This window comes from Rhincodon typus, chromosome 8 (genome assembly GCF_021869965.1).
Source record: "Rhincodon typus isolate 14 chromosome 8, sRhiTyp1.1, whole genome shotgun sequence".
Lineage (NCBI taxonomy): Eukaryota > Metazoa > Chordata > Chondrichthyes > Orectolobiformes > Rhincodontidae > Rhincodon > Rhincodon typus.
In genome coordinates this window covers 84,644,175-84,716,263 of record NC_063339.1, presented here as the reverse complement: position 1 = coordinate 84,716,263, position 72,089 = coordinate 84,644,175, and the positions used below count along the sequence as shown (strand labels likewise).

At 44.6% G+C, this 72,089-nt stretch overlaps 1 protein-coding gene across 5 annotated transcripts; it reads left to right on the top strand.

The window, feature by feature from the left end:
- Positions 1-37,375: 37,375 nt before the first annotated feature.
- Positions 37,376-66,783, top strand: LOC109924884 (zinc finger protein 239-like). 5 transcript variants are annotated; one of them, XR_007262644.1, is made up of 5 exons: positions 37,376-37,447; positions 38,124-38,203; positions 42,949-43,049; positions 57,572-57,668; positions 64,804-65,342. XR_007262644.1 is itself a non-coding variant. In XM_048599976.1 (5 exons), exon 5 carries the CDS (start codon positions 65,431-65,433, stop codon positions 66,502-66,504), a length of 1,074 nt encoding a protein of 357 aa, XP_048455933.1. In that variant the 5' UTR covers positions 37,376-37,447; positions 38,124-38,203; positions 42,949-43,049; positions 57,572-57,668; positions 65,361-65,430; the 3' UTR covers positions 66,505-66,783. The 5 variants fall into 5 exon arrangements, 2 of the variants coding, with proteins under 2 accessions (XP_048455933.1, XP_048455932.1); XR_007262642.1 differs by lacking the exon at positions 64,804-65,342 and adding an exon at positions 61,958-62,036; XR_007262643.1 differs by lacking the exon at positions 64,804-65,342 and adding an exon at positions 61,685-61,739.
- The last annotated feature ends 5,306 nt before the right edge of the window (positions 66,784-72,089 follow it).

Below are 72,089 nucleotides of genomic sequence, written 5' to 3'. Positions count from 1 at the left end.
GTGGCATATAGACAGTAAGTGTAGCATGAAGGCACACCAAGTAGAAAGTCAATCCAGCCACGAGAAACATCACCTTGTCTCCATTTCTTTGGCCCTTGCTCAAATAGTTTAGCAACAGGAACTGCCCAGCTTCATATATGGAGAGTGAATATTTGGCTAGCTTTCTCCACAGTCAAAACTGATGTGAAATATTCAGTTAATACCTCTCCTATCTGCCGAGGTTCAACACAAAGACGTTCTCCTTGATCTTCAAGGTGCCCAACTCACTCTCTCTAGTTGCTCTCTCGCTCTGTATGTACTTGCAGAATCTCTTTGGATTATCCTTAGCCTTGGCAGAGGTTATCTCCTATCCCCTTCTATGCCTTCCTGATCTCCCTCTTAAGAAAGCCCCTACCCTCTTTATACTCTTCAAGAAATTCATTTGAACCCAGTTGTCTCTATTTCTTATGATTCTTTTTCATTCTTGACTGGAGCCTCAATATCTTTATTCATCCATTCTTCTCTAATCGTACTGGCCTTACTTTTCACTCTAACAGGAACGTCATGGAACACCACGGCTCTGAACTCTTGTCATCACATTTTTGAAAGCCTCTCACTTATCAGACAACAGTCTACCTGTGAACAGTGTACTCCAAACCACTTTTCAAAGATCTTGTCTCATAACATTAAAATTTGCCTTCCTCCAATTAAAAACTAATTTCTATGGAAGGCTTATCCTTTTCCATAACTGTTCTAAAACTGATAGAATGATGTCATTAAACCCAAAGTGATCCCCTACGATCACTTAAGTCAATTGCTGTGCCTTATTACCAAGAGAAGGTCAAGTTTTGCTCCTTCTGTGGTTGGAACATTTACATAGAGTCATAAAGCATGGAAACAGACCCTTGGTCCAACCATCCATGCTGAACATAATTCGAGGTTAAACAAGTCCCACCTGCCTGATCCTGGCCCATATCCCTCCAAGGATTCCTATTCATGTACTTACCCAAATGTCCTTTAAATGTTGTAATTTTGCCCACATCCACCGCTTCCTCAGGGAATTCATTACAAACACTAACCACACTCTGTCAAAAAATTGTCCCTCATTTTTTTTTAAATCTTCCATCTCTCACCTTCAAAATATGCCCCCTAGTCTTTAAATCTCTCATCCTAGTGAAAAGGACCTGCCATTCACCTTATCTATACCCTTCATGATTTTATAAACATCTATAAGGTCACCCCTCCAATTTATGGACTGCAGTGGAAAATGTCTCGACCTATCCAGTCTCTCCTTATGACTCAAAACCTCTTATTCCTGGCAACATCCAGATATATCTTTTCTGAGCCCTTCCCAGCTTAATGTTATCCTTCTTATAACAGGCAACCAGAAGTGGACACATCATTCCGGAAGAGGCCTCACCAACGTCCCGTACAACCTCAACATAACGTCCCGTACAACCTCAACATAACGTCCCATCTCCTATACTTAGAGGTCTGAGCAATGAAGGCCAGCAGGCCAAACACCTTCTTAACCACACTTGTCTACATGTGATGCAAACCTCAAAGAATTAAGGGCCTGAACCCCTCGGTCTCTCTGTTCTACAACACTAACCCCAAGGTCCCACTTTTAATTGTACAAGTCCTGGTCTTGTTTGTTTTATCAAATACAATACTTCACCTTTATCCAAATTAAACACGACCTGCCATTCCTCAACCCATTGACCCAACAGATCAAGATCTCTTTGTAATCTTGGATAGCCTACTTCACTGTCCACTATACTGCCTATTTTGGTATCATCTGCAAACTTATTAATCGTGTCTTCAATATTCTCATCTAAATCACTTATATAAATGTCGAACAAAATTGGACCCAGCACTGACCCCTGTGGAAAACCTCTGGTAACAGGCCTCCGGTCTGCTAAACAAACCTCCATCACCAGTCCCTGTCTCCTGTCATTAAGCCAACTTTGTATCCAATTGACAAGCTCACCCTGAATCCCATATGATCTTACTTTACTAATTAGTCCACCATGTGGAACCTTGTGAAAGGATTTACTAAAGTCAAAGTAAACAACATCTACCACTCTGCCCTCAACAATCTTCTTTGTTACTTCTCCAAAAAACTCAATCAATTACTCGTTCCTTGCCTCTCCACATACATAAATCATATCTTTCACAATTACCTCCAACTACTTAACAAAACCGAAGTCAGACTCACAGGTCTATAGTTCCCAGGCTTCTCCTTCCATCCCTTAAACGAAAGCACAACTTTAGCCACTCTCCAGTCATCTGGCACCTAATCCGTAGTTATAGATGATACAAATATTTCTGCCAGGGGAGCCACGTTTTCTCATTAACTTCACACAACATGATGGGATGCACTAGAGCAGGTCCTGGAGATTTAAAATCACAGAGTAATAAGTATGGAAACAGGCCCTTCAGCCCAAACTGGTCCATGCTGATCATGGTGCCCACTCAGCTAGTTCTAATTGCCTGCATTTGGTTCATATCCCTCTAAACACTTCCCATCCATGTATCTATCCAAATGTTTTTTTTTTCTTATGTTGCTATTGTTCCTGCCTCAACCACTTTCTCTGGCAGCCCATTCCAAATATGCACCACTTTCTGCGTCAAGAAGTTGCCCCTCAGGTCCTTAAATCTTTCCCCTCTCACCTTAAGTCTATGCCCTCTAGTTTTCAACTCCCCATCCCTCGGAAACAGACTATATGCATTCATCCTATCTATGCCCCTCATGATTTTATACACCTCAGTAAAGTCAACCCCTCATTCTCCTACATTCCAAGGAATAAAGTCCTATCCAGGCCAACCTCTCCCTCTAACTCAGGCCTACTAGTCCTGGCAACATCCTCATAACTCTTAAGAAGGGATTGGAGGGAGGCAGGAGTGCTGAGGGAGAAAGGGTGATGATAGTTCAGATTAAGTGATCGTAACGTGAGCATAGCGGAACAATGTTATGTCTAACTGCCAAGCTGGAAAGAACAGAAAGTCCCAATGGAGAGGGGGAAGGGGAGAAGACATGGTGCGAGAGAATGTAACAAGTAAAACAAAAGGGGAGGATACAAACGGGTTGGTAATTTGAAGGTGTTGAATTAAATAAGTCCAGAAGGGTTCATTCCCTCTGGGACTTAATTTGAACTATAACATCCTTTCTTCCCCCAGCACTCCAACCGCCTTGAACCTCCACTTCAGCTCTGATGAAGAGTCACCTAGACTTAAAACGTTAGCTTGCTCTCTCTTCATGGATGCTGCCTGACCCGCTGTGATCTCCAGTATTTATTGTTTTCAGTTCAAATTCCAGCTTCTCCAGTAATTTTCTCCTACTCTAAGACTTTATGACTGATACCAGAAAGCTTTTTGGCTAAGCAATGTGTCCGAGTAAAACCCAGTGACGGCCCACATGTCCACTGTGACTGAATGGGAATCCTGTTCCAATGACTCTCTGCCTGACACTTTTCACCTACTTCCCAGATATTGCGCTCCAGTGGCTTAATGGGGACCAGAACTCCCACAATTCCGGTCACCTCTGGTCATCTGGTGAGGACCACATGGGGGGAAAGCAGGATTTGCACCTGTATAGGGATGAGATTGGTCAAAAATCACACAACACCAGATTATAGTCCAATAGGTTTTTTGGCAGAACTGGTCCTCTCCCTCAGCATTTTTTTCCTTTGATTCCTCCCAGTTCCCACAAACCAAAGTGGTGGCCATGGGCACCTGTATGGACCCAAGCTATGCTTGCCTCTTTGTAGGATCCATGGAACAGTCCCTATTCCACATTTACACAAGCACCATCCCTCACCTTTATCTCCGCTATATTGATAACTGCATCGGTGCGGCATCGTGTTCCGGTGAGGAGCTCGAGCAGTTAATCAACTTCACTAACACCTTCCACCCCACCCTCAAATTCACCTGGACAGTTTCTGACACCCCCTCCCCCCAACCCCCTGGACCTCTCCATCTTCATCTCCAGAAATCGGCTCACCACCAACATTGATTTCAAATGCACTGACTCCCACAACTATATTGCCTACATCTCCTCTCACCACCTTCCTACAAAATTGTTATTCTATACTATCAATTCCTCTACCTCTACCGCATTTGCTCAAAGGATGAGGTGTTCCACTCCAGGTCATCCCAGATATCCTCCTACTTTGGAGACCGTTATTCCTGTCCTCTATAATTAAGGATGTCCTCAACTGCATCTCCTCTATTTCCTGCACTTCTGCCCTCAAACAATCTTCCCCCAAAAAACAACCGGCCCCCTTAGTCCTAACCTACCACCCCACCAACCTTTGAATCCAACGCATCATCCTCCGACATTTCTGCCACCTACAATCAGGCGCCACCAACAGGAAGATATTTCCTTCCCCATCCCTGTCCGCTTTCCGTAGGGAGCATTCACTTCATGACTCCCTCATCAGCTTCACACTCCCACCAACCTCTCCACCACACTCAGTACCTTTCCCTGTAACCGCATGAGGTGCAAAACCTGCCCTCACACTTCCCCACTCACCTCCGTTTAAGGCCCCAAACAATTATAGATCATAGAACAGCACAGCACAGTACAGGCCCTTTGGCCCATGATGTTGTGCCGACCTATTATCCTCTAAGGTCAAACTACCCTGCATACCCTACATTTTACTGTCATCCATGTATCTATCCAAGTATCACTTGAATGTCCCTAATGTATCTGACCCCACTACCACTGCCGGCAGCACATTCCATGCAGCCACCACTCTCTGTGTAAAGAACTTACCACTGACATCTCCCCTATACCTTCCTCCAATCATCTTTAAATTATGCCCCCTCATAATAGTCATTTCCATCCTGGGAATAAGTCTCTGGTTATACACTCTACCTATGCCTCTCATCATCTTATACACCTCTATCAAGTCACCTCTCATCCGTGTTCGCTCTGATGAGAAAAGCCCAAGCTCCCTCAAACTTTCCTCATAAGACCTGCCCTCCAGTCCAGGCAGCATTCTGGTAAATCTCCTCTGCACCATCTCGATAGCTTCCACATCCTTCCTATAATGAGGCGACCAGAACAGAACACAGTATTCCAAATGTGGTCGAACCAGGGTTTTATAGAGCTGCAGCATAACTTCGCGGCTCTTAAACTTAATTCTCCTGCCAATGAAAGCCAACACGCCATATGCCTTTTTAGCAACCCTATCAACTTGGGTGGCAACTTTGAGGGATTTATGGACGTGAACCCCAAGATCCCTCTGTTCTTCCACACTGCCAAGAATCCTGCCAGTAACCCTATATTCTGCATTCACATTTGGCCTTCCAAAATGAATCCGATCCAACAGAGATTCATCTGCATGTCTTCCAACCTGATTTATTGCATCCCTGTTTTTCCCGATGTGGTCCCCGCTGTAGCGGGGAGACCAATCACAGACTCGTAGACCAGTTTGTAGAGCATCTGCACTCTGGATTCACCAAACAAACTGACTTTCTGTTTGCCATCTATTTTAATTCTCCCTCCCACTCCCCCGGCAACATGTCCATCCTTGGCCTCCTCCACTGTCACAGTGAGGCCAAATGTAAACTGGAGGAACAACACTTGATATTCCATCTTGGGAGCTTACAGTCCAATGGCCTGAATACGGACTTCACTGGTTCCGAAAACCCTCTGCCCCAGGCTTCTCCTATGTTCTGCCTCCCTGACCTGCCCATCTTCCTACTCATCTATCCAACCTACACTTCCCAATGACCAATCACAATAAGCCCCTACCTGCAATCCACCTTTAATCATTCCAACTACCTTTCCCCATCGACACCCCCTTCTTCTATTTATTTTTCAGGTGCTGATGAATGGTCTTTGTCTGAAAGGTTGACTGTCCTTCTCCTCTGATGCTGTCTGACCGGTATTTGTCCAGCTCCACATTTATTTACGCTGGATCCCAGCATCTGCAGGCCTCACTGTCCCCAGAGATTCATCTGCCCTACAGAAACACAAGCAATTTCATATTGGGGAGAAGATATTCATCTGTTACCTGAGGGTGGGAAAGGATTTATTCAGTCACCCAGTCTGTGGAAGCAGAAGACATTTCAGAAATGATCATGGGATTTGGATCTGTTGTTAATCCACAAATATCTGTGTTGCTAACAGAGCACATTTCAAACCCACCGCTTCAGCCATCTAGAAGACAAGTGCAACAGTTACATATCACACACCATTCTCATTAACAGGATAGTAGAAAGGGAAGGTTTGCAGAAAGAAATCTCAAAACGACCATCACATGAAGATCTAATGAAGTCGTTGAAATAACTTGAATGTCAAAATCCTCTATATTGGCTGTTAATTCATTGTCAATGGTCAAAATCCTGAAACTCCTCTCTAACAGTGTTGTGGGTGACCCTAGACCACAAGGACTGCAGTCCACGAAGGCTGCATACCATCACCTTCTCAAGGAGAACAGCTTGGATGGGCAATAAATGCTGACATAAACATTGGTGCTTTTCCCCCATGAATTGATTTTAAAAATGAGGGAATATCCAAACCAAGATCGAGCAATGTCCATTCTGAAAATGGGAGAAGTGACCGTGTCAGGGGGTTTCTTTCTGCTGGACTGGCACTCTTTAATACTCTTTAAGCCTGGAGCTGCACATTCCCACAGAAATATTCCCCAAAAGCTGTTGAAGTATTTTTGTTTTATCCGGGATAGTAAATAATGTTTTTCTTACCACTCCAAATAGATTAAAAATAAATATGTTTGTCTTTGTTCCATAGAGTCTCCAGCCCAGGGCCAGGCCAAAACTACTCAATTGTTCTCAGTCAGTATTTGTGCTCCACATGAGTCCCCACCCTCCCCTCTTCATCTCCCCCATTAGCAGATCCTTCAATTCCTTTCTCCCTCATGTATGTATCCAGCTTTTCCTTAAATATATTCCTGCTGTTCACCTCAACCATTCGCTGTGGGAGCGAGTTCCACTTTCTCACTTCTCATTGGGTAGTGAGGTTTCTCATGAAATCCCTAATGGATTCTATAAGACATTCATCATTTTAAAGACTTCCATCTGGTCACCCTTCAACCTTCTCTTTTCTGGAGAAAAGTTTCCCCAGCCTTTCTTAAGGGTTACATGCTCTCAGTTCTGATAATATTTTTGTGAATCCATGTGACACATTTTCCAGTGCCTATGTTTCCTTTCTATAAATGGAATTGCCAAATGTTGACAGTGCTCCTAAAAGAGTCAAAGTTTCACTTCAAATAAGTGAATCATCTTCCTTCTTTCCAGTTCTGTCCCTGAAGAAAGGAGCCCAAATATGGACCAAGCCTTTTCAGAAAGAGACAGGAATTGCACAAATGTCATCATGGATTTTAGGAGACTGGAGTAGCTGGTTCTGTTTGGATCATAGAGTCACTGGGGAAGAGCAGAGAGGGAGGCCATTCAACCCTCTGAGTTCATGCTGGCTTTGTTTAGAACAAATGTCGGAGTAGGGTTTCAAACTTAGATTGGGATAATTTGGAACTATCCACAGGTTGGACACAGATAAACAAATTTGACTTGTTGCTTGAAGATCCTATATATGTCCACGAATCACTTATAACTCAAGGCACTCCTTGACAGAGATAAAGAGAGTGTGAGAAAACGAACTACACCCTCTCACGTACATACATATCCTATTCCAGCTTTATTGTGAATTAACAGAAGTTAACTTAAATATCATAAATTTTATTTGCTTATGAGCTATTGGTATCACAGATGAGACCAGAATTTTTGCCCATCTCTAACTGCCATGGAGAAGATGGTAATGATCTGCCTTCTTGAACTGCTGCAGTCCATGTGTTCTCGGTAGACCCAAAGTGCCATTAGAGAGGGAACTCCAGGATTTTGACCAAGCGACACTGAAGGAACGCAATATTTTTCCTAATCAGGACAGTATGTGGCCTGGAGGGGATTGAGCAGCTGGTGGCAATCCCATGTGACTGCTGCTGTTGTCCTTCAGGTTTGTAAAGTTTGCCGATCCGGAAGATGCTTTTGGAGGAGCCTTGCTGAGTCACTGCAGTGCATCTTGCAGTTGGTACACACTGATGCCAATGTGTATCAGCGGTAAATGGAGTCAGTGTACAAGGAGATAATTGGGCTGCAAATCGCGAGGGCTGTTTTGTGTTGGATGGTGTCAAGCATTTTGTTTGGGCTTTTAAAATAAAAAGCAAACATTATCACATGAAACAGTCCACAAAGTGAATGATTGATTGTTTTTTGACAGCAACATCTGGATAGGACATGTGAATGAAAGCTTGGCAAGTTGGGAAATGATATCAAAGCAGGAATAAAAGACACGTCCTGGAGATAGTCACAGCAGGTTACGCATCATTAGAAAGTGATAAAGTCTCAGATGAAATTCTTTCTTAAAAAAAATACTTCCCACTGCCAGCAAAAACCCTTATTACACCCTTTTCTGGCCAATTAAGGTATGTTAATGTGGTTACTAAAAATGAAAATTAATGTTTTGCCAACCCTCCCCATGTCCACACTCTTGTTGAAGTTTAATTTCTAACCCAGAACCTTCTCTCACTTCTACCTGGTGCATCCTGTGTAGTTTCAGCAGTGGGAGAGAGAGGCTGCTCATACCCCTGCTCACGTGTATTTTTGATCCCAATGTTAAACCTGCAGGTTCACTTCCATCGGAAACAGATCACAGTTTCACATTAATCTCTGATTTGAAGTACATTTCCAGCATTCACTGTTGTTTTTCTTCTGTCTCAAACCCAGTTGTAAATGAGATTCTGTTCCATGTCTAGGTGCTCTGAGCCATGGAAGATAGTGGCTGGGGCATATTTCTTACACACATAAGGATAAATTCAAATTGGGGCTTTGCTGCCAGTTAAGAGAGATGAGAAAGACCAAAGTGCAATTTGTGGACCTCAGTGTGGCATGGCACAGTGGCTCAGTGGTTATCACTGCTGCGTTGCAGCGCCAGGGACTGGATTCAATTCCACCCTCGGGCAACTGTCTGTGTGGACTCTGCACATTCTCTCCGTGTCTGCGTGGGTTTCCTCTGAGTTCTCTGGTTTCCTCCCACAGTCCAGAGATTTTCCAGGTTAGGTGGATTGGCCATGCTAAATTGCCCATAGTGCCCAGGGATGTTTAGGTCAGGTGGGTTAGACATGGGAAATTTGGGGAATGGGTCTGGGTGGGATGCTTTTCGGAGGGGTGGTGTGAACTTGTTGGGCTGAATGGCCGGTTTCCACTGTAGGGATTCCGAGTGTGATCCTGAACGATGTGTCCAGACTGAATTTCTGTTGCTGCTGTACAATTCTCCCCCGAGATTGTCCTTTCTGGTGATATTAAGTGCTCAGGAGAGAAATACAACAATCTAGAGTAACATGTTTGAACTAAAGCTGATTTGCTTGATAGAATATTAATCTCCAGTCCAATTTGAGAGGTTATAATCATCATCAGAATTGAACTCCAAAGGTCAGAATAAAAATATCATAAAGTTACAGCACAGATCAAGGCTACTTGGCCCATCATGTTTGTGTTCGCTGAAATGGAACTACTCAGGCTTTACAGCTTTCTGCACTCACCAGCCTGACTAGCAATTTCAGACTGTGAAGTCTGCCCCCTATGTTGTTTTCATTTATTTTCTTCGTTTCAATGTATTTCTTTGTCAGCTGGACACCTGGCTCCAGGCACATCTTTTGTTTCTTTGGTTCTTTGGTTCTTTTCCAGCCCCATCTCCATTCTCATGGCCCCAAGGGACTAACGATTCTGCTATTTAATCTCTCCTGTCTTCCCCCGCTGTGACAGACCATCTTTTTGTCCTTGTTCAAAACATTTCTGATGGTTCCTAGGCCTCTCTGACATCAGCACGCCCCCGGGTCAGTGGCACAAGTTTGGAATTCTCTTCCTCCAGAGAGAATCTGAAATGTTTGTAGCTGCAGCTTCTCCCAGATTTTATTTTGGAAAACAGTCGAATATTTTTGAGCCTTCACCCACAATTTCAAGCTTTTAGAGCTGTCCTCTACATCTAATCTGTGATCCTCTCGCAGATCTGCAAGTTAGGTGGATTGAACAAGAACAAAGAAAATTACAGCACAGGAACAGGCCCTTCGGCCCTCCAAGCCTTTAAAGACATGCTGCCTGTCACAACTAAACCCCCCTAACCTTCCGGGGACGATATCCCTCTAATCCCATCCTATTCATGTATTTGTCAAGATGACCTTTGAAAGTCACTATAGTATCTGCTTCCACTACCACCACTGGCAGTGAGTTCCAGGCACCCACCACCCTCTGTGTAAAAACGTGCCTGGTACATCACCTTTAAACCTTGCCCCTCGCACCTTAAATCCATGACCCCTGGTAACTGACTCTTCCACCCTGGGAAAAAGCTTCTGACTGTCCAGTCTGTCCATGCCCTTCATAATCTTGTAGATCTCTATCAGGTCACCCCTCAACCTCCACCGTTCCAGTGAGACCAACCCAAGTTTTGCCAACCTCTCCTCATAGCTAATGCCCTCCATACCAGGTAACATCTGGTAAATCCTGGCACCCTCTCCAAAGCCACCACATCCTTCTGGTAGTGTGGCGACCAGAATTGAATACAATATTCCAAATGCGCCAGGCCATGCCAAATTGGCCTGTAGTGTGCAGGTTAGGTGGGTAGATTAGCCATGGTAAATACAGGGTTATGGGGTAAGGTGGGGAGTGGGTCTGGGTAGAATGCTCTTCAGCATGTCTATGCAGTCGCGATGAGCTGAATGGCCTCTTTCTGGGACTCCCCACCCCACACACCTCTCTATTTTCTGCACATAAACTGATGTTTTCCCAGCCATTATCAGTTCTGAGGAAGGGTCACCGGACGCGAAACATTAACTCTGATTTTTCCTTCACAGATGCTGCCAGACCTGCTGAGCTTTTCCGGCAAGTTTGTTTTTGTTCCTTGTTATCACATAGTCTGCTTTTACACATTACTTATTGTTAGCCTTTAAAAGTCTCCATCAACAGCTATTCACCCTCCCAGCCGGATTGTTATCAACTCCTTTGTCTGTCTAACTATTCTTCTCTATCTTTGGACTCTATCCCCACCCATCGTTTATGGCTCTCCCACCGCAACACGCTACCTTCTGCATTTTCCTGGCTACCATCAGTTCTGGGGAAGGGTCACCGGACCCGAAACTCTAGTTAACTCTAGTTTCTCTTCACAGATGCTGCCAGACTTGCTGACATTTTCCAGCAATTTCTGTTTTATTTTCTGATTTATAGCATCCGTCATTGAATATTTTTTTAAGGAGCTAGGACCCGGTTCGGAAACGAGATTTCTGAAGAAGGGTCTCGACCCGAAACGTCAGCTTTCCGGCTCCTCTGATGCTGCTTGGCCTGCTGTGTTCATCCAGCTCTACAGCTTGTTAGCTCAGATCCAAAATGGTGGCGGTTTTCCAGGAGCTGATCTCGGGATAAGTCACCGTCGTCGCAAATGGAGCAATTGCAGGTTATGAATCGAGGTTTAAAGTATTTAACAACTGTTTATAAACTCTACCCTGCCTCCCGTCTGCTCCAACGCTCGCTCCGCATTCCCGCATCCTCACCGCCTGCATGTCCCTTCCCATCGTCATCACTGTCACTACGTCTCCTTCATAGACTGGGTGGGACAGCGCCTGCGCACTGCTCTTCTCTGACCTTAATAGGAGACATTCACCACCGTGGGGGATGGCGGGTAGACATGCCGCCATGCTGAATCCATTGAGAGTAGATTGGGATTGGCAAAAGAAGCAAACGTGATATGAAGCAAAATGTTTTCATACAAAAAAAGGTTAAGGTCTGGAATGCACTGTCAAAGATAGTGGTGGAGCGAAGTTCAATGAAGAAAATAGAAATTGAACAGTAATTTGAAGAAGAAGAACGAGGAGGGTTATGGGGAAATGGTAAAAGAATGGTTTCAGTTGAATGATCCTTTGGAATGCCGATGAGCCAAAAGGCCTCCGTTTGCACTGTAACAATTTTGTGAACATTTAACTCTGGGCCCTCTAATGAAATATCAGGGCAGTGTTTTAAAGAGGTCAGATTGAATGAGTGTCTCAATGAACAAACGTGAGATACAGGTACAGAGATGTTTTGGGATCGAATCACTAATCCCATAAATTTGAATGGCCACCAACATTACAGCAGTTAAAAATGGAAATGCTCAAGAGACTGGAATTAGAGTAGCACATAAATCCCTGACATCTATGCGTCTGAAGAAGATGCTGGGTGAAGATAATGCCGTTAATGCTTATTTCATTCCAGAAACACCAGCCAGGGAGCACATCGTTCCTGTAACTATCCTGTTAAGCCCTTTAAGAATTTTGCTCATTTCATAGGTCTCGTTTTTAGATACTCCAGAGAAGACAGCTCTTCTCGTCAATCTCTCCTGCTAGGACAATGCTGCTATTAGAATTCAGTTCACTCGTGTATGTTACTGTGTGGTTAATGGATTGGAACTGGCCAGTGAGACGATAAATTTACTGTATGAAATATCTTCAATTGTATTGCCAGACGCCTGAGGAGATTTAAGGGGGAGAAAAAACTAACTTACAATCAGTTGAATGTCAGAGTACCCACTGCTGAGGGGCACCCTGTTTAGATACAATCTGTCGACAAGTGTTAAAATTAACTTAAAACTGATGCAAAACAAAGTGGTCAGGGTTTCAGAACTGTCAGTAGAAACTGATAACAAATCTCCTGTGGTTTAAGAGTTGTAAATAATAGAGGAGGTGCCAGTTTTGTTGGCAAGGTGCACAAAGTTGGTCAAAATGATGCTAATTTACTTTCAGAAACACGATAAGGGAAGGGCATATTACTTAGATATTTGCATTAGCCAAGGTTGAGAAGTTCAGGAGAACTGAAGGGAGAGCTGGAGTTGGTGTCATGGGATGATTTGGACATGGGAGTCACAGGGAGAGAAAGCCACAAGTTAAGAGGTTGCTAAAGAACTTAGTCCCAGTCAGACTCTTTCCTGCAGTTTCTTCTTTGCTCCCACACTGCTTGGGAAATTCATTTCCCCTCAATGACCCAGCTTCTCGTGCACCTTATTTTCCAGGATGCCTGTTTCACATCATTCCCTTGGCGACACTGGAGCACAGGTACGGCTTTAGGCTGTTCATTAAAGCCATTGCATAATTTGCAGAGGCCAGCTGTTAAATGAATACGACCCCTCTCTGCTATTGTCATTTAAAGGGACAGAAACATTATGCAAGAGAGACTGATGTCAACGTGGAGAACAGGGAAATCAGATCCCAAATACATCTAAAACTGTATTAAGTTAGAAACTGTTCTGGTTTCCTATGACAATTTTATTACAGTAATGTTTGAGATAAATTTGTTTCACAGGGAGCGGGTTCACAGATTGTAAACTCAGACATGACATCACATCAATCTGAGAGTCACCTAATTCAGCAGGTCCTGATCATTATTGGTAATATGTAAGGGGAAAAACAGCATTCCCAGCACAGAGAAACTGTTCCCCTGTTCTGTGTGTGTTTGAGGAGTCAACTGGTTGCGTGATCTAGGAAGACATAAGTGTAACCCGATGAGGGTGAGGCTGTGTAAATGTAGGGACTGTGGGAAAGAAATCAGTTAATCCTACTGGCTGAAAACTCATGACACAGTCACACTGGGGATAGGCCATTCACCTGCCCGTGTGTGGGAAGGGATTTACCTAATCTTGCAAACCGTTGAGGCACCAGAGAGTTTACAGTGGATTTAGACCCTTCACCTGCTCTGTGTGAGAGAAAGGATTCATTCAAATCTCCCAACTGTGGAGACACAAGTGCATTCACACCAGGGAGAGGCCATTCACCTGCTCCAAGATTGGGAAAGAATTCACTCCCTCCCCTGATCGGCTGAAACATCAGCAAGATCTCTCTCTGGGGATAGACTATTCACTAGCTCTGAGTGTAGGGAGAGATTTATTCAAAGCCACTACCTGCTGAGACACCACTGAGCTCACACAAGGAGAGACTATTCAAATGCTCTATATGTGAGAAGAGATTCAGTGATTCATCCCACCTACTGAGACACCAGTAGGTTCACACTGGTTAGAAGCTGTTTACCTCTCAGTGTGACAAGGGATTTGCTATGTCTTCAACATGACCGAGAAACCAGCAAGTGCACACAGGGAAGTTGTCATCTACCTGCTCTGTGTGGGGAAGAGTTCACACATCACTGTGGGACTTTGATTGTGCAGTTATTGTTCATCAGATGGCGACATTATTGGAGTATTGATGTTGTTGTTAACCAGATTAACTGGGCTGGAATTGACCGAATTTGTATCATCACTTTCTGAATGTCTCTCTGGGCAGTAAGTCTCCACAAACAGCAATGTGACAATTAGCAGGGATCATCTGTTTAGAATGAGAGTAGCTGAGGGAAAAGGCTTCACAGCCAGGTGTCTTTAGAAGGAGCATAAGGTGTCTATCAATTCTTTCGATGACTTTTGAGACCACAGGTAAAGAAGAAGCAGTGCTTTATCTCGCTTTTCAACACTCTTTTGATTTAGTCCCTTTCCACCCTGTCACGTTTAATAGTTTATAATGTCCGTAATTTTTCAGCAGCAGAGGGAGAGGCGACAGCGAGGACCAGGGGGCTGCCGGGAATATATTTGGGCAGCAGCTGAACCCGAGACATTAAACATGTAGTGTCTCCCACCCGCCCTCTTCCTCTAACCAAAAAAAAAGGACTCTGTGGTGTGTTGGTAAGGTAAGGTTTTTATACTTTTTCTATTTCTTCTGTATCGTGTAATTGGTTAAAAATTTACTTTCTTTTTTTATTTATCTATTAATTGGTTATTTGAAAAGACCATAGCAGAGAAGTATTAGAAAGTATTTAACTCATAAATTGATATAAAGTAATAAAGTAATTAACTAAGTAGAGATGGCTGGGCAGGTGATGTGCTGTAGCTGTATGATGTGGGAGCTGGCTGATCCCATTATGAACGGCAGTGACCACATCTGCAGCAAGTGTTGGTTGCTGGAAGAACTCCGGCTCAGAGTTGAAGATCTGGAATCTGAGCTTCAAACACTGCAGCACATCCGGGAGGGGGAGAGTTACCTGGACACTTTGTTTCAGGAGGCAATCACACCTGGTAGATTAAGTAATTCAAATTCAGTTAGTGATCAGGGACAACAGGGTGTGACTGCAATTGAGGCAGGGAGGGGGATCCTGAGTTCAGGAGTGGAGGAGCCTCAGCTTTTGACCTTATCCAACAGATACGAGATACCTGCTCCCTGTGTGGATGAGGAAAAGGGCTGCAGGGAGGATGAGCCAGCTCACCACGGCACCATGGTGCAGAAGGCCATTCAAGAGGGGGGAGCAAAAAGACAAGTGGTAGTTGTAGGGGATTCTATAGTTAGGGGGATAGATAGTATCCTTTGCAAGTCGGATCGGGAGTCCCGCATGGTGTGTTGCCTGCCCAGTGCCAGGGTGCAGGACATCTCTGACCGGCTTGAAAGGATATTGGAGCGGGAGGGGGAGGATCCAGTTGTTGTAGTCCACTTTGGGACTAACAACATAGGCAAGGCTAGGATGGAGGACCTGTTTGGGGATTATCAAGCACGAGGATCGAAATTAAGTAACAGGTCCTCGAGGGTCATAATCTCCGGATTACTGCCCGAGCCACGTGCAAATTGGCTTAGGGATAAGAAAATTAGGGAAGTAAACACGTGGCTAAGGGAGTGGTGTGGGAAAGAGGGGTTCCATTTCATGGGGCATTGGCATCAGTTTTGGAACCGGAGGGATCCGTACCAATGGGACGGTCTCCACCTGAACCGATCTGGAACCAGTGTTCTAGCGAAAAGGATAAATAGGGTGGTCACTAGGACTTTAAGCTAGTGAGTTAGGGGGAAGGGAAAGGGAAAATGACAGGGAGTATGATGGTAAATAAAAAGGTAAGCGGCAGGTTAGCATGTGTGCAGGAGGGTTTAAGTTCAAGGCAGACTATGAAAGAAGCAAAAAGGAAGGATAACTCAGGAGATATTATTAGAGATGTTGGAAATCATGAGGGTAAGAAAGCTAGCATAAAGGCACTTTACCTGAATGCTCATAGCATTCGTAACAAGGTTGATGAGTTAATGGCACAAATCATCGCGAATGAATATGATTTGGTAGCCATTACGGAGACATGGTTACAGGATGGTCACGACTGGGAGTTAAATATCCAAGGGCACCAGACTATTCGGAAGGACAGACAGGAAGGTAAGGGAGGTGGTGTAGCTCTGATATTCAAGGACGACATCAGGGTGGTGCTAAGAGATGATATAGGTTCTATGGAGAATGAGGTTGAATCCATTTGGGTGGAAATTAGAAATTCTAAGAGGAAAAAGTCACTGATAGGCATAGTCTATAGGCCACCAAATAATAACATCACATTGGGGCGGGCAATAAACAAAGAAATAACTAATGCCTGTAAAATTATCATGGGGGATTTTAATCTACATGTAGATTGGTCGAACCAGCTCAGTCAGAGTAGCCTTGAGGAGGAGTTCGTTGAGTGTATCCGTGATAGTTTTCTTGAACAGTATGTAATGGAACCGACAAGGGAGCAAGCTATCCTAGATCTGGTTCTGTGTAATGAGACAGGAATAATTAATGACCTCATCGTTAGGGATCCTCTTGGAAGGAGTGATCACAGTATGGTTGAATTTAGAATACAGATGGAGAGTGTGAAGATAAAATCCAATACCAGGGTCCTGTGCTTGAACAAGGGGAACTACAATAGAATGAGGGAGGACTTGGCTAAAGTAGACTGGAAACAAAGATTTTATGGTGGGACAGTTGACGAGCAGTGGAGGACTTTCAAAGCAATTTTTCAAAGTGCTCAGCAAAAGTATATTCCAGTGAAAAGGAAGGACTGTAAGAAAAGGGGTAATCTGCCATGGGTGTGTAAAGAAATAAGGGAGGCTATCAAATTGAAAGAGAAGGCATACAAAGTGGCCAAAAACAGCATGAAACTAGAAGATTGGGAAAACTTTAAAGGTCAACAGAAAGCCACAAAAAGAGCTATAAAGAAAAGTAAGATAGAACATGAGAAAAAACTAGCACAGAATATAAAAACAGATAGCAAAAGTTTCTATAAATATATAAAACGAAAAAGAGTGGCTAAAGTAAACGTTGGCCCTTTAAAGGATGAGAAGGGGAATTTAGTTATGGGATATGATGAAATGGCCGAGGCATTGAACAGGTATTTTGTATCGGTCTTCACAGTGGAGGACACTAATAACGTGCCAGTAATTGACAAAGAGACGAAGGTAGGTGAGGACCTGGAAACAATCATTATTACGGAAGAGGTAGTGTTGGGCAAGCTAATGGGGCTAAGGATTGATAAGTCTCCTGGCCCTGATGGAATGCATCCCAGGGTACTAAAAGAGATGGCGGGAGAAATAGCAGGTGCACTGGTGGTAATTTTCCAAAATTTGCTGGACTCTGGGGCAGTCCCAGCAGATTGGAAAAGAGCAAATGTGATGCCACTGTTTAAAAAGGGAAGTAGACAAAAGATGGGGAATTATAGACCGGTTAGCTTAACCTCTGTAGTGGGGAAGATGCTTGAGTCTATTATCAAGGAAGAAATAGCACGGCATCTTGATAGAAATTGTCCCGTTGGGCAGACGCAGCATGGGTTCATGAAGGGCAGGTCATGCTTGACAAATCTTTTGGAATTCTATGAAGACATTACGAGCAAGGTGGACAATGGGGACCCAGTGGATGTGGTGTACCTAGATTTCCAAAAGGCCTTCGACAAGGTGCCGCACAAGAGGCTACTGCATAAGATAAGGACGTATGGCATTAAGGGTAAAGTATTAGCATGGATAGAGGATTGGTTGACTAACAGGAAGCAAAGAGTGGGGATAAATGAGTGCTATTCTAGCTGGTAGTCAGTGACTAGTGGTGTGCCTCAGGGATCGGTGTTGGGACCGCAATTATTTACAATTTATATAGATGATTTGGAGTTGGGGACCACGTGTAGGGTGTCAAAGTTTGCAGATGACACTAAGATGAGTGGCAGAGCAAAGTGTGCAAAGGACTGTGAAACTTTGCAGAGGAACATAGATACATTGAGTGAGTGGGCAAAGGTCTGGCAGATGGAGTACAATGTCAATAAATGTGAAGTCATACATTTTGGTAGGAGTAATAGTAAAAAGGATTATTACTTGAATGGTAAAAAGTTGCAGCATGCTGCTATGCAGACGGACCTGGGTGTCCTTGTGCATGAATCACAGAAGGTAGGTCTGCAGGTACAACAAGTAATTAGGAAGGCAAATGGAATTTTGTCCTTCATTGCTAAAGGGATTGAGATTAAAAGCAGAGAGGTTATGTTGCAGCTGTACAAGGTGCTGGTGAGGCCACACCTGGAGTACTGTGTGCAGTTTTGGTCTCCTTACTTGAGAAAGGATGTACTGGCAGTGGAGGGGGTGCAAAGGAGGTTCACTAGGTTGATTCCGGAGTTGAGGGGGTTGGCTTATGAGGAGAGACTGAGTAGATTGGGATTATATTCATTGGAATTCAAAAGATTGAGGGGGGATCTTATAGAAACATATAAAATTATGAAGGGAATAGATCAGATAGAAGTAGAGAGGATGTTTCCACTGGCAGGTGAAGCTAGAACAAGAGGGCATAGCCTCAAGATTAGGGGGAGCAGATTTAGGACTGAATTGAGAAGGAACTTCTTCACCCAGAGGGTTGTTAATCAATGGAATTCCTTGCCCAGTGAAGTAGTTGACGCTACTTCAGTAAACGTTTTTAAAGATAAGGTAGATATTTTTTTGAACAACAAAGGAATTAAGGAATACGGTGAGAACACGGGTAAGCAGATCTGAGTCCACGAAAAGATCAGCCATGATCTTATTGAATGGCGGAGCAGGCTCGAAGGGCCGGACGGCCTACTCCTGCTCCTTGTTCTTATGTTCTTATGTAATGGGCTTTGTTTTTAAATATTCGATTGGCTATACAAGTTGTTTACCAGTGATGATTATTAATTAACAAAAAGCAAAAAAAAAGTCAGTGATTTTGGTGGTGGGAAGGTCATTCAGCTGTGTGTGATAACACTTCTGGGTAGGAGAAGAGGTGGGTAGGTGGGAGGGGAGCAAGTTTCACAGCTTACAGAACCAGAACTGAAAAGCAGTTGAATCAAACCAATAGTTCAGACAGGGAAGAAACATTTTGCTGGCGTTTGAGTAACTGTAAAGTGATGGTGTCTGGAAATAGATAGGATTTTGATTTACAGGGCGTTAGAAATTTTTTTTAAAATGTTATATTCAGAGTTTTGTTTGTTTTCCTTTAGTTTTACTTATTGTGAAATAATCTTCTGTTTCGTTGTTAAAACCAAATCTACAACCTTGTGGATTTATGCTTCAGTGAAAAACCACCACGTTAAGCAAAATAAAACATTATCTTTCAAACCATAATTCATTCTGAGATCTGATGTGTTCAGTAGAAACAGCAGCTGGGATCGTGACGCTTCACCAGAACTGTCCCCAGTTATTTCACTGAAAACTAATTTGGGAGTGCAATCTCCTGGAGAATCCCTCCCCTGCCTGCCGTTCCCTACCCTGGCTCTATGGTTATTCACAAGCATAGAAGATAACAGCAGGAGTAGGCCATTCAGCCTTTTGAGCCTTCTCCACCATTCAATGTGATAATGACTGACCATCCAGCACAGTACTCCTGCTTTCTTCCCAGAGCCTTTGATCCCTTTACCTCGAAGAACTATATCTAGGTCCTCCTTTGGCCTCACCACTTTCTGTCCCAGTGATTTTATTGTGTTACTGCGTGGGTGTAGGCAGTGATGACATGATGGTTCTGCATCCTGGAGTATGCAATCAGCATCCCTTACAATCCTGCAGTGACATCAGCCAAGTTTGAGCAACTGGAGATACAAAGCAGCCCAGAGTTCCCACTTTAACAAAAAAAAATGTAGGTTATGGACATCACTGGCTATGCTAGTGTTTGTTCCTCATCTCTAGTTGCCCTTGAGAAGATGGAGGTGAGCTGCCTACTTGAACAGTTTGCAATTTATTTAGTGCAAATAGACCTACAATGCTGTGCGGGAGAAAGTTGCAGGATTTTGGCACTGTGATTCTGTAGGAATGTGAAGTATTTTTAAGTAAGGATGGTGAGAAGCTTGGAGGGAAACTTGCAAGTGGTGGTGTCCCATGCATTGGCCAGCAGTGAACATTTCCCCTCCCCCTCCGTCCCAGACACCAATATAAAACAGGAGACAATATCCACCCCGACCCCATGTAAAACAGGAAACAATATCCACTCCAGAGCCCAAAATAAAACAGGAGACAATATCCAACCTGCACCCAAATTTAGAACAGGAGACAATATCCACCCCGGACCCCAATATAAGACAAGGGGCAATGTCCATCCCAGAACCCAAAATAAAGCAATAGATAATATCCATCCCAGACCCTGATGTAAAACAGAAGAAAATATCCGCCCCCAGATTGCAATATAAAACAGGAGGTAATACACTCCCAGGGCTGGGAAGGATGAGGTGGTACAGGAGGCGGTTCCGAGAAGGTTAACCAGGTTGATTCTAAAAATGAAAGGGCTGTTGTCCGAGGAGTGGTTAAATAGGTTGGGCATGTACTTGCTGGAGTTCAGAAGAATGAGGGGGTGGAGGAATTTGATTGAGGTCTACAAAATGCCAAAGGGGATTGATAAGTGGGCATTGAACAGATGCTCCCCTTGTGGGACAATCTCAAACAAGAGGTCATAGATATAGAGTGAGAAGCGGTCAGTTCAAAACTGAGAGGAGGAGAAACTATTTCTTTCAGAGGGCTTTGAATGTTTGGAACTCACTGCCCCAGAGTGCAGTGGAGACAGAATCAATCAACAGATTCAAGGAAGAAATAGATATGTTTCTGATGAAAAGCAGGATAAGGGGAAATAGGGAGCAGGCAGTCAAGTGGAATTGAAACCAGGATAAGATCAGTCATGATCATGTTAATTTGTGCAGTGGGCTCGAAGGCTGAATTGCCTACTCTCAATCCTAATTCCAATGTTCCAGACCCTAATATAATCTAGAGATAATATATATCCAATACAGAACAGTGAACATAATCCTCCGTACCCCTAATAAAATAGTAAACACTATCCCACAGACCCAAATATAAAAACTGTGAACATTACTTCCATAGAAGTGGAAGGTGTTCTGCTGGATTCAGACTGTGCCAGTGCACATTCCAGACCTATTTGATTGAGGATCCAGAATTAAGAGTTGGATCATTGGAGATCATGGTTACCCCTTTGCAGATCATGTGAGGAACTACACCAGTAAGCTGTAGGAGCACAACAACCAGAATCATATAGCCACTAGGCTCGACATCGAGCAAACGATGTCAGTGTTTAAGATATGTCTGGTTTCTGGATTGATCTGAAGGTGACTTTCAGTACTCGCCAGCCAGAGATCAACAGTGAGCAGCGAGAGCTTTGGAGCTCCACTTCCATGTCTTGTTTCTTCATCATTCCTCTCTTGGACCAGCATCAAATGATTGCTTGACCCTGCTGCAGACTAGCAGGCAACATTCTCATGAATTTTCTCTGCATTTAATTCAATTCTCTGCTGTACCTCAATATCATCCTTATAATATGATGACCAAAACTGCACAGTGTTCTGACTATGGTCTAACTGAGGCTCGATACAGTTCAGCATCACTTCCCTACTTTTCAATTCTCATCTCTATAAATAAAGCCTCAAGCCTGAATTGACTTTTTATAGTCTTCTGAACCTGTGGCACATCTTTTAGTGATTAGCGTATCTGTGCTTTGAGTTCCCTTTGCCAAGACTAAGTTTTCCTTCTCACTGGTGGTACACTGATTTGCTTATTATTTCCTGGGGCTATCCCTGCCATCTTCTTAAATATAGGAATTACATTAACCATACCCCAGTCTTGTAGCACTGCATCTTTAATGAATTATTGAATATGTGTAGCAATATCTCCACTGTCTCTTCTCCACATAAGTTTAAAATACAAGCATGTAATCCATTCAGACCAAGGCCTTATCCTTTTTAAGTTTGATGAGTTTATTTAGCACAAGACCTTTCTGGATTTCAAATGTACTACTTTCATTCCTCATCTCATCAATGTCAAATCTCCCTGTTTGAACTCTCTAGTAAACAGCAATCTGAGAGAAGCAAGTGTTGTCAGAAGAGCCACATATGAAGAAGATTTCAGCTGTTGGTGTGGATTGTTATTGTTTTCAGTGTTAGTCCCTGTTGCCAAGCCAAGGTATCGACTGACCTCCATTCTGAGCGCATCCCGGAGTCAGTGCAGTCTCCTCAGCCTAGTGAGAGCCCAGACACTTGGGAGATTAGTCTTTGATTGGAGATGGTAATCAATGAAGCCTAAGTTCTAAGACAGTAAGTTCTCCATTTTACAACAAAGATGAATTCAGTATTGAAGTAAAAGCTCTTCTTTATTGTCAACAAATTCATGTTGACAAAGGTTGGATAGCAGAGAAAAGTCACAGATGGTGCTGTTTTTAAAGGGATACTACAGCCTCATAAATCTGCAATGTCTCCAGAAAATTAAATACCAACCAGTTATAGAGTTGTTAACTTCAGAAGAAATAATCATCAGAAGATCAATCCTGAGTCTGCTTAACAGCAGCAATAACAGTAAAATCCAACAATTGCAGACATTCCTGAATCTGCTGGTGTGTCACAAGATTTGATTACTGAGTGAATCCCTTCCCTCACACACAGCAGGTGAATGGACTCTCCCCAGTGTGAGTGCATTGGTGTACACAGAGGGCAGATGACTGAAGTTCTTTCCACATGAAATGCAGGTGAATGGTCCCTCCTCAGAGTGAATTCACTGGTGTATATGGAGACTGGAAGTATGCATGAATTTCTTCCTACACATGGAGCAGGTGAATGGTCTATTCCCAGTTTATGTGCATTGGTGTGTACTGAGAACAGATGACTGCGTGAACTCTTTCCACATGAACTGCAACTTCCTTGCAGGTTCTCCATGGTGTGAATGCACTGGTGTGTCAGCAGATTGGATGACTGAGTGAATTTGTTCCCCTATGCTGAGCAGGTAAATGGCTTCTCCTCAGTGTGAATTTGCTGATGTGTATTGAAGTTACTTCTTTTATAAAATTGTATATTCATTTTTGTGGGATGTGGGCATCACTGCTTGGCCAGCATTTATTGCCCATCCCTAGTTATCCTTGAGAAGGTAGTGGTGAGCTGCCTTCTTGAACCACTGCAGTCCACCTGCTGTAGGTTGACCGATAATGCCATTAGGGAGGAAATTCCAGGATTTTGACACAGCAATAGTGAAGGAACAGCGATTTATTTTCAAGTCAGGATGGTGAGTGTCTTGGAGGGGAACTTGGAGGCGGTGGTGTTCCCATATATCTGCTGCCCTGGTCCTTCTAGATATAAGTAGTCGTGAGTTTGGAAGGTGCTATCTGAGGATCTTTGGTGAATTTCTGCAGTGCATCTTATAGATAATACACATTGCTCCTACTGAGTATTGGTTGTGGAGGGAGTGAATGCATGTGGATGCAGTACTAAAGAAGCAGACTGCTTGCCCTGGATGGTGTCAAGCTTCTTGGTTGTTATTGGGGCTGCAATCATTCAGGCAAGCAGGAGTATTCCATCACACTCCTGACTTGTGCCTCATAGATGCTAGCCAGGCTTTTGGCAGTCAGGAGATGAGTTACTCACCGCAGTATTCCTAGCCTCTGATCTACTCTTGTAGCCACTGTGTTTTATATGATGAGTCCAGTTAATTTTCTGGTAGATGATAACTCGGAAGATGTTGATAGTTGGGGTTTCAGTGATGGCAACACCATTGAATGTCAAGGGGTGGTGGTTAGATTGCCTCTTGTTGATGATGGTCATAGCCTGGCAATTGTGAGGTACAAATGTTACTTGCCACTTGTCAGCTCAAGCCTGGATATTATCTAGTTCTTGTTGCATTTGGACATGGACTGCTTCAGTGTCTGAGGAGATACGAATGGTGCTGAACGTTTGCAATCATTGGTGAACAATTCCACTTCTGACCTTATGACAGAGGAAAGGTCATTGTTGAAGCCGCTGAAGATGGTTAGGTCTAGGACACTACCTTGAGGAACTCCTGCAGAAATGTCCTGCAGCTGAGGTAACTGACTTCCAACAACCACGACCATCTTCTTGTCTGACAGGTAAGACTCTAACTACTGGAGAATTTGCCTACTGATACCCATTGATTCCAGAGCTCCTTGATGCTGCTCTCAGTCGAATACAGCCTTGATATCAAGGGCTGTAACTCTCACCTCACCTCTGGAATTCAGCACTTTTGCCCACATTTGAACCAAGGCTGCAATGAGATCAGGAGCTGAGTGGCCTTGGCGGGACCCAAACTGTGCGTTATTGAGCAGGATTATTGCTGAGTAGATGCTGCTTGATAGCACTGTTGATGAAACGTTCCATCACTTTACTGATGATAGACAGTAGACTGATGGGGCGGTAATTTGTCGGGTTGGATTTGGCCTGCTTTTTATGTACAGGACGTACTTGGGCAACTGTCAGGTAGATGCCAGTGTTGTAACTGTACTGGATAGGCTTGGCTAGGGAAGCAGCAAATTCCAGAGCACAAGTCTTCAGTACTATTAGTGAAACATTGTCAGTAGCCTTTGCAGAATCCAGTGCCTCCAACCGTTTCTTGATATCACGTGGGATGAATCAAATTGGCTGAAGACTGGTATCTGTAACGCTGGGGAACACTGGAGGAGGCCGGAATGGATCATCCACTCTGTACTTCTGCTTCGAAAGCAATGTGAAAGCGGGACTTCGTCTCCACAACGCCGGTGTGAAATACTGTCATGGATGATTGCAACTGCAGCTGGCAGATTGGTAAGGATGAGGTAAGTATGTTTCTCCGTCTTGTTGGTTCCTTCACCACCTGCTGCAGACTCACTCTAGCAGCTTTTTCCTTTGGGACCCAACCAGCTTGATCAGTAATCCTGCTGCCAAGCTGCTCATGATGGTCAGCATTGAAATCCCATACCCAGAGTATATTTGGTACCATTTACACCCTCAGTGCTTCCTCGAAGTGTTGTTCAACATGGAAGAGTACTGATTTATCAGCTGAGGGAGGATGGTCTATTGTAATCAGCAGGAGGTTTCCTTGCCCATGTTTAACCTGAAGCCACAAAACCGCATGGGGTCCAGAGTCCATCCTGACTGTATACCATTGTGCCGCCCCATATACTGGGTCTATCCTGCTGGTGAGACAGGACATACCTAGAGATGGTGATGGTGGTGTCTGGGACATTATGGTATGGTAAGGTATGATTTCATGAGAATCACTATGTTGGGATGTTGCTTGATTAGTCTGTGAGACACCTCTCCCAATTTTGGCACTAGCCCCAACGTGTTAGTAAGGAGGACTTTACATGACTGCCTGAAGCTCTTTCCATGGTCCATGCAGCTGAACAGCTTCTCTTCAGTGCGAATCTGTTCATGTGATATGATGCTGGCAGACTCACTAAATTCGTTCCTACACTTGGAGAATGTGAATGGCTTCCCCACAGCGTGACTGTGCCAATGATTTTCCAGCAGGGAAGTACTTTAAATGTTTTACTGCAGTACTCACATTTCCACAGTTTCTCTATTGTGCTGATCTCCATATGACTATGGTGGTGCTTTTCCAGCCAGGATACATAATTAAGTACTTTTCCACAATATTCATATTTCCATGATTTCTCCGTGTTTCTGGTGCCCTAATGTCTATCCAGGCTGAGTGATCAGTTGAAGTCTCATTCACACAAGGTCCACTTAGTTTCCTCTCTGTGAATGGTGCAGTTTTTTTTCAGGCTGTGTAACTGATTCAAGTCTTTCCCTATTCAATGGAGTGGAACACTCTCAATTAGATGTATGTGTGCCTCAGAATATTTGCAGGCACACGATCTTTGAATTGTTCCCTCAAAGATAGAACAAATTTTTCTCCTAAAATATTCAAAGTTTGATGATATTCAGGTCTGGAAAAGCCATGCGATAGTTTGTTTGAGTTACCATCTGAAACATGTGACACCCTTTCAAAGGAGCTTACCGAAGACATCACTAAGTACAAGATTAAAAAATCAGGAGACAATTCTAGTTTCTATGGTACACGTTCCCTTTTTACGACCTCAAAGTGGGAAATTCCAGTCCTACACACTCTCCCTGCCTTGAAATCCAAATTCATCTTCAACTTTTCTTTCCTCCACTCCTACTGTTCTCCCTTCATATCCTGTGTCTGGGTTCAATTCTTCCGTTCCTGTCTACAAACTGAGAATAAAATCAACGAGTCAATGATTTTCTCTCCTGGTCACTGGGATCTTGAAACCAACTACTTTATGCTCCAGCCCACAAATTACTACATTCATACGCTTCAAATTGTGTTTACCCGCCTTTGTGTTTTTTTTCTTGATCTCTCTCTCTCACTTCCTTTTCCTGTTTTAAAGGGCACACATTCTAAAGTCAGAGTCAGGTCTTTCAGAGTGAAATGAAAAAACTCTTGTTGACACAAAGGCTGCCACGAGGTTGGAATTCTCTGGCAGAAATGACAATTGACAGTTCCCTCACCAAGATGGCCGCCCGTTCTCCCTGCCCCTTTAACAACGTTCGCTTTGCACTCACTAACATGGCGGCGGGTTACCATGGTAACCGCAGTGGACCGCACCCTCGCGGAATAAACACGGAAACTGTGGGGCTAGCCGCCGGCACCCTCCTCCCACGGTTTCAGTTCCTACCCTCTCTCACAATATCCACCGCAGCGGCAGGAGCGGGATCTTGTCACTCGGGCCTAGCGACTACCTAGACCCCTTCCAAACCCCAGCGGGTGGGCCCAATACCCCTTCCCCTCACAGGCACCGCCTCCGTCTGTCACGGAAACCGCATTGCGCATGCTCCAAGTGTCTACGATGCGGGTGATTGACAGTGGCTACCACCCAATGGGAGAGCGGGCATATTTCGCTTAGGAACCCTGCAGTCCAATGGTATCAATGTGGACTTCACAAGTTTCAAAATCTCCCCTCCCCCAACCGCATCCCAAAACCAGCCCAGCTCGTCCCCGCCTCCCTAACCTGTCCCTCCTCCCACCTGTCCCACCTCCCACCTCAAGCCCCACCCCCATCTCCTACCTACTAACTTCATCCTGCCCCCTAGACCTGTCCGTCTTCGCTGGACTGACCTATCCCCTCCCTAACTCCCCACCTACACTCACCTTTACTGGCTCCATCCCCTCCTCTTTGACCTGTCTGTCTCCTCTCCACCTATCTTCACCTCTATCCGCCTCCCCTCTCTCCCTATTTATTTCAGAACCCCTTTGCCCTCCCCTATTTCTGAAGAAGGGTCTAGGCCCGAAACGTCAGCTTTCCTGCTCCTCTGATGCTGCTTGGCCTGCTGTATTCATCCAGCTCTACACCTTGTCATCTCAGATTCTCCAGCATCTGCAGTTCCTACTATCTCTGAAACAATTTTAACCCCACTGCGAAGCCTCTTCTAAGGATGCCGACATTGAAGAAATTATCCTTCTCCCTCCGGAAAGACCTCAGTGGATCTCTCTCCCACTGCAACTCTCTTGTAATCTCTTCGGCCCTGAAACTGCTCGAGCATGTCCTGAAACAAACCAGGTACTACAGCCACATTCCCTTTCTTAGTACCTGCCTACGGAACCAGATCATCTCAATGGACTACAGTCTACATTTAGGCCTTCCCAATTTGGCCCCAACTGCGACTACCGTTACATTCAGAACATTGAGATCCTTCAAAAATGTTTCTCCCTGCGACTCCTCAAACACACACTCACAGCAATGCGCCAGCATCTCCTGGTACTACAATCAAGCCTACCCCAGATCAGAGCCTCCCTCTCCCAGGCCTGCAAAGGACCTTTCCTGTTTTTCATTCTTTGCAGGATCCACAACCTGAACTCACAATTCTACTCGGCTTTGCTGGACACTAAAAACCGTAAGTACACTAAACTTACTGGTGTCTGCCACCCAACACAGGCCTCCTCCACCCCCCAAATCCCCAAACCTACCCAGGACCTTTCCCACAATGTGCCCGCCGCCATTGGCCATGTGCCACTTTCGGAGCACCCACGGATGATGTCACATCCGCCGCCACCGGGTACACCACTTCTGGTACAGCGAGCGCGATCGACACTGCTGCTGATGCCGCCGCCTCCTCTGTTTCCGAGGCCAACACCACAGACATCAAAGACGCACCTGCTGACACCGCTGTTGCCGCCGCAGCCAACATCCAGGATGTACCGACCGACTCCTCTCCTCCCACCGCCTACTCCGCTGACGCTGACGTTGCTCCGCCCACCGCTGACGTCGCTCTGCCCACACATCCACAGCCAGCAGCTCCAGAGGACACTATAGCACTCAGCCCTGCTGGGTCTTCACCATCCCCCCAGACCTCCCCCTTACTGAGGACGAACGGTCAGTCCTCAGTAAAGGGCTCACCTTTATCCCACTCCACCCTAACATCAATGAATACCACTCACGCTTGGACGTTGAACAGTTTTTCCGCTGCCTCCACCTCCACGCTTACTTCTTCAATCATGAGCCTATCCCTCCCTCTACTGACCCCTTCTCCCGCCTCCAACACACTCCCTCCTCCTGGACACCACCCAAGGCCTCCTGCCCTCCCTCGACCTCTTCATCTCTAACTGCCGTCGTGACATCAATCGCCTCAACCTCTCGACCCCTCTCACCCACTGCAACCTCACCCCAATGAACATGCAGCCCTCCACTCCCTTCGCTCCAATCCCAATCTCACCATAAAACCCGTGGACGAGGGAGGCGCAGTTGTAGTATGGCGCACTGACCTCTACATCGCCGAGGCCAGGGCCAGCTCTCTGACATCTCCTCGTACCACCCCCTTGATCATGACCCCACCCCCGACCACCAAACCATCATCTCCCAAACCATCCACAACCTCATCACCTCAGGTGACCTCCCACCCACAACCTCCAACCTCATTGTTCCGCAACCCCGCACCGCCCGCTTCTATCTCCTTCCCAAAATCCACAAACCTGACTGCCCTGGTCGACCCATTGTCTCCGCCTGCACCTGCCCCACCGAACTTATCTCCACCTATCTCGACTCCATTTTCTCCCCCTTGGTCCAGCAACTCCCCACCTACGTCCATGACACCACCCACGCCCTCCACCTCCTCCAAAATTTCCGATTTCCCCGGTCCCCAACACCTCATCTTTACCATGGATGTCCAATCCCTATACACTTGCATTCCCCATGCAGATGGCGTAAAGGCCCTCGGCTGCTTCCTGTCCCACAGGCCTGACCAGTCCCCCTCCACTGACACCCTCATCCACTTAGCTGAACTCGTCCTCACCCTTAACAACTTCTCTTTCAATTCCTCCCACTTCCTACAGACAAAGGGGTTGGCCATGGGCCCAAGCTATGCCTGCCTCTTTGTAGGGTACGTGGAACAATCCCCCTTCCGTAGCTACACTAGCCCTAAACCCCACCTCTTCCTCCGTTACATCGATGACTGTATCAGCATCGCCTTGTGCTCCCATGAGGAGCTCGAACAGTTCATCCACTTCACCAACACCTTCCACCCCAACCTTAAGTTCACCTGGACCATCTCTGATACCTCTCTCTCCTTCCTGGACCTCTCTGTTTCCATCTCTGGCAACCACCTGGAAACCGATATCCATTTCAAGCCTACCGACTCCCACAGCTACCTAGAATACACCTCCTCCCACCCACCTTCCTGCAAAAGTGCTATTCCCAATTCCTTTGCCTCTGCCACAACTGCTCCCAGGAAAAAGCATTCCACTCCCGAACATCTCAGAGGCCCTCGTTTTTCAAGGACCGCAACTTCCCCCCCCGTCAGTGGTCGAGAACGCCCATGACCGTGTCTCCTCTTTTCCTGCAACTCATCCCTCACACCCCCTCCCCGCAATAACAACCAAAACAGAATCCCCCTCGTCCTCATGTACCACCCCACCAACCTCCGGATCCAAAGCATCATCCTCCGACACTTCTGCAATCTGACCCCACCACCAAAGACATTTTCCCCTCCCCACCCTTAGCTGCTTTCCAGAGGGACCACTCTCTCCATGATTCCCTTTTCCGCTCTACACTCCCCTCCAGCCCCACCACACCCGGCACTTTTCCCTGCAATCGCAGGAAGTGCTATACCTGCACCTACACCTCCCCCCTTACCCCCATCCTAGGCCCCACGAAGACCTTCCAAATCAAGCAGATGTTCACCTGCACATCTGCTAATGTTGTATACTGCATCCGCTGTTCCAGATGTGGCCTCCTCTACATCAGGGAAACCAAGTGGAGGCTTGGGGACTGCTTTGCGGAACACCTATGCTCAGCTCGCAACAAACAACTGCACCTCCCAGTCGCGAACCATTTCAACTCCCCCTCCCACTCCTTAGACGACATGTCCGTCCTGGGCCTCCTGCAGTGCCACAACGATGCCACCCAAAGGTTGCAGGAACAGCACCTCAAATTTTGCTTGGGAACCCTGCAGCCCAATGGTATCAATGTGGACTTCACAAGCTTCAAAATCTCCCCACCCCCAACCGCATCCCAAAACCAACCCAGCGTGTCCCCACCTCCCTAACCTGTCCTTCCTCCCACCTCAAGCCCCACTCCCAACTCCTACCTACTAGCCTCATCCTGCCCCCTTGACCTGTCCGTCCTCCCTGGACAGACCTATCCCCTCCCTAACTCCCACCTACACTCACCTTTACTAGCTCCACCCCTGCCTCTTTGACCTGTCTGTCTCCTCTCCACCAACCTTCTCCTTTATCCATCTTCTATCCGCCTCTCCCTCTCTCCCTATTTATTTCAGAATCCCCTTCCCCTCCCCCATTTCTGGAAATGGGTCTAGGCCCGAAACATCAGCTTTCCTGCTCCTCTGATGCTGCTTGGCCTGCTGTGTTCATCCAGCTCTACACCTTGTCATCTGTGGAGGATCTCGCATTGTCGAATGGGCCTCCAACCAACCAAGGTGAATTAAGGACGGTGCGATCAAATGGACTGCTCTGAATGTGGGAAGCAAGTGGAAACATCCTGTGGAAACATCAATGTGCTGCCACTGGAGAGAGGCCGTTCGCCTGCTCTGATTGTGGGAAGAAATTCAGTGAATATTTCACCCTGTTGAGACACCAGCAAGTTCGCACTGAGGACAACCCATCCACCTACTTGTGAAGTATGGGGATGTATTTACTCGTATTCAGCCTGTGTGTACACCAGTGAATTCACACGGGAGAGAGGCCATTTAGCTGCTCTGATTGTGGAAAGAAAATCACTAGTCATCACATCTATGGAATCATGAGCAAAGTGATGCCGGAGAGAGACCACTCAAATGTTCGAAGTGTGGGAAACGATTCAGAGACTTGTCTGGCCTACAGAAACACCCACAAGTGCATACGGGGGAGTGGCCATTCATCAGTTCTGAAGAGTCTCCCAGTCATCACGTCTGCGGAAACTTGAGCAAATTCACAAATGAATACAGAGTTGAGTCTGGAGTTAATCAGCAACAAGATCCATGTTGTTAGACCGCACTTTCCAAACTGTCAATGATTTCATTTGTAAATATGAAAAAATGTGCCCAAAGAAATGGAACGCCTATTTCCTGTAACACTCCTTTAGTCTCTTGCTTACTTATTTGCTTTTCTAATTTCTATGCAAATTTGCACATGGCTCATGTAATATTGCAGAGAATAATCTTTTGAGTTCATACTGTGTAATTCCTGACCATCCCCAAACAGAATCTCTTCCTTACTCTTGCCAATTGTATTGGTCCCACATGGATAACAACAGCTGAATCTCCACCCCCAACTCCAACATCCTTTCAAGTGGTTCAAGATTTCCATTACCTTGGAACCAGACAAACAACACATCGTGCCTCCAGCCCATGACCCTAATCACTGGCCATATTTGAATGACTTAACGTGCTGTGTGTGACTCCCTCCTGAAATACAATATCAAGGTAACTCTCCACCTCCCTGAAGTCTTGCAGTGTTCGAAGTTCCATCTCAGCTCATCAATCTGAGCTGGAATTGCTCAAGCAACTAGCACTTGCTCGAGATGTGGACAGTGCAAACCATGGGGTCCACCAGCTACCACATCATGCAAAGATAACATACCTCCAGGCGCTGCATCTTCAAATTATTTAATGAGCTGTAACATTTCATTTTTACATTTCCTGCTGGCCTTTAGTTTCTAATCTGTGAAAATGTTCTCCATATTACCTACAATCTGAAAGCAACTTAAGACGTGTATTCACATTAGACATTACTTACCAACCAATGAACATACAGCTTTTCATGCGGTGTAACTGTTTAACACTGTTTCTGATCCCTGAGTCTCCTCCTTCTCTGGCTCCTTTCTTTGGACTACCGGGTAAGTGAGTGGACGTCGAGCCTCAGAGTCTATTTTTTATTTCCTGCTCAGTCTCTGTCCTGTCCCACTGGCTCCTTTTACCCCTTATGACCCAAATTCCTAAAGACTTCATTTGGATATGAAAGAACAGAAGGGCTCACAAATGAGAGAAAAGGAGGCACTGATCACCTCCACCATCTTTCAGAAAACTGCAGTGACACCCAAATGCAACAAAGCAGTTCTATAATGCAAGACAGATTGGATCGGTCTGTCTTCTCTCCCACCTCACTGACCAATCCCAACCACTACATACCTGCTATCACCATCCCACCTACCTTCCCCAGCCCAACCCCCCCGTCTCTATTTATTTAAGAGCCCCCTTCACCTCCCCCATTTCTGAAGAAGGGTCCCAACCCAAAACGTCAGCTTTCCTGCTTCTCTGATGCTGCCTGGACTGCTCCAGCTCCACGCTCTGAAGGTTCTCTCCATTTAAACATTAAGTTGGTTTTCTATTCTGAGCAAAATGGATAACTTTACATTAGATTCCATTTGAAACATTTTGGCCTATTCAACTAAACTATCTCAACTTATTTGTAAATTTTATTCCATTACTGCAACTTACTTTTGCACTATTTTAGTGTCATCTGCAAATTTGAGTACAGCACCTTCTATCCCTGCATCCAAATCATAAATATTGTGAACAAAGACTATGGGACTGATTTTCTAATTTTCTCTCCATCCGTGTGCATTATCTTTCCCTGTTTATGTCAGTCTTTGTCTGCAAGGGGAGCTGAGAGTTTTAAGTTGCAGTTTGTCACTTAATTTAACTGTTTGTCTGCACCTGGAATCTGGTTACTTGTAACAAATAGGGATTCTTCTTCAGTATAGAAACTTAGTCTATCAACTAGAATACTAGTGGGTTCTGCAAACTTCATGAATAGTGTGGCTGATTTCTGTCAGCGCCATTCAATGTTTCTTTTTAAATTAAAAACAGAAAAGATTGGAGAAATTCAGCAGGTCTTGCAGTAAACACTTGTTGTTGCCTGTCCCAGAGGATATTAATATTTAAGTTAAGGTTGAAATTAAGGATGGAATTAAATTGTTCAAAATAACCCTGAGTCCCTGAATTATAAGAGTGTTTCAGAGATAGTAGGAACTGCAGATGCTGGATTCTCCAGCATCTGCAGTTCCTACTATCTTTGAAACAATTTTAACCCCACTGCGAAGACTCTTCTAAGGATGCCTATCCTGAAGAAGTTACCCTCCTTCCTCCAGAAAAACCTCAGTGGATCTCCCTCCCACTGCAACTCTCTCGTAATCTCTTCGGCCTTGAAACTGCTCGACCACGTCCTGAAGCAAACCAGGTAATAAACCCATTTCTGAAGAAGGGTCTAGGCCCGAAACGTCAGCCTTCCTGCTCCTCTGATGCTGCTTGGCCTGCTGTGTTCATCCAGCTCTACACCTTGTTATCCCTGAATTATAATGCTGACTTCAGTTCATGTTCACATTGTGCTCATCACGCAGTTAAGGGACACTTTCCAATGTCGGTCAGGGTCCTCAGTAGTACATTGTACAACATTTTATGGGGCTCTTGTGGCGCAGTGGCTGTGGAATGGCATCTCTGAACAGGTTCATTAGAAAAATAGATTAAACTGAACAAAATGTTCAGATCGGAAATAAGCAGGAACTGCAGATGCTGGAGTCAGAGTCAACACAGAAGGAACACAGCAGCCAGGCAGCATCAGAGGAACAGAAAAGTTGACGTCGACTTTCCTGTTCTTCTGATGCTGCCTGGCCTGTGTTTACATCTGAGCCTGCTTTTCATAACCGCAAGCAATGTTTGGTAAAAGGACTGCTATTAACAATCGTTCTCGATACTTGTGACAAAATTTTTTGCTCGAGTTGTGTACATTAATTGGAAATAACGTAAATTATCATGATCTGCATCTCAATGATTTCTTAAAATCTCCCAGTGATTTATTAGAAAGGCTTAATGTTCTACTATGTAGTGCGAATGATGGGATCTTGGAAAATTTTTTGCTTCCTTTTCTGACCCATCCTGAAGCGTCCACTCCACGTCAACAAAATGTTGAGCTGCTGGAATACAGCGGGTCAGGCAGCATCAGAGGAGTAGCAAAGTCAACGTTTCGTTCTGAAGAAAGGACCCAACCCGAAACGTCGACTTTCCAACTCCTCTAATGCTGCCGGACCTGCTGTGTTACTGCAGCATCTGCAATTCTAGCTATCTCCACTCCCTGTCAATCCTCCGGCACGCTCCTCCCTCACTTTGATTGGTCGAAGGACCGGCTGCAGCTATGTTCTCCAGTTCCTCCCATTGGCTGAGTTTGGTTCAGGTGCTACTTGGCAACTGTGCACCAGAAACATATTGAGGGGTCACTCTCTTGTGGTGTGGTGATAAGGTCCCTACTTTTGGACCGAGAGGCATGAATGAATTAGGTTAATTAGGAAAACCAAGGGAAATCAAGGACAGAATTTAATAAAGAAAATGCATGCACTATGGTGAAGATCAGTCAGAAGCCAGAGGAGTGGGAGGAGTTTAAACACCAGCAGAGAACAACTAAAAAAGCATAAAGGGGGAAATGAAATATGAGAATAAGCCAGCTACTGACACAACAGAATATTGAAAGGAGATTTTTAGATATAAAGAAAGATAAGGCTAAACATTCAACAGCTCGAAAATGAGGCTGGAGAAGTAGTAATGGGAAACTAAGAAATGCCAGATGAACAAAACGGTGACTTTGCATCAGTCTTCAAGGAGGAAGCATACCAAAAGAAAGGCAGATGAGTTTAGTGACTATCACGAAGGAGAAGATGCTGGGCAATCTGAAAGGTCTGAAGGTGAATAACTTACATGGACTATACCCCAGGATTTGGAAGGAGATAGCTGAGAAGGTCAGAGGGGCATTATTGGTGATCTTTCAGGCATTACTGGAGTGAGGGATGGTTCCAGAAAACTGGAAAATTGCTAATGTAATTCCTCTGTTTAAGAAGGGAGGGAAACAACAGGCTGATTAGCCTGGCCTCAATTGCTGATAAGATTTTAGAGTTCATGATTAAGGATGACATAGTGGAGTATTTGGAAGTGCATGATAAAACAGGGATGAGTTAGCATGGCGCCAGCAAGGGGCGATCACGCCTGACAAATTTACTAGAATTCTTGAGGAATTAACAAGTAAATTAGACAAAGGGTATCTATGTGGATGTCACCTATTTGGATTTCCAGAAGGCCTTTGACAATATGTGACATGGGAAATTGCTGAATAAACCAGGAGTCCATGGTGTCGGGGCAAAATATTGGAATGGATAGAGGATTGGCTGATGGCAGAAGGTAGCAATAGGGGATAAATGGGTCTTTATCCTGTTGACAATGAATGACTAAGAGTGATCCATTGAGGTCACTTCTGGGTCTACAACCATTCATGTTGTACATTAATGATTTGGACGAAGGAATTAGGAGGCATTGGGCAAAGATGTGGCAGATGAAATAAATTGTAAGAAAGTGAGATTTAGCACTTTGGCAGGAAGAATAGAGGCATAGACTATTTTCTAAATGTGGAAAGGCTTTGGAAATCAGAAGAACAAAGCGACTTAGGAGTCCGAGTTCAAGACTCTCTTAAAGTTGATATGTAAGTTGGCAGTTTGGAAGCCAAATGTGATGTTAGCATTCATTTCAGGAAAGCTAGATAGAAGAGCAGAGATATACAGCCTCAGCTGTATAAGACTTTGTTCAGCCTGCATTTGGAATATTGCGAGCAGTTTTGAGCCCAGTATCTAAGGAAGGATGTGTTGGCACTGGAAATTTACAAGCATAACCCCAGTGATGGAGTGCTTGTTGTATGTAGAGCAGTTATAGAGTCAGAGCTGTACAGCATGGAAGCAGCCCCTTTGGTCCAACTCATCCATGCCAATCAGATATCCTAAATTAATCTAGTCCCATTTGCCAGCATTTGGCCCACATTCCCTCTAAACCCTTCCCATCCATATACCCACCCAAATGCCTTTTAATTGTTACAATTATACCAGCCTCCACCACTTCCTATGGCAGCTCATTCCATACACAAATCATCCTCCGTTTGAAAAAGCTGGCTCTTCAGTTCCTTTCATATCTTTCCCCTTTCACATTTAACCTATGCCCTTGACTTTTGGACTCTTCTACCCTGGAAAAAAGACCTTGAATATTCAGCTTTTTTCATGCCCCTCATGCTTATTTAGCACCTCCTGATAGCTCAAACCCTTCAGCCCCAGCAACATCCTTGTAATCTTTTCTGTACCCTTTCAAGTTTAACATCTTTCCTAAAGCAGGAGACCAGAATTGTCCCCCTTCCTGTAACAGTATCTCATCATTTCTCCAACTTTACCTCAGGCCTGTTTGTGGAGATCAGTGACGTTCTGTAAGCCCACGATACAAGATCTGCCACTCTTCAAACAGCAGAAATCTTCTGTTGCGCTGTAGTCATGACTTGTATGGTCACATTGTAGTGCCATACTCTCTATGACTGATAGACTGGAACTCCTCTGTTCTTTAGGCCTTATGCACTCCCTGCGCTCCTGCAATTTCCTTTTCTATATTCCCTTTCCGACTCACCCACCTACATCAGTCCATGATTGGAACTGCCGAGGATACAAGCCCCTGGAATTCCCTCCCTCACCCTCTCTTTAAGATACGTCTTTAAGACGTATCTTAAAATCGATCTCTTTAATCAACGTTTCGATCATCCGTGAAGCACCTTAAGAGATTTGACAATGTGAAAGGTTCTATACAAGTAATTGTTGTTATTGCTGCACATTAGGAGAATCAGGAATTATACATTCTTTCCCATCTCAGAATGAACGCTCACTCCTGGAGCCGATGAACAGCAACAAAATCAGGAAGAATTGCGCATGCTCCAATTCGCCTTGGTGCCCGGATGATTGATGTCAGCGGTGAACCAATAGGAGGACAGGGGGCTGTAGTGGAGGGCCGTGCTGCAGCTCCAACCAATCGGAGGGAATCTCTAATAAGCCACGTGATCGTCCAGCACGCTGTGTGCCGCCGCTGTGGCCGAGGTTTGGGTGTCTGCGGAAGGTGCCGGACACGGTAAAGAAAGAGATAAACAGCAAAAAGTGGGAGGGAAATGCTATTAGTATGAGCTGGGAGGGTTTACAAAAACTTAGTGCACGTGGGAAAACATAAATTTGAAACTCCCAGTCCCGTGTTTACAGCAAACGTGAAAACGCCTTAAATGGCGAAAGGCTCGACTGACCGTCACCATCTTTGTTGGGGGAAATGAGCCACAGGACAGATGTGTGGCCGCCAACTTTGTGGAGGGCAGGTTTCAGCGGGACGCATGCGCACCCTACCCGGCAGAGAGTGTTCGGGGAGGATTTACACAAATCAGATTTAAGCCAAGAGAAATGTTTGTTTCTTCTTTTCCCAGAGTGTAGGATCGTGACAGCTAACACTGCTCTGATTCACCTCTGTGCTCCGCGATCACCTTTTTGTCAATATACCTAACTTCCTCTGTCTCTTATCAAGGGCATATTTAGCTCTGTTTACTATTTTACTGTTACTTTCACAGACATTTTTTCTGTGAATTTTCCACTGTTGCCCATCCCCGACCATGTACTACTCTCTTACCAGATTCATGTTTCCACAATATCGTTCACAGTCAGGTATTCTTTTTCCAGCAAGACCTTCAAATTCTGCACCATTTTCATTCCCTGTAATTCGTTTTGCACTCCCCGAAACATCAACTCTGTTTCTTCTTCCACAGGTACCAGCGATCATTGCGAAAACTCCTGATGCCTGTGGAGACGGTGATGTTTGGTGATGGTGCTTCCACAATGCAGTTAGGTATGAAGTTATAGATCATTCACGCAGCGATAGTGAAAAGTTGATGATATATGTCAAAATCAACAATAGTTTTTTTTTAATCATGTCTATAATTTCACAAAAATATTATTGAGGAACGTTTGACGTGAGGCCACAGATGGAGTTATTGGGTCAGGTGACCAAAATCATTTCAAATGAACAGGTTTTCGGGAACGTCTTAAAGGAGAAAAGCACACTTGGAAAGTTTAGAGTGGGAATTGCAGACTATGTTGCCTTGGCAACTGTAGAAAGAGCTACTAACGGTGAAGCAATGAATAAATATATTGTTGGTGTCTGAAACAAAATCAGTTGTCAAAGTCTCAAACGTTGTGTGGCGCAGCAGGCTAGGGATGATCACACCCAGGAATTAAATCAAGTGTGCAAATTTTAAAATGTTGTTTATAAATAGGAACCTTTTGATGGATGAATACGTTTTTGTAGAAGTGAGCATTTGGGGAGTGGAGATTTAGATATTTTTGAGATTACAGGGAGGTTGAACATGGGAGGCTGACTCGGAGTGTGTTTGGATAGTTAAATCTGGAGGTAAAACAGAAATGGATGAGAGTTTCCGCAAAAGAACTGAGACTAGGGTGGAGTCAGGTGATGTCGTTGAACTAGACTTATGTGGTCTAGGTGCAGGACTGGATGGTCACTCTCACTTCACCTCACCTCTGGAATTCAGCTGTTTGTCAATTTGTGGATCAAGTCTATAATAAGGTCTGGACCTGAGTGGTCCTTGCAGAATCCAAATTGGTTGTCTCTGAGCATGTTATTGCTGAGCATCTGGTGTTGGATAACACTGATGCCACTTTTCATCACTTTCATGATCAAGAGTAGACTGATGGAGGGGAAATTGGCCAGGTTGTACTTGCTCTGTGTTGTTGTGCTGAACATACCTGGGCAATGTTCTATATTGTTTGTAAATGCCAGTGCTATAGCAGTACTGGAACAGCTTGGCTTGGCGGGTGGCAAGTTCTGGAGCACTAGTCATCAGTACTATCTCCAGAATGTTGGCAGGACCCATAGCCTTTGTACTGTTCATCCATTTCTTGATATTATGTGAAATGATTTGAATTGGCTGAAGACTGGCATCTATAATGTTGGAGACCACTGGAGAAGGCTAGGATGGATCATTCATTAGGCTCTTCTGGCTGAAGATTGATGCACGTGCTGTAGTCTTATCTTTTGCATGGATGAGTTAGGCTCCCCCATCAGTAAGGGCGGATTTTTGTGATGGCTCCTCCAGTGATTTATTTAATTGTCCATCACCATTCACCTCTGGTTGTGGCAGAATTCCAGAGCTTAGCTCTGATCCATTGGTTGCAGGATTGTTTAGCTCTATCTCATGCTGCTTATGCTGTTTGGCATGCAGTCCTGTCTGGTAGCTTTAACAGGTTGGCAGCTCATTTTCAGGCATGCTTGATGCTGGTCCTGGCATGCCCCCTTGTACTATCAATTGAACCAGGGTTGATCCCCTGGATTGATGGCAATGATTGAAATGGGGGATTATGCTGGGCCATGAGGTTACAGATTGTGCTAGAGTACAATTATGATGCTGTTGATGGCCCACAAAGCCTCCTAGATGTCCTGCTTTGAGTTCCTACATCTGTTCCAATTCTGTCCCATTTAGCACGGTGATAGTGCCACTCCATACAATGAAGGATATTCTCAATGTGAAGATGAGGCTTTGTCTCCAAAAAGACGGTGCAGTGGTCGGACTTACCGATAGTGTCATGGACAGATGCATCTGCAGCTGGAAAATTTGTGATCATGCGACCAACTATGCTTTTCCCTCTTCTTGGTTCCTCACCACTTGCTGCAGACACAGTCGAGCAGCTTTGTCCATTAGGACTCAACAAGCTTGATCAATAATCTTGCTGCCAAGCTACTCGTTTAGAGGATATTGAAATCCTGTACCCAGAGGACGTTGGGTGCCATTTACACCCTCAGTGCTTCTTCCAAGTAATGTTTAACGTGGAAGAATACTGATTCATCAGCTAAGGAAGAATGGGATGTAGTAATCGGCAGTGGCCATGAAACTTCTAGGTGTCTGGAGTCAATGTTGAATACTCCCAGGGCAAATTATTCTTGTCAGTACACCACTGTGCCGCCACCTCTGCTCTGCCTGGCAGGACAGAACATATGTAGGGATGGTGGTGGTGTCTGTAAGCTTTGATTCCATGCGTATCCCTATATCAGGCTGTTTACTGACTAACTTGTGAGACAGTTCTCCAAATTTTGGTACTATCTTCCAGATGTTAGTAAAGAAGACTTTGCTGGGTTGAGGGGGCTGTTTCTGTGGTTGTATATTCTGGTACCTTGTTAGATGCCAAGTTGTCCATCCAGTTTCATTCCTTTGTTGTGGCTTTGCAGTGATTGATACAGTGAGTGGCTTGCTGGGCCAGTGTGAGGTTAGCAGGGTTCTTTCCCTGAAGGACATTGGATATTTTGTTTCTGCCATTGGCAATGGTTCCATGGCAATCACTAGATTCTTAATTCCAATCTTTTTTTTTTTCTTGATTTCCAATTCCACCATCTGCTGAGGTGGGATTCAAACCCGTACTTCAGTTGTACTAATATTCTGGGTAAAAGTTAAATATATCAGGTTTGTTCACTCATTTTTAAATACCTCTAACACAAGTTTTATTTCTTTGCAAAACATTGTCCATCATCCTGTCTCCTCCATCCTCCCCTCCAATAACAAGAGTGAGGAGCACATAGAGTTTCTGTCTCACTTTTCTCGTTATGTCCTTCTCACCCGTTCTGTTAAAACAATATTTGACCTCACCGTTGTTGGAAAACCTGCTCTATCTCCACTCTCCCTTTCTTCTCTGATGTCCATGTATTTGGCGTCCATCAAAGATCTATCCTTGGCCACTTCTGTTACCCACAAAGATACTGCCGGTGCGTAATATTGTCTGAAAGAACTATGTTTACTTTCACATGTACACTGACAATGTCCAGCTTTATCTCACCATCCCCCCTCTCCATTGCTCCACTGTTACTCATTATCAAACTGCTTAGCATGTTTCCACTAATCGATTAGCTGAAATTTCCTCCGGTAAAACTTTATGATGGTTAAACCCATTGCCTTCAGTTGTTATTACAAATTACTTTCCCACACTGCTGACTCCCTCCCTTTCACTGGGAAGTGCCTGAGGCTGAACTACCCTCTTCACAATCCGCAGGTCTGGCAGCATCTGTGAAGGTAAAATCAGAGTTAACGTTTCAGATCCGAGGACCCTTCCTCAGACCAGTTCTGGGGAAGGGTCACCAGATCTGAAATGTTAACTCTGAATTTTTTTTTTTTTTTTCTTCACAGATGCTGCCAGACCTCCTGAGTCTTTCCAGCAACTTCTGTTTTTGTTCCTGATTTTTACAGCATCTGCAATTCTTTCCGTTTTTGCACCCTTCACAATATTGCTCTCCTACCTAACACCAAGATGGCATCTGACCTCACATCTACTCAATCACAAACACCAGAAATTTCAATCTCTAAAATGTTCATTCTTTCCACCTCCCCTCAGTTCATTTGCTCCTGAACCCCTTACCCGTGTCTATGTTGCCTTAAGCTTGACGGTTCCGACACTTAACCCTTGATTCCCCGACTAATCACGAATCTGGTCCTACACTTAACCCTTGATTCCCCGACTAATCACGAATCTGGTCCTACACTCTCTCTCATGATGGGAAACATCCTCTCAGCATTTAGCCTGTCAAACCCCTGGTGAATCCTTTATATTTTAATGAGATCACCTCTCAATCTTCCAAAATCCTGTTAGTAGATTCTCAATGTGTTTAGCCTTTGCTTAAAAGATAATCCTTCCAAACCAGGGATCCTCCTAGTTAACCTTCTCTGAAATGCCTCCAATATTTCCTTAAATAAGTGGACCAAAGCTCCCCACATTACTCCAGATGTGGTCTCACCAGTTCTTTGTACAGTTGCTTATACTGCAAGCACCTTGAAATAAAGGACAACATTCTGTTACCCTTCTTGATTACCTGTTGCAGCTGTGTGCTAGCTTCTTGTGTTTCCTGCACAATTACCCACAAGTCTCTTTGTGTTGCAGCTTTCTATAGTTTTCACCATTTAAATAGTGCCCTGATCTATTGTTGTCTCTTCCAAAATGAACAACTTCACATTTTCCCAAATTATACTCCATCTGCCAACTTGTTGCCCACTTATCCTATTAATATCTGTCTGTAAATTGTTTGTAACCATCTCAGAACTTGGCTGTTATGCCTTTTCTATGAGATCCTCACTCATTCTTCTATTGGGAGTCCTGGGCAGCAGGACGCATATGTAATGTCTATGTTTTTAGCAGACATTGTTTAGAATGATTGGGAGGAACTTGCTACCCATTACGAATAGAGACAACTTGTCCTTTTGAGCTGCATTAGCCTTTAACACACAATGTCTTATTGATGAGATAGAGTGGCCGCACAGAAGGAAAGAAACAGGAGCAAATCTTGCTCTCCGCATCTCACTAACTCTTGGAACATTCTGTCCCATGTGTCAAAGATCTGCTGCTCTGTTCAGACCCATGAAGACCCAAGGCAGAAACTCATAGAAACCCACATAATATTCCCCTGAATTGACTGCTGACCTCCACAAAGGGTAATATGCAGCAGGGAGAATGCACAGCCATCCTGTTGCCAGAGGACAGGGCTGTTGTGAATTTCTACCCTAGGCTGACAGTGATGGATTTTCTGAATTTGTATTACAGGTGATTACAAGTGGACTTGCAGGTGGGAATCTCAAAATAATTGTAATGCCAAACTCTGAAGAATTGCTGAATTCATCAGGACCTGGATATTTGCATTGTATGTGAGTATTAAATTCCAACACACTTGCTGCATAAAAATTCTCCCTGAAGTCACCTAATTCTCTCAATAGATCTTCCCCAAAATCATTAATATGTGTCCTGTAATCCTTTTATGATCAACTGATGAGTGTAAGTTTTATCATCCTAAAGTATACCTTATGTCAGCATCTCTATCAAATCTCCCCTCAATTTCCCTTGCTGCAAGGAGAAGGATCTCAGTTTCTCCAAAAGCCTGATTCCCAATGTATGTTTGCTATCTATGAGACACTCATCAAGATTACATTGGAACATTCTCCACTTGCCTGCATCAGTGCAGCCCCCAACGATATTAATGAAAGTGAACATCCTCCAGGACAAAGCGCTGTGCCTGACTGGTGTCACATCCACCACCTTCAATGTTCCTTCTCTCCACCACCGAGGCACAGTGGTATCACTGTGTAAAAGTTAAAGTCACCATTGTCTTCCATGACCATAGGGCTGCTCTCTCATTAGACAGCGATAACCGGTAGTGGTTTAACCTGAAGATTACCACGTCCCAGGCAAGGGGAGAAGTTGAGAAGGAGAGTCCACCTGTTCTCATGTGTACCAGCAACACCCATGTCACATGAATAAATGTTAAGAAAAACCCTAAGCATGTAAGTAAAATCCCTCCTTCCTTAAACCACCTGAGTAAATTTCCTCTACGTCCCCTGAGCAACCCTGCCATCCTTCCCAAAGTGTGGGTGATCTCTGGTTTTCACAGACCCAGATGCTCTGTGTTCCTGTGTGTGATGTCATCATGCAGTGACGATTACGCTGAACCTCACTGTCTGTAAGGGTGGTAGACACAGAAATCCTGATAACATTTAAGATGTATCTAGACATACACTTACGATGCCAAGGCAGTGAAGTCTGTGGGCTATGTGCTGGAAAATGGGATGAGAATTGTTAGGTGGTAGTTTTCTCTACTGGCACAGCCCCGGTGACTACAAAGCCTTCTTCTGTACTATAGACCTCTGAGACACTTAATATAGAAATATGACAAGCCACATTTGAAATCACATCAGAGAAGGTAATATTAGAATACATGACACATAATTGGTGAATGCTTTTGGGAGGTAAGTGAGGTAGAGAGGTGGAACAGTTTAGGAGGAAATTCTGGAGCTTGGGGCGCAGGAATCTGAAAGTGCCACCATCAAGTGAAGAAATAGTAAAGGGGTATCTGTCCTCATAAAGCTGGAATTAGAGACAAGCACATATCTCCGATTTGTGAGGCTACAGGAGATTACAGGTAAGGAGGGTTCTGAGGCTAGAGGAGATGAAAGATAGGGAGGGTTGTGAGATTGGGGGATGTTACAGAGATAGAGATGTTTGTGAAACCAGAGATAGTGAGGGTTTTGATGCTGGAGGAGATGACGTAGTGATGGAGGTTTGTGAGGCTGCAGGGGAATTATAGGGATAGGAGAGTTGTGAGGCTGGATGAGATGACAGCGACAGGGAGGGTTGTAGTAACTGAAGGAACTTTGAGAGATAGTGAGAGTTAGAGTCATAGAGTTATGCAGCTAAGAAGCAGACTGTTTGGTCCAACCAGACCATGCCAACCATAATCCCAAACTAAACTAGCCCCACCTGCCTGTGCTTTGCCCGTATCCCTCCAAACATTTCTTACTCATGTACTTATCCAAATATCTTTTAAACATTGTAACTGTATCCATACCCACCACTTCCTCTGGTTGTCCATTCTGCACATGAACCACTCTCTAAATTTTAAAAAAAAAAATCCCCTAATGTCTCTTTTAAAATCTTTCTCCTCTCATCTTAAAAAAAAACGGTTACTCTCACTCTGAATACCACCCCCACACTAGGAGAAGGACACCTGCCATTCTCCTTATCTATACCCTTCATGATTTTATGAACCTCTCATTAGGTCACACCTCAACCTCCTAAACTCCTGTGAAAACAGCCCCAGCTTATCCAGCCTCTCCTTACTAGTCAAACCCTCCATTCCCAGCAACATCCTGGTAAATCTCTTCTGAACCCTCTCCAGCTTGATAATATCCTTCCTATAACAGGGTGACTAGAACTGGACACAGTGCTGCAGAAGAGGCTTCACCAACATCCTGTACAACCTCAACATAATGTCCCAGCTTCTATACTCCAAGGTCTGAACAATGAAGGCATGCATTGTAAACATCTTCTTACCTACCCTATCTTCTGTGACGCAAGCTTTAAAGATCTGAACCCCGAGGTGTCTCTGTTCTATAACATTACCCAAGGCCCTACTTTTAATTGTTTAAGTCCTGCCCTTGTTTGTTTTACCAAAATGTAATATCTTGCATTTATCCAAATTAAACCCCATCTGCCGCACTTCAGCCAATTGACCCAGTTGATCAAGATCTCTTTGTAATCTTAGATAAATTGTCACTGTCCATGATACGACCAATTTTGGTATCACCCACAACTTACTAACCGTGCCTTACTGCCTCAAAAACTCAATCAAGTTTGTTAACACCCTCTCACAAAGCCACACTGACTATTTCTAATCATTCCATGCCTCTCCAAATGCATATAAATCCTATCTTTCAGAATCACCTCCAATAACATACCCACCATCAAAGTCAGACTCGCAGATCTACAGTTCTCAGACTTCTCCTTGCCCCCCATTATTAAACAAAGGCGTAACATTAGTCACTCCGCAGTCATCAGGCACCTCACCGTAGTTGTAGATCATGCAAATATTTCCGCAAGTGGCCCCACAATTTCCTCCCCCACTTCTGACATTGTCCTGGGATACACTAGATCAGGTCATGAAGGTTTGCCCACCTTTGTTTCCTAAGACATGAAGTACGTCCTCTTCTGTATGTGTGAACTGTTTTCAAAACATCGGTATTTATTTCCCCGAGTTCTTCAGCCTCCATTTCTTTCTCCACAGAAAAACTATGCAAAACATTTATTTAATATCTCTTCCCATCTCCTGAGGTTCAACACAAAGATGACCGCTTTGATTTTCAAGGACTCCTACTCTGTCTTGTTGCTCTCTTGCTCTTAATGTACTTGTAGAATCTGTTTGGATTATCCTTAGCCTTATTTGCCAAGGCTATTGCATATTCTGTCTTTGCCTTCCTGATTTCCCTCTTAAGGATGCCCTCCATTCTTTACACTATTCAAGAGATTTATTTGAACCCAGTTATTTATATCTAATATATGATTCTTTTTTTATTCTTGTCGAAAGCCTCAATATCTTTATTCATCCATTATTTTCTAGTCTTACCAGCCTTACATTTCTCTCTAACACAAACATAGTGCCTCTAAACACTCGTTATCACACTTTTGAAAGCCTCCCACTTATCAGATTTCCCTTTACCTACAAACAATCTACTCCAAACAAACTACTCCCTAATTGTCCAGAGGGCAGGTGAGAGCCAACCACATTGCTGTGCGTTTGGAGTCACATGTAGACCAGACCACATAAGTGTTGCAGTCTCCTTCCCTAAAGGACATCAGTGAACCAGATGGGCTTTTCACAGTCATCATTAGAACATAGAACATAGAACAGTGTAGCACAGTACAGGCCCTTCGGCCCACGATGTTGTGCCGAATTTTTACCCTAAACCTAAGGTCTATCTAATCTCCACCCCTACCTTATACTACTATCCATATGCCTATCTAATAGCCGCTTAAATGCCCCTAATAAGGCCAATTCCACTACCCTCTCCGGCAATGCATTCCACGTCCCTACCACTCTCTGAGTAAAGAACCTATCTCTGACGTCTCCCCTATATCTACCTCCACTCACTTTAAAACAATGCCCTCTCGTAATAGCTACTTCCACCCTAGGAAAAAGTCTCTGGCTGTCCACTCTATATATACCTCTGATCATTTTGTACAACTTGATAAAGTCACCTCATATCCTTCGTCGTTCTAAAGAGAAAAGCCCTAGCTCTCTCAACCTTTCCTCATATGACCTTCCAGGCAACATCCTGGTAAATCTCCTCTGCACCTTTTCCAACGCTTCCGCATCTTTCCTGTAATGAGGCGACCAGTACTGGACACGATACTCCAGATGTGGCCTAACCAGGCTTTTGCATAGCTGGAGCATAACTTCATGGCTCTTGAACTCAATCCCTCTATTAATGAAAGCTAACACACTATACGCCTTCTTAACAACTCTATCCACCTGGGTGGCAACTTTCAGGGAACTGTGGACATGAACCCCAAGATCCCTCTGCTCCTCCACACTGTCAAGAATCTTTCTGTTAACCCTGTATTCTGCTTTCAAATTTGACCTTTCAAAATGAATCACCTCACACTTTTCCGGGTTAAATTCCATCTGCCACTTCTCAGCCCAGCTCTGCATCCTATCAATGTCCCTTTGTAACCTAGAACAGCCCTTTGCACTATCCACTACTCGACTCACCTTCGTATCGTCCGTGAACTTACTAATCCACCCTTCCACTCCTACATCCAAGTCATTTACATAAATCACAAATAGAAGAGGACCCAGAACAGATCCTTGTGGTACACCACTCATAACTGAGCACCATGTTGAATATTTTCCATCCACTCCCACCCTTTATCTTCAAAGGATCAGCCAATTCTGAATCCAATCTGCCATATTTCCCCTATCCCATGCCTCCTTACTTTCTGCATGAGCCTACCATGGGGAACCTTATCAAACGCCTCACTTAAATCCATGTATACCACATCCACTGCTCTACCTTCATCCATGTGTTTGGTCACCTCTTCAAAGAATTCAATAAGGTTTGTGAGGCATGATCTATCCCTCACAAATCCATGCTGTTTGTGTCAATCAGATAATTCCTAGCTTTTATTGACGAAATATTAATGGGAAAGTGGGACAGTACTGTGATGTCCCTCACTTTATTGTCAGGAAAGAGGTGAATGTGTTTAATAAGCTCATGATATTTTTACGATGAACAAACTTCCACTCATACAACAGATCCATGTAATCCCCTGATGTTCATCTGTGAAATGGATTGATGTTGATTCTCAGAAACTAATTAAAAGTAAACTCGCTGTTTTTACTGGTTAACTACAGTCCCACTCACACCTTGCATTAGTCTGTGTGAAAATACTGTGCTCACCTGTGGGATAAATTTGTGTTCCTGGCTGCAGAAGGTTCTGTTCCCTTGTTTGGATAAAAGTGTTTTACAGCCGGTTTGAAACTGCAGCTTTGTCTCTGTTTGGATTTTAGGTCTGGGGCCAATTTGTGTGTGCGTGTGTGAGAGAGAGAGTTTGTGTGAGTGTGTTGGGGGGGTTGCAAGGGAGGAACAATCGGGAGACACTGGACTGAACTTTTGGGTTGCTGCTTTCTCTCATCCCTACGCCCCTACCCCCACCGCCACCTCTCACCTCACAAAGAAGTTTCTTGGTTTGCTCCGTATCTGGAGGATGTGCGTTCCAGGTAGAGACAGCTGGGATTTGGGAGGAGAGAGGGGTTTGAATGACAAAACTTGGGGTTTATAAAACTGGTCTTGGCAGCCATACTTCCTGTCTTCATGTGGATGAAGCCAGGAGGTGAGTGTCAGAGTTATTCTGGCTGTCTGTGTCTGCGTGAGAGACGTGTGGGTACAGCTGGAATCTCAATGCCAGTTTTGGACCTGTACCACCCTCTTCCTGAAGCAGCCCTGGTGAGTATTGGCTCTTCAGACTCTGTATCTTTCCTGAACTCCTGGCTGTCTCTCACTGACTTCTCCTCCTCTTGTCTCTCTTTCTCTCTGTTTTCTCGCTTTGTGTCCCTGTCTTTCTCTCTAAGTCTCTCCTTTTGTCTCTCTTTATTTTCTCTCTCTCTGTCTCCCTGTCACTCTCTTTGCCTGTTTCTCATTCTTTCTCTCTCTGTCTCTCTTTCCCTCCTGTGTCTCTGTCTCTCACACTCAACTCTTGTCTCTCTTTGTTTCATTCTCTGTCTTCTGCCTTTGTGTCTCTGTCTCTTTCTCTCAAAGTCTCTCCTCTTGTCTCCCTTTTGGTCTTTCTCACTCTTTGTCTCTTTCTCTCACCTGTGTCTCTGTCTCTCACACAGTCAACTTCTGTATCATTTTGTTTCATTCGCTCTCTCTCTCTCTCACTAGCAACTGCTCTTTGCCCCCTACCCCTCTCTCTTTGCTTCCTCCCCATCATTCTGTCTCTATCTTTTCCCTCCCTGTCTTTTCCATCCATATTTCTCTCTCCCTTCCTTCCATCTTTTTCTCCCTCTCCTTTCCCTCCACCTTTCTCTATTTCATCTCCCGGTTTCTCATCTCACTGCCGCTTTCTTTCCTGCCTCACTCCCAAAATTTTGTCTCCATTCAAAATTGCCAAATTCCACCCACCCCGCCTCCAAATATGACTGTCCCTGCAAATTTGACCGTAGAATTTTGTCATTCAATTTGACACTCAGGATACCCCCCTCATTTCACACTGTCTTCTTCCTCCATTTTCTGCCTCCAGTATATCCATCAAGTTTCACTGTTGCCCAGTTTTGTCCTTCTCTTTACCCTCCCCCCCCGCCCCCCGAGAGGCGTGTCCCCAATTTTGTCCCACCCTTACAGTATTGTACTCCCATTCCGAAATCTTGTGCTGCTGAAAACACTATTGCCCCTGTCAGATATTGCACTCCCCTACACAAATATTTTGCTGCCCCACCCACCAAATATTGTCCCCTCAAATATTGCATTTCCCAATTTCAGTTCCCCAAAAGTTTGCTCTCCATCCCAATTTTGCAACCTCCCCACTTTATGTCATTTCAAATATTGCCCCCCACAAATTTTTGCACCCATTTAAATATTCCCCCCTGACTTTTACCCCATATTTTACCCCAACAAAAGTTTTCAGCCTCACAGTTTCTGATAGCTCCCCATGCAGCTTCACCCTCTTTCTTCGTTCCTCTGTGACCCCTCCACTGTATGTAGATGCCCCACTGTATCTCCCTCCACGTGCAATACCCAAACCCTCTCACTCTCACTGGAGTATGGCCAGAGACACTCTGGCCTGTTCACTGACAGGCTTAATGCACAGCAAGATCCCAGTTCCCAGACAGAACCGCCCCCCCCCACAACTGAGAAAGATGTTTGAATGTACCAAACCCATCCACCTTTCAGTTTAGACAAAGCACGATGGGGCAGGTGGGTCAAGGACCGGGAAGATTCCCTGGCATGAAGGGACAGTGAAGGACAGAGAGGGATATGGAGAGAGAGAATTTGAAGAGGAAAATGGAGGGACAGATGGACAGAGGAGGGGAGAACGGATATAGGAAGATACAGAAAGAGAGAAAGAGAAACAGACAGGAAGAGAGGCAGAAATCTCATTGAGAACAAGAAAAGAAGGGGAGGGGAGAGGGGAGAGAGGAGAGAGAGAGAGATAGGAGAAAGATAGAAATCCAATGGAGAAGACGAGAAAGGACAGATACAGACAGTGAGAGAGACAGAAGGGACAGAGAAAAATCGAGGGAGAGAAGAGCAGACAGAGAGATACCATCCAGAACGAGTGACGGAGTTGGAGGGATGTAGACAGAATGACCCTCAGGCAGGAACAGCAAGATCAAACAGGACAATGAGAGAGAGAAAGAGAGAGGAGTGTTGTGGAGAGGTGAGTGGGTATACTTGGAAATCAGAAAGACTGAACAATGAAATGGTTCTTGAAAAACCCGGGGAGGGGACAAGACAGTAGGAGGGAGGAATATGAGGGGGTGGGGGAGAGTGAACGGGGTAGATGTGAAGGATGTGGGGGAGACAAGGATTTATAGAAAACTGTGGGAAGGACAGGCAGGTGGGAATATGGAGGCAAAGAGAGAGGGAGGCAGTGAAATCTGTGACACCAGACTTACCCTTTTTGTCCCTTTGTCTCCCCCACACCAGAGCTCATCCACTTATGGTACAAACACCAGAGATGGCCTGAACCCCACAATTCTTTTCGCCTGTGAGTGTGCAAGTGTGTAAATGAATCAAGGAGATGAGCTGGTTTATTATAATTCTCTCATCTCTCTCTTTCTCTCTGGTTCCAGCGTTTGTCTGAGGATTCCTCACGGCAGAACCATTTGATTCTCTCAGTCTGTGCATCATCCCAAGTTTCAGCTCCCGAATCTTATTTAGCAGCTTCAGCCTTTTAATTCCAGATTTTATTGCTATCTGCCGTGGTGGGATTCGACCCCAGGTCGCCAGAAGATTACCAGGGTCTTCTAATCTAGTGTAAATACCATTAGGCCATCATCTCCCCTTTTAGCAATGTTTAAAAAATAATCTGTCCTTCTGCGCGTATAATTTGAGAAAAGAATTGAGCCGTCCATGTGTAGGCCTCTCCAAAACGTCTGTTGACAGAACTCTGTTTGGAAAAAAAAAATCACTTTTTTTTGGAGTTTTGGTTTGAGTTTTTGATACAAAAGAACCAAAAATGAGTGAAAATAAAAATCTTCTATCATGGAAATGTAATTTCTGACGCTGAAGGAGATTACAGAGACAGGGAGGGCCGGATGGGGGACTGCGGAGGTAGGGAGGGCTGCGAGGCCGGAGGGGGACTGCGGAGGTACAGAGGGCCGCGAGGCCGGAGGGGTCACAGAAATAGGGAGGGCCATGAGGCCGGAGGGGGAATTATCATCCAAACAGCACTGGACTACAGCATTTCAAGAAGGCAGTTCAGCACCACTTTCTCCAAGTCAAATAAAAATGGCCAATAAAAACTGATTTGGGCAGAAAGACACACCTGATGAATAAAACCGAGGGGTGAACTCTCAGCTGACTGGCTGTGAAGTTAAAAGCTTCTCTGGAAATGGAGTTGGGACAAAAAAAGGGTGCCATTTCACTGCTGACCTTGGAGAAACTCATTTTCGGAACTGCTCACAGCTGGGGATCAGTTCAGTCATTTTAAGTCTCTTAAAACATAAATCTTAATTTTTTTTAGTTACTCTGCAACATTGAGTAAGGTGAGGATTTCTTTTTAAGATGTCTTACTGTCTCTTGATTAAGTTTTTTTTAAAAAATATAAAACATACATTCTAAGTTATTCGAGGGTAGTGTTTATAGAACAGTAAGACTGTGCCTTTTTCTGGGTCTGTAGATTGTTACGGTGCACACATGGCCATTCGTAGAATAATGTCCTCTTCCTGTTGGATGCGAGAGTTTGGGGAGAATTTCAGTGATCCTGATGGTTGTGTCTGCAGAAAGTATGGTCGCAAATCCTATCGGACCACATGGATTGGTTGAAGCAGCGGTTAAAGGCAATGAGGAATTTACAAGAGCCAGTGGGTGTGATAGATGGCAATTTCAGGAATGTAGAAAAACTGCAGACACAGTCAGGTAGATCGATTATCACTGGGAAAAGTCGGAGGGGTAGCCTGGTCGTGCAGGAGCCTCCTGTGGCTATCCCCATCTCAAACAAGTATGCTGTTTTGGACAATATAGGTGGTCATAGACTCTCAGGGGCATGTAGCACGGATGGCTAGGTTACCGATAACAAGACTAGCTCTACTGTAACAAAGGGTACTTGAGGTTCCAAGTGATCAATTCTGATGGGGGACTCTCTCGTCAGAGGCACAGACTCCTGTTTCTGTAGCCACCAGTGAGACATCAGAATGGTGTTTGTCTCCCTGGTGCCAGGGTCAAGGATGTCTCAAAGAGTGTGCAGAATAATCTCCAAAGGGGAGAATGACCAGTAGTAGGTCATTGTGCGTTGGTAACTACGACATAGGAAGAGAAAAGGATGAGGTCCTGATGAGAGAATATAGGCAATTAGGCAGGAGGTTAAAACTTATGTCCTCACGGGTAGTAATATCTGGATTACTCCTGGTGCCACGTGGTAGTGAGAGTAAGAATAGCAGGATAGATGAATACGTGGTGAAGGACCTGATGCAGGGGAGAAGGATTCACATTTTTGGATTATTGGAATCTCTTCTGCAGTAGAATTGACCTGCATAAGAAGAATGGATTGCACCTGAATTGGAAAGGGACTAATATACTGGCGGGGAGTTTTGCCAGTGCAACTCGGGATGCGTTAAAGCAATAAGGGAATCGGGGTAAACCAAAAAATATAGTGAGAAAAGAGATAAATCTGAGGCTGGTACAGTTGAGAAATCAAACAGTCAAGGCAGGCAAGAGCAAGGCAGACAATGAGGTATGACTGAGAAGTTTGACTGCAAATACTTCAATGCAAGATGCCTGACAAGTAAGGCAGATGAGCTCAGGGCCTGGTTGGGAACATGAGACTAGGATATAGTAACTTTTACAGAAATATGGGCTCAGGGATGGATAGGATTGGCAGCTTAATGTTCCAGGGTACAGATACTATCGGAAAGATAGAAAGGGGCATGAGGAACAGTGATGTTTTTGATTAGCGATAACTTTATGGCTGTACTAGGGAGGATTTTCCTCAGGTTATTTGGGTGGAACTCAGAAATAAGAAATGGATGATCACCTTATCAGGATTATACAATAGACCCCCCCACCCCCAATAGTCAGCGGGAAATTAAGAAGCAAATTTATAGAGAGATCTCATTTATCTGGAAGAATAATAAGGTTGTAATGATTGGGTTTTTAATTTCCAAACATAGTCTGGGACTATCATAGCGTTAAGGGCTTAGATGGAAAGGTATTTAAGTGTGTACAAGAACATTTTCTAATTCAGTTTGTAGGATTACCTACGAGAGACTTTCTCTTGGGAAGTAAGGCAGGGTGAGTGACTGAAGTATCAGTGGGGGAGCACTTCGGGACCAGAGATCCCATGGTATGGTGGCTCAGTGGTTAGCACTGCTGCCTCAGCACCACGCATCTGGGTTCAATTCGCATATTCTTCCCATGTCTGATGGGTTTCTTCTGGGTGCTCCAGTTTCCTCCCACAGTCCAAGGATGTGCAGGTTAAGTGGACTAGGCATGGAAAATGCAAGGTTACAGGGGTAGGGAAGGAGGCTCTTCAGTGCGGACTTGATGGGCCAAATGGCCTGCTTCCACGCTGTAGGGATTCTATGATAATTCTATTAGTTGTAAAATAGTTATGGAAAAAGATAGACCAGATCTAAAAGTTGAAGTTCTAACTTGGATTTAGGCCGATTTTGGTGGTACAAGGCAAGAAATTTTAAAATTTGATTGGGGATGATATTCGCAGGTAAAGGGATGGCTGGAAAGTCAGAAGATAAGAACGTAAGAAATAGGAGCAGGAATAGGCCATCTGGCCTGTTGAGCCTGCTCCACTATTCAATAAGATCATGGCTGACTTTTTCAGCTCCACTTTCCTCCCCGCTCACCATAACCCTAAATAACCTTTGCCTTAAAAACATTCAAGAAGGTAGCCTCAACTGCTTCACTCAGCAGGAAGTTCCACAGATTCACAACCCTTTAGCTGAAGAAGTTCCTCCTCAACACAGTCCTAAATCTGCCCCCCCTTATTTTGAAGCTATGCTGTGTGGTTCACCCATCAGTGGAAACAACCGCCCTGCTTCTATCTTGTTTATTTCCTTCATAATTTTATACTTTTCTGTTAGACCACCCTCATTCTTCTAAATTCCAATGAATATAGTACCAGTCTACTCAATCTCTTCTCATAAGCCAACCATCTCAATTCCATAATTAACCTCGTGAACTTCCTCTGCACTCCCTCCAGTGCCAGTACATCCTTGCTGAAGTATTGAGAACAAAACTAAAGTAGTCTGGGCATAGCCTCACCAGCACCCTATACAGCTGCAGCATAACCTCCTTGTTTTTAAACTCCATCCTTCTAGAAATGAAGGAAAATATTCCATTTGCCATCTTAATTACCTGCTGCATCTGCAAACCAACTTTTTGTGATTCATGCACAAGCACACCCGGGTCCATCTGCACAACGGTGTGCTACAGTTTTTCACCATTTAGATAATAGTCCAGTTTTCTGCTATTCCTACCAAAATGGATGGCCTCACATTTACCAACATTGTACTCCATCTGCCAGACCGTTGCCCACTCACTTAACCTATCTATATCCCTCTGCAGATTTACAGTGGCTTCCGCACACTGTGCTCGACCTGTCATCTTAGTGTCATCTGTGACAACTCTGACACATATACTTGGTCCCAACTCCAGATCCTCTGTGTAAATTGTAAACAATTGCAGTCCCAACACTAATCCAAACACCCATTCATCCTCACTCTTTGCTTTCTGTAAGTTAACAAATCCACTATCCATGTAACCTGTAACTTGTACTCTGAGGTAATCTTCGTGAGGGGCTGAATTTTGGAAAGTCTTGTTACCTGTAACGCCATGCATCTTTATTTTATGCAGCAGCCTTTTGTTTGGCAACTTGTCGAATGACTTCTGAAAATCCAGATACACCACATCCACCAGTTCTCCATTGTCCACCGCGCTTATTATATCCTCAAAGAATTTCAGTAAATTAGTTAAACATTACCTACCTTTCTTGACACAATGCTGCGTCTGCCTGATGGGACAATTTCTATCCAGATATCTCGCTATTTCATCCTTGAAACATATTCCCCACCACAGAAGTTAAGCTAACGGGTCAATAGTTACCCATCTTTTGTCCACCTCATTTTTTTTTTTAAGTAGTGGCATTACATTTGCTGCTTTCAAATTTGCCAGAACCGTCCCAGAGTCTGGCAGATTTGGTGAATTACCACAAGCACGTTTGCTATCTCCCCTGCCAACTCTTTTATTCTGTTATCTGGAGGCCTGTGGCCAGCTGTGTGCTGCAAGGATCGATGATAGGTCCGCTGCTTTTTGTCATTTATATAAATTATTCGGATGTGAATACATGAGGTATGGTTAATAAGTTTACAGATGACACCAAAATTGGAGGTGCAGTGGACAGCGAAGAAGGTTACCTCAGAGTACTATGGGACCTTGATCAAATGGGAAAATGGACTGAGGAGTGGCAGATGGAGTTTAATTTAGATAAATGTGAGGTGCTGCATTTTGGAAAGGCAAATCGGGGCATAACTTATACATTTAATGGTAAGGTCCTGGTGAGTGTTGCTGAACAAAGAGACCTTGGGGTGCAGATTCATTGTTCTTTGAAAGTGGAGTCGCAGGTAGGCAGGGTAGTGAAAAAGGGATTTGGTACACTTGCCTTTGATGGTCAGTGCATTTAGTACAGAAGTTGCGACGTCATGTTGTGCTATACAGCATATTGGTTAGGCCACTTCTGGAATTCTGCATTCAGTTATGGTCTCCCTGCTATAGGAAAGATGTTGTGAAACTTGAAAGGGTTCAGAAAAGATTTGGCAAGATGTTGCCAGAGTTGGAGGGTTTGGGCTATAGAGACAATCTGAATTGGCTGGGGCTATTTTCCCTGGAGCGTTGGAGACTGAGAAGTGACCTTATGGAAGTTTACAAAATCATGAGGGGCATGGATAAGGTGAATAGCCAAGGTCTTTTTCTAAGGTTGGGTAGTCCAAAACTAGAAGGCATAGGTGTAAGGTGAGAGGGAAAAGATTTGAAAGGAATCTAAGGGACAACATTTTCAAGCTGAGCATGGTATGTTATGGAATGAGCTGCCACAGGAAGTGGTGGAGGCTGGTACAATTACAACAATTAAAAGGCATCTGTTTGGGTAGTGAATAGGAACGGTTTAGAGGGATATGGGCCAAATGCTGTCAAATGGGATCAGATTTATTAAGGATACCTACTTTGCACGGACAAGTTGGACCGAAGGGCCTGTTTCTGTGTTGCGCAGTTATACAATTCCAATAAGTTAAAATTGAGATGGGTTTTTCTTTTGTGGAGAGATGACAGAAGCTCAGATAATTCTCCTTGGAGCTGAGAAGGTTAAGCAATGGCTCAGACAGCATTTGAGGAGTGGGGAAGTCAACATTGCAGGCCGAAACCCTTCATCACCAAAGCATTGACTTCCTTACTCCTTGAATGATGTCTGACCTGCTATACTTTTCCAGCTCCACATTTATGGATTTTAGCTTCCAGCATCTGCACTCCTTACTGTCTCCAAGGTAGGGCAATGATTTAGTCCAGGTGCAGATTTGTTTCCACAATATCTGATTTGCAGAGAGAAAGAGAAATTATGGACCATTGTCACAATTTTAAGTAACCACTTCCAGGTAATTTGCAAATAATGTTAAAATAGTGAAACTGTTAAGATTATTTTACTCAGGAAGTTCTGAGCATCTGGAACAGTCTGAACAGCAGCAGTTACTCTCAAAAGAGATTTAAAATTTAGCATTTTAATGAACGATTTGGAGGGCTATGGGCAAATAGCAGGGGAATTGGGACATGTTAGCAGCATCTCCGGAGGGACAGAGTACAGCCCCAAAGGAAACTGGAAGAAAAATGGAGTCAGTTTGGACTGGGAAGTTTTATGATCACCTGGTGTAGGCTGCAAGACCAGAATTAGAAACTCTCAGTCCCGCATTTGCAGCAAACAGGAAAATGCCTGTAGACCTAAGGCGATGGTAGGCCCCGGGTTATGGCCGCCATCTTTATTGGGGGCAAGGTGTAGCAACGCTGGGCGATTTGAAGAGGAGCATTTACACACAGCAAACTGAAACTAAGATAAATGTTTGTCTTTTCAATTCATCCAGGATTCTCACTGATTTTTGTTTCGTGAATCTGTTTTATAGGATATTAATTGAGACCGGGATTTTAAAACAAGTTCTGACAGTCAGCAGAATCATCAGGATCTGAATATCATTGCCATTTAACTGTGGAAAGAAAAAGGTTTGTCTGTTCTGTCTGTGGGAAAATATCTCTGATTTTTTTTAATATAGCGAAAAGCAGCAAGAAGTTTAAATTCATGGTTAGATCACCTTGGAGTATGTGCTCAGTTCTGGGCCCTGCAGCTGAGGAAGGAGATATTGGCCTGTGAGGGAGCACAGATTTCTCCAAATTACACCTGATCTCTTTGAAAGAACTGTCAGATTTAGTCCATAAGACCATAAGACATAGGAGCAGAAATTAGGCTATTTGGCCCATCGAGTCTGCTCCACCATTCACTCATGGCTGATAAGTTCCTCAACCCCATTCTCCTGCTTTCTCCCCATAACCCTTAATCCCCTTGATAATCAAGAACCTATCTATTTCAGTCTTAAATGTACTCAATTAACTGGCCTCCACAACTTCTGTGGCAGTGAATTCCATAAATTCACCACTCTCTGGCTGAAGAAGTTTCTCCTTATCTCCGTTCTCAAAGGTCTTCCCTTTACTCTAAGGCTGTGCCCTCAGGTCCTTGTCTCTCCGACCAATGGAAGCAACTTCCCAACATCCACTCTGTCCAGACCATTCAGTATTCTGTAAGTTTCAATTAGATCCCCCCTCATCCTTCTGAACTCCAATGGGTATAGTCCCAGAGTCCTCAAACGTTCCTCATATGTTAAGCTTTCCATTCCTGGGACCATTCTCGTGAACCTCCTCTGAACCCGCTCCAGGGCCAATACATCCTTCCTGAGATGTGGGGCCTAAACCTGCACGCAATACTCCAAATGTGGTCTGACCAGAGCCTTATAAAGCCTGAGTAGTACATCCCTGCTTTTATATTCAAGTCCTCAAAATAAATGCCAACATTGCATTTACCTTCCTGACTACTGACTCAACCTGCAAGTTTACCTTGAGAGAATCCTGGACTAGAACTCCCAAGTCTCTTTGCACTTCAGACTTCTGAATTTTCTCCCCATTTAGAAAATAGTTGATGCTTTTAGTTTTCTTACCAAAGTGCATGACCTCACACTTTCCTACATTGTACTCCATCTGCTGCCACTTCGCCCACTCTTCGAACCTGTCAATTCCTTTTGCCGCCTCCCCACCTCCTCAATACTACCTGTCCCTCCACCTATCTTTGTATCATCTGCAAACCTAGCCAGAATGCCTACAATTCCTTCATCTAGATCATTAACGTATAAAGTGAAAAGTTGTGGTCCCAACACTGACCCTTGCGGAACTCCACTTGTCACCGGCTGCCATCCTGAGAAACACCCTTTTATCCCCACTCTCTGCTTTCTGCCAGACAGCCAATCTTCTATCCATGCTAGCACCTTGCCTCTAACACCATGACCCTTGTCTAATTCAGCAGCCTCCTGTGCGGCACCTTGTCAAAGGCCTTCTTGAAGTCCAGGTAGATAACATCCATTGACTCTCCTTGGTCTAGCCTGCTCGTTACGTCCTCAAAGAATTCTAGCAGATTTGTCAGGCATGACCTTCCCTTGATGAAGCCATGCTGACTTTGCCCTACTTTATCATACACTTCCAAATATTCAGAAATCTCATCCTTTACAATGGACTCCAAAATCTTACTCATGACCGATGCTAGGCTAATTTTCTGTCTTTTGCTTTACTCCCTTTTTAAACAGGGGTGTCACGTTAGCGATTTTCCAGTCCTCTGGGACCCTCCCTGACTCTAGTGATTCCTGAAAGATCACCACTAATGCTTCCACTATCTGTTCAGCTATCTCCTTTAGAACTCTGGGGTATAGTCCATCTGGTCCAGGTGATTTATCCACCTTCAGGCCAGCCAGTTTTACTAGCACCTTTTCCTTGGTGATGGCCACCATACTCAGCTCTGCCCCCTGACTCTGTTGAATTTTTGGAGATTACTCATGTCTTCCACTGTGAAGACTGATGTGAAGTAATTATTCAGTTTCTCAGCCATTTCCTTGTTCCCAACTACTATCTCTCCAGCGCCATTTTCCAGTGTCCAATGTCCTCTTTTGCCCTTTATATATCTAAAGAAACTCTTACAGTCTTCATTTATATTACTGGCTAGCTTACACTCATATTTAATCTTCTCCCTCCTTATTTCTTTTTTTGTTGCCCTCTGTTGGTCTTTGTAAGCTTCCCAGTCCTCAGGTTTTCCACTGCCCTTCCCCACATTATATGTTTCTCTTTTGCTTTTATGCTATCCCTGACTTCCTTAGTCAGCCATGGTTGCCTCAGCCTCCCTCTACCTTGCTTCTTTTTCTTGAATTACTCGCAGAACTCCTGCCATTGCTGTTCCACTGTCTTTTCTGCTAGGCTCCTCTTCCAGTCAATTCTGCCCAGCTCCTCCCTCATACCTCTGTAGTCGTCTTTATTCAGTTGTAATACTGTTACCTCTGATTCTATCTTCTGCCTCTCAAATTGCAGAGTAAATTCTTTCATCTTATGATCACTGCCTCCTAAGGGTTCCTTTACCTTAAGCTCCCTTATCAAGTCTGCCTCATTGCACAAAACTAAATCCAGTATTGCCTGTTCCCTTGTGGGCTCCACCATGAGCTGCTCCAAAAAGCCATCTCGTAGACATTCCACAAACTCGTTTTCTTGCAATCCATTACCAACATGATTTTCCCAGTCCACCTGCATATTCAGATCCCCCATGATCACTGTAACTTTGCCTTTCTTACACACCTTTTCTATCTCCTGGTGTATCTTGAGCCCCAGCTCCTGACTACTGTTTGGAGGCCTGTACACAATTCTAACTATGATTTTTTTTTTACCTTTTGCAGTTCCTCAATTCTACTCACAGATTCTACACCATCTGACCCTACTTCATTTCTTCCTATTGATTTAATTTCTATTTCTCACTAATAAGGCAATCCCATCCCCTCGGCCCACCTGCCTGTCTTTTCGATAGGATGTATATCCTTGGATATTCAGTTCCCAATCCTGATCCCCTTGCAGCCACGTCTCCGTGATGCCTACCACCTCAGACCTGCCAGTTTCGATCTGTGCCACAAGCTCATTTACCTTATTCTTTATACTGCGTGCATTCAGATATCACACCTTCAGTCCTGTATTAACCTTTCCTCTTCTCATTATCATTTGTTTTTCCAGTGTTTGATTAATAGCCCTTTCCAAACACTCTGTCCTATTTGTGTCTGTGCTGGAGACTTTAATAACCCCTCCTGAGTTCTCGATCCCTGTCATTTCTTTCATATTTTTCCACCTAGTTGAATCTACTACTACAGATGTTAACCTGCTGCTTTGTTTCCCACTGGGGCAAGTTTCACCATTCCCTTGCCCCCCACCCACTTTCTAGTTTAAAGTCCTGTTGACCAGCCTATTTACCCTTTTCACTAGAACATTGGTCCCAGCTCGATTCAGGTGGAGACTGTCCCAACAGTACAGATCCCTCCTGTTCCAATACTGATGCCAGTGCCCCATGAAAAGGAACCCCTATTTCTGCACCACTCATTTAGCCACATGTTTATTTCTCTTATTCTCATGTCCCTATGCCAATTAGCACGTGGCTCGGGCAGTAATACGGAGATTATAACCCTTGAGGACCTGTTTTTTAATTTGGTTCCTAGCTCCTGATAATCTCTGAACAGGTCCTCTTTCCTAGTCTTGCCTGTGTTGTTTGTCCGGCATGGCCCGCAACAACTGGATCCTCCCCCTCCCACTCCAATATCCTTTAAAGCTGGTCAGAGATATCCTTTACCCTGGCACTGGGCAGGCAACACACCATGCAGGACTATCGATCCTGCTTACAAAGGATACTATCTATCTCCCTAATTATAGAATCCCCTACAACTACCCCCCTCTTGAATGGCCTCCCGTACCACGGTGCAGTGGTCAGTTGGCTCATCCTCCCTGCAGCCCTTTTCCTCATCCACACAGCGAGTAAGTACCTCGTACCTGTTGGACAAGGTCTAGAGCTGAGGCCCCACCTGTTCCTGAATGCAGGATCCCTCGACCTGCTTCGCTTACAGTCACACCCTGCTGTCCCTGACCACTGACCAAATTTGAATTACTTAATCTACCAGGTGTGACTATCTCCTGAAACAAAGCGTCCAGGTACTTCTCCCCCTCCCGGATGTGCCGCAGTGTTTGAAGCTCAGATTCCAACTCATCAACTCTGAGCCGAAGTTCGTCGAGCAACCAACACTTGCTGCAGATGTGTTCACTACAGTCCCACATCATACACCTACAACACATTGCCTGTCCAGCCAGTTCTACTTAATATAAATTAATAAAGTAATTAACTATTTATTATAATGAGTTAATTACATTTGTTGATACTTTCCTCCCTCTGACAGCTTCCCGCCGAAAAAAAAAGAAAAAGAATTCCCTCTCCTCTAGATTGCCAAAAGAATAAAGAAAAAAAATGCCTTACTTTACCTTACCGACCCTCTGTACATTTTTTTTTGGTTAGAGGAGGAGGATGGGTGGGAGACACTACACGTGTAGTGTTTCAAGTTTAGACAATACTTGAATATAATAATTCACTTCCTGTGAACAAGGTAAGTTTTTATAAGGAAAACCTAACCTTACCTTCCCGGCTGCCCCTTGGCTTGTGCTCTCCCGCCGCCCAAATCAAGAAGTCCCAATCACCCACTTCATGATTTTAACCTATCAGCTCCTCATTCTCAATTGCCTGTAAACTTCCTTTTAAAATATCTTACGGACTTGAATTCCTACATCTTTTCAAGTGGAATGTTCCAGATCCTGACAACTCTCTGTTGATCCTGAAACTGCTGAAATCCATGATGAGTCTGGAGGTTATAAAGGGCTGAATTGAAAAATGAGATGCACTTCCCTGAGCTCTCACTGAGCTGCATTGGAACAGTATAGGAGGCTGAAGTCAGTGTGGTGAGAATATAATAGAAATGTTTGAAACAAAGGGAGATTGCTATCTCATTTTAATTCTCTTAATGGGAGTAACTAGTTGAATCTAGAGAGAAGTCATTACAAGAGACCTCAGACAGTGCTCCTCTTGCACAATGTGGGAAATGAGAGACGCTTCCAGTGTCTCTAAAGGCTACATGTGCAAGAAGTGTGTCCATCTGCAGCCAGTGGGTAACTGCTTTTCAGAGCTGGAGCTGTGGATGCACTCGCTGTGGAGCATCTGCACTACTGAGAATAATGTGGACAACACATTTACTGAGTTGGTCACATCGCAGTGGAGGATTACGCAGGCAGAAATGGAATGTGTGGCCATTAAATAAAGTAAAAGGCTGAGAAAGGAAGTGCAGGAGTCCTCGGTAGTCATTCCATTCTCAGCCAGTATACTGCTTTAGATTCTGTTGGGGGGCAGGTGGAGTGCTGTCTCAGGGGAAATCAGCAACAGCCAGGTTCATGACACCATAGCTCTGCTGCACAGAAAGGGAAGAAAAAAGAGTGGCAGGGCCATAATGATATGGAGTGCAATAGTCATGGGTACAGACAGGCACTTACGTGGCTGCAGACATGAATCTCGGACAGTATGTTACCTCCTTGGTGCCTGGATCTGTGATATCATGAAGCGGCTGCAGAACATTCTGGAGCTGGATGGTAAACAGCCAGTGGTCGTGGAACATGTAGCTCCTCAAATAATAATGTCAGACTTGCTCCAGTGGCATGTGTTAGTGAGAGCGGGAATATGAGGATAGATCCGATGAATGTGTGGCTGGAGAAGTGGTGTACCAGAGGAGGGTTTATACTCCTGAGGCTTTGGAACTGTTTCTGAGTTAGATGGGACCTTTCTAAACCTGACTGGTTGCAAATGAAAGGAGGATTAAATGAGGATCGAGTCTCTATGCATCAGTCCTGAGACCCCAGGAATCAGACTGGTGAACCTTCTTTACACTCTCAATAACCAGGGCATCCTTCCTTGGGAAATGGGAAGAAAAATATTCCAGGTGTGGTCTCACCAAAGCCCTTGCAGAAAGATATCCCTGTTCCTGTACTCCAATCCTCTCACTCTAAAGGCCAATGTATCATTTGCTTTCTTCACTGCTTGCCGTTCCTGGCTGCTTCTGAAAAGAGAGAATCACAGAGAAGCACAAAACAAAATGGGGTCAGAGTCTCTGATATTAAATTGTTGAACACAATGTCCTCATCATATCCATGCTGGTCATCAAGCACCTATGTATTCTAGTCCCATTTCCTGGCACTCAGCAGGTAACCTATATTGTAATGCCTTGTATGATCATATGAACCTTTCTTTAAGGTTGCAATGATTCCTGCATCTGTCACCATTTCAGTATCTTCCAGCACTTTTTGTTTTTATTTCAGATTTCCACCATTTCCCTTAAGCATTTAGAGTCATAGAGATGTACAGCACTGAAACAGACCCTTCAGTCCAACTCGTCCATACTGACCAGATCATTCTATACCTGCGCCACTGTGTGCATTAAAAGAAGTTGCCCTTTAGAAGCCTTTTAAGTCTTTCTCCTCTCATGTTAAACCTACGCTGTCCAGTTTTGTACTCCCCTACTGTGGAAAAATAAAGACCTTGAGTACTCACCCTATACATAATCCTCACAGTTTTATAAACTTCCGTAAGATCACCTTTCAGCCTCCAACGCTCCAGGGAAAATAGCCTCAGCCTATTCAGCCTTTACCTATATTTCAAAACCTCCAACCCTGGTAACATCCTTGCAAATCTTTTCTGAACCCTTTCAAGTTTCACAACATCTTTCCTGTAGCAGGGAGACCAGAACTGAGCACAGTATTCCAAAAGTGGCCTGACCAATGTCTTGGACAAGCATAACATAACCTTCTAACACCAATACTCTATGCACTGACTAATAATAGCTAGTGTACCAAAAACCTGCGACTCCACTTTCAAGGAACTGTGCACCTGCACTCCAAGATCCCGTTGTTCGCCAACACTCCCCAGCAACTTACCATTATGTGTACAAGTCCTGCACTGATAACATCTTTCCGAAATCAAAGAGACTAGAATTGAATGCAATATTCTAAAATTGGCCCCACTACTGCCCTACACAACTGCAAAATGTACCCCTAGCTCCTATGCTTAATCATAGAATCTCTACAGTATGGAAGCAGGCCATTCGGCCTACAAGTCCACACCAACCATCCAAAGAGCATCCCACCCTATCCTTGTAACCCTGCATTTTCCATGGCTAATGCATCTTATACACACGTCTTTGGTCCGTAGGAGGAAACTGGAGCACCTAGAGGAAACCATGCAGACACGGGGAGAATGTGCAAACTCCATGTAGAGTGGAATCGAACCTGGGTCCCTTTATTGATCAATGCACTGACCAATAAAGCCAAACGTGCCAAATGCCCTTCAGCACCCGATCTACCTGAAACTCCATTTTCCAGGAACTATGCACTAGTTTTTTGCGGTTCAGAGAGATTGAAGGGTGTGGTGAGAAAACAGGAACAGAACTGGGTTGTAGATCTATAAAATGCCTTTTCTTCATGCCTATCTCTCCCACCTCTATTTCTTTGTGTAGTTTTATTCAAACATTGACTGGTTCCCTTCCCTGAAGGACCTTTATGAACCCGTTCAGTTTTAATGATAATACAGCGATTTCCCTAAGTGTCATCCCCAAAAGTGACCCAATTGACATCTGTCAGTTTCACAACCTGTGTGTTTTGGTTTCTCCCAATACATTTGTTTGAAAGGTTGTTTTGCAATGAGACATTTCAAATGAAATTACATCCAGATCTGACAGTCACTCTTTTGTAATACCCTAATTATCTCAGGATTTTGAACACTCCGTGGGGGAAACACATATCGTCCGTGTGTGGAAGAGTCTGTGAATATTCATCTGACATGTCCAAATGCCAGCGCAGTCACACTGGGAAAAGACTGTGGAAATGTGGGGATTGTGGGAAGGGATTTCTTTACCCATCACAGCTGGAAATTCACCAACGCAGTCACACTGGGGAGAAGCCATTCACCTGCTTTGATTGTGGGATGGGTTTCACTCAGTCATCCCACTTGCAGACACACCAACGGGTTCACACGGGGGAGAGACCATTCACCTGCTCCCAGTGTGGGATGGGATTCACTCACTCCTCCAGCCTGCGCATACACCAACGCAGTCACACTGGGGAGAAACCATTCGCTTGCTCTGATTGTGGGAAGGGATTCACTTCATCATCCAGCCTGCAGAAACACCAGCGAATTCACACTGGGGAGAGATCATTCACTTGCTCCGTGTGTGAAAAGGGTTTCACTCGGTCATCCCACCTGCAGAGACACCAGCGAATTCACACTGGAGAGAGACCATTTGCCTGTTCCAATTGTGGGAAGGGATTTACTCAATCATCCGACCTGCTGGAACACCAGCGAGTTCACACTGGGGAGAGGCCGTTTACCTGCTCTGACTGTGGGAAGGGATTCACTCGGTCATCCCACCTGCTGGAACACCAGCGAGTTCACACGGGGGAGAGACCATTCATCTGCTCCGATTGTGGGAAGGGATTCACTTGGTCATCCACCCTGCAGAGACACCGGGGAGTTCACACTGGAGGGAAAGCATTCACCTGCTCCTATTGTGGGAAGGGATTTACCCAATCATCCGACCTGCTGGAACACCAGCAAGTTCACACTGGGGAGAGACCATTCACCTGCTCTGACTGTGGGAAGAGATTTAAACAATCATCCCACCTGCTGGAACACCAGCAAATTCACACTGGGGAGAGACCATTCACCTGCTACGTGTGTGAAAAGGGATTCACTCGGTCATTCCACCTGCAGAGACACCAGCGAATTCACACTGGAGTGAAACCTTACACCTGCTCCGATTGTGGGAAGGGATTTACCCAATCAACCAGTCTGCAGAGTCACCAGCAGCAAGTTCACACTGGGAAGAAACTTTCTGTCAGTCAACTCACTTGCTGATACACCAGCGTGTTCACTCTGGGGAGAGACCATTCACTTGTTCCCTATGTGGGAAGGGATTCACTCTGCCATCCAAACTATTAATACACCAGTGAAATTACACTGGGTGCGTCCTGTTCACCTGCTCTGTTTGTGTTAAATGATTTGCTGTTTGCTCACACACCAGCAAATTCACAAAGAACTGTGGGTGAGGGGTTTTGCTTTTACTTACACTAAGGAATGAACCTTGGTCATTGGGCCATTGTATTGATTTTATTAAACACTGGTCTATTAAAGGTGCTTATATTGTCAGTAAAATGATGATACAATTATGTACCTGTATGGTAAGTTTTGAAAATGATCAAATGTCGCTGTACATTAACACACCTACACTGGGTAAAGACTGTGCACCTGCATACTTTTTGTAAAGTGAACAGTTTTCCCCCTCCCTCCCACCACGAGAAAAGAAATAGAAAGAAGGGGAGCTATTGCTTTGCTCCTAGATGTTGCAGAGATGGTGGGGGGATGGGGTGGGAGTTTCAGTCTGAAGCTCGAAAGACAACATCAGCAGTGACATTCAAGCAGCTAATAGGAATTGCCGTGCTCAGCGGTGATATCCTCGGGGTCCCCACGCATGGGCACGTGAGTCCTGCCCCCACGCATTGTTACACCTCCCCCTCCTGGAGCCAAAGTTCCAGGACAGCTGGCTGCCAGCTCGGGCCAGAGTGAGAAGTCACTCAGTCAGCTGCCCCTCCCCCTCTCTCCAGCAGCTAGTGGCAGCTGCACTGTGCATCTCCAGACAGCAGGCCCACACTGCGCTTGCACTGCCCTCCAGCTGAGGGATTGGGTGAGATGAAAACAGAGGAGAACAAATGAGTTCAAGAAAATTTTCAAGCAAGACAGCAACGAGAGAGAGAGTAGCGCCCTTTAAAGATCAAAGAGGTCGATTTTCTGTTGAACCTGAGGAAACGGAAGAGATATTAAATAAGTATTTTGCATAGTTTTTACTGTGGAAAAAGAAATGAAAGCTAGAGAACTAGAGTGAAATAAATACTGATGTTTCAAAAACAGTTCACACTTTACAGAAGATGTACTGAAAGTCTAAGAAAACAAAGATGGATAAATCTCCAGGACCTGATCTAGTGTATCCCAGGATGTCTTGAGAAGGGCGGAAGGAAATTGCACGGATGGTTGCAGGAATATTTTTATAATCTACAACTACGGGGTGATGTGCCTGATAACTGCAGAGTGACTAATGTTGCACCTTTGTTTAATAAGGGACAAATAACAAAGAAAATTACAGCACAGGAACAGGCCCTTCGGCCCTCCAAGCCTGCGCCGATCCAGATCCTCTATCTAAACCTGTCGCCTATTTTCCAAGAATCTGTATCCCTCTGCTCCCTGCCCATTCATGTATCTGTCTAGATACATCTTATTTGATGCTATCATGCCTGCCTCTACCGCCTCCACTGGCAATGTGTTCCAGGCACCCACCATCCTCTGTGTAAAGAACTTTCCATGCATATCTCCCTTAAACTTTTACCCTCTCACCTTGAAATCGTGACCCCTAGTAATTGAATCCCCCACTCTGGGAAAAAGCTTCTTGCTATCCACCCTGTCTATACCTCTCATGATTTTGTAGACCTCAATCAGGTCCCCCCTCAACCTTCGTCTTTCTAATGTAAATAATCCTAATCTACTCAACCTCTCTTCATAGCTAGCACCCTCCATACCAGGCAACATCCTGGTGAACCTCCTCTGCACCCTGTCCAAAGCATCCACATCCTTTTGGTAATGTGGCAACCAGAACTGTATGCAGTATTCCAAATGTGGTCGAACCAAAGTACTATACAACTGTAACATGACCTGCCAACTCTTGTACTCAATACCCCGTCCAATGAATGAAAGCATGCCGTATCCCTTCTTGATCACTCTATCCACCTGCGTTGCCACCTTCAGGGTACAATGGACCTGAACACCCAGATCTCTCTGTGCATCAATTTTCCCCAGGGCTTTTCTATTTACCGTATAGTTCGCTCTTGAATTGGATCTTCCAAAATGCATTACGTCGCATTTGCCTGGATTGAACTCCATCTGCCATTTCTCCACCCAACTCTCCAATCTATTTATATTCTGCTGTATTCTCCGACAGTCCCCTTCACTATCTGCTACTCCACCAATCTTAGTGTCATCTGCAAACTTGCTAATCAGACCATCTATACCTTCCTCCAGATCATTTATGTCTATCACAAGCAACAGTGGTCCCAACACGGATCCCTGTGGAACACCACTGGTCACAGTTCTCCATTTTGAGAAACTCCCTTCCACTACAACTCTCTGTCTCCTGTTGCCCAGCCAGTTCTCTATCCATCTAGCTAGTACACCCTGGACCCCATGCGACTTCACTTTCTCCATCAGCCTACCATGGGGAATCTTATCAAACACTTTACTGAAGTCCATGTATATGACATCTACAGCCCTTCCCTCATCTATCAACTTTGTCACTTCCTCAAAGAATTCTATCAAGTTGGTAAGACATGACCTTCCCTGCACAAAACCATGCTGCCTATCACTAATAAGCCCATTTTCTTCCAAATATAATAGATCCTATTCCTCAGTATCTTCTCCAGCAGCTTTTCCACCACTACGTCAGGCTAACCGGTCTATAATTTCCTGGATTATCCTTGCTACCCTTCTTAAACAAGGGGACAGCATTAGCAATTCTCCAGTCCTCTGGGACCTCACCCGTGCTCAAGGATGCTGCAAACATATCTGTTAAGGCCCCAGCTATTTACTCTCTTGCTTCCCTCAGTAACCTGGGATAGATCCCATCCAGACCTGGGACTTGTCCACCCTAATGCCTTTTAGAATACCCAACACTTCCCCCCTCCTTATGCCGACTTGACCGAGAGTAATCAAACATCTATCCCTAACCTCAACATCCGTCATGTCCCTCTCCTCAGTGAATACCAACACAAAGTACTCATTAAGAATCTCACTCATTTTCTCTGACTCCTTGCATAACTTCCCTCCTTTGTCCTTGAGTGGGCCAACACTTTCTCGAGTTACCCTCTTGCTCCTTATGTATGAATAAAAAGCTTTGGGATAAGATGCAAAGATAAGTCTGGGAACCACTGACCTGCAAGTCTGACTTCGGTGGTGGGTAAGTTGTTTCAGGTGATTCTGAAAGATAGGATTTATATGCATTTGGAGAGGCATGGAATGATTAGGGATAATTAGTGTGGCTCTGTGAGAGGGTGTTTTGCAAACTGGACTGAGTTTTTTGAGGCAGGAACGAACAGTCTGTTTCTGAGCTGCATAACTCTATGAGTCCAACTCCTGCTATTTCTGTAAATTCCCCCCATCATTACAACCCTCCCTGTCACTGTTATCTGATCCAGCCTCACAAGATTCCATCACTGTCATTTCACCTAACTTCACAACTTCCCCTCTCACTGTTCTCTCACCCAGCCTTACAACTCTCCTTGTCACTGTCATCTCATCCAACTTCACAACTCACCCTGTTGCTGTCATCTCTTCCAGCCTCACAATCTCTATAATTCCCCTACAGCTTCACAACTCTCCATCACTCTGTCATCTCCTCCAGTCTCAGAACCCTCACTGTCTCTGGCATCACAAATATCTCTATCTCTGTAACATCCTCCACTTTCACAATCCTCCTTATCTGTCATCTCCTCCAGTCTGATAACCCTCCTTATCTCTAATCTCCTCACAAATCTGAGATATGTGCTTGTCTCTAATTCCAGCCTTATGAGGACAGATACCCCTTTATTATAGAGATAGTAAGAACTTCCGATTCTGGAGTCTGAGATAACACAGCGTGGAGCTGGAGGAACACAGCAGGCCAGGCAGCATCAGAGGAGCCGGAAAGCTGACGTTTCGGGTTGGGACCCTTCTTCAGAAATGGGGGAGGGGAAGGGGGTCCCGATCCGAAACGTCAGCTTTCCTGCTCCTCTGATGCTGCCTGGCCTGCTGTGTTCCTCCAGCTCCACAGTGTTATCTCAGACTCCAGAATCGGTAGTTCTTACTATCTCTGAATGAGTTATAACCCCACTGCAAAGCCTCTTCTAGGGATTCTTACCTTGAAGAAGTTACACTCCTCCCTCCAGAAAGACCTCAGCGGATCTCTCTCCCACTGCAACCCTCTGGTACCTATGTCTTATCACCATCCCACCTACCTTTCCCAGCCCAACCCCTCCCCTATTTATTTTTCAGCCCCCCCCCTCTTCCCCTCCCCCATTTCTGAAGAAGGGTCCCAACCTGAAACATCAGCTTTCCTCTGATGCTGCTTGGCCTGCTGTGTTCCTCCAGCTCCACACTGTGTTACCCCTTTATTATATCTCCACTTGATGGTGGCACTTTCAGATTCCTGCGCCCTGTGCTCCAGAACTTCCTCCTAAACTGCTCCGCCTCTCAACCTCACTTTCCTCCCAAGAACATTGACCAATCACGTGTCATGTATTCTAATGTTGCCTTCTCTGACCTGGTTTCAAATGTGACTTGTCATATTTCTGTATTAAGTGTCTCAAAGGTCTAAAGGATAGAAAAAGGCACTGTAGGTACTGGGGCTGTGCCAGTAAAGAAAACTATGACCAAACTATTCTCATCCTATTTTCCAGCACTTTGCTTATAGAATTTTCTGCCTTGGCATTGCAAGTGTGCATCTGAATACATCTTAAAATGTTATCAGGATTTCAGCATCTACCACCCTTACAGACAGTGAGGTTCAGTGTAATTATCACTGCATCACACATAGGAAGACAGAGCATCTGGATCTGTGTAAACCAGAGATCACCCACACATTGGGAAGGATGGCAGGGTCACTGAGAGTGAATAGAGGAAATATACCAGGATGGTTTAAGGAATGAGGGATTTTTACTTACATGCTTAGGGTTTTGCTTTTACCTTTTTCATTCATGTAACATGGGTGTTGCTAGTACACATTGAGATTAGATGGAGTCTCCTCAACCTCTCCCCTTGCCTGGGATGTGGTAACCTTCAGGTTAAACCACCACCAGTCATCTCTCTCAAATGAGTGCAGACCAAGAATCTGGTAGGGCAGTGGGCACTTTACCTTTTACAAGGTGATGCCACTGTGCCTTGATGGTGGAGAGAGGGAACATTACCCCTAGTGGAGATCAGCAGTCAATTCAGTGGAATGTTATGTGGGTTTATATGCGTTTCTGCCTTGGGTCTTCATGGGACTGAACAGAGCAACGAGTCTTTGACACATGGGACAGAATGTTCCACGAGTTAGTGAGATGAGGAGAGCAGGATTTGCTCCCATTTCTTTCCTTCTGTGCGGCCACTCTGTCTCTTCATTAAGACATTGTGTGTTAAAGGCTAATGCAGCTCAAAGAACAAGTTGTCTCTATTCTTAATGGGCAGCAAGTTCCTCCCAATCTTTCCAAATAATTTCCCCTAAAAAGATAGTGATTACATATGAGCAAGGCTGCCCACTACTCCCAATAGGGAGTTTAGAAGACTGAGGGAAGATCTCACAGAAAAGGTAGAACAGCCAAGTTCTGTTGGGGTGACTAACAGTTTACAGAGAGATGTTGATAGCAGATGTGGGGTGACATGGT

Coding starts and splice junctions, on each gene's coding strand:
- LOC109924884 (XM_048599975.1), top strand. CDS start 42,994: ATGCCAAACTCTGAAGAATTGCTGAATTCATCAGGACCTGGATATTTG. Junction 43,050..65,360: donor CCTGGATATTTGCATTGTAT/GTGAGTATTAAA, acceptor TAATTATCTCAG/GATTTTGAACACTCCGTGGG.